Source organism: Primulina eburnea, chromosome 1, assembly GCF_022965805.1.
Source record: "Primulina eburnea isolate SZY01 chromosome 1, ASM2296580v1, whole genome shotgun sequence".
NCBI classification, from domain to species: domain Eukaryota; kingdom Viridiplantae; phylum Streptophyta; class Magnoliopsida; order Lamiales; family Gesneriaceae; genus Primulina; species Primulina eburnea.
In genome coordinates this window covers 25438882-25510970 of record NC_133101.1, presented here as the reverse complement: position 1 = coordinate 25510970, position 72089 = coordinate 25438882, and the positions used below count along the sequence as shown (strand labels likewise).

General features: G+C 37.4%; 4 protein-coding genes and 1 non-coding gene across 6 annotated transcripts; 2 read left to right on the top strand and 3 right to left on the bottom strand.

The window, feature by feature from the left end:
• The first annotated feature begins 2565 nt into the window (after positions 1-2565).
• LOC140829567 (kinetochore protein NDC80 homolog) lies at positions 2566-9758 on the top strand. Its single transcript, XM_073192883.1, has 4 exons — positions 2566-3750; positions 5212-5458; positions 8973-9119; positions 9276-9758. Exons 1-4 carry the CDS (start codon positions 2642-2644, stop codon positions 9510-9512), a joined length of 1740 nt encoding a protein of 579 aa, XP_073048984.1. The 5' UTR covers positions 2566-2641; the 3' UTR covers positions 9513-9758.
• Positions 9759-10432: 674 nt separating this feature from the next.
• LOC140829559 (large ribosomal subunit protein uL3-like) lies at positions 10433-13489 on the bottom strand. Its single transcript, XM_073192875.1, has 6 exons — positions 13449-13489; positions 13069-13170; positions 12715-12825; positions 11908-12212; positions 11246-11655; positions 10433-10871 (listed from the first exon to the last, which is right to left on the bottom strand). The coding sequence occupies exons 2-6, from the start codon at positions 13151-13153 to the stop codon at positions 10610-10612; spliced, it is 1173 nt and encodes a 390-aa protein (XP_073048976.1). The 5' UTR covers positions 13154-13170; positions 13449-13489; the 3' UTR covers positions 10433-10609.
• Positions 13490-31507: 18018 nt separating this feature from the next.
• On the top strand, positions 31508-35635 carry LOC140829551 (bZIP transcription factor 12-like). Its single transcript, XM_073192862.1, has 4 exons — positions 31508-32396; positions 32506-32577; positions 33309-33338; positions 35236-35635. The coding sequence occupies exons 1-4, from the start codon at positions 31755-31757 to the stop codon at positions 35314-35316; spliced, it is 825 nt and encodes a 274-aa protein (XP_073048963.1). The 5' UTR covers positions 31508-31754; the 3' UTR covers positions 35317-35635.
• Positions 35636-36195: 560 nt separating this feature from the next.
• On the bottom strand, positions 36196-40789 carry LOC140829539 (tubby-like F-box protein 8). Of its 2 annotated transcripts, XM_073192840.1 has the most exons (6): positions 40658-40789; positions 40503-40564; positions 38993-39352; positions 38311-38398; positions 37583-37715; positions 36196-37141 (listed from the first exon to the last, which is right to left on the bottom strand). In XM_073192840.1, the coding sequence occupies exons 3-6, from the start codon at positions 39338-39340 to the stop codon at positions 36424-36426; spliced, it is 1287 nt and encodes a 428-aa protein (XP_073048941.1). In that variant the 5' UTR covers positions 39341-39352; positions 40503-40564; positions 40658-40789; the 3' UTR covers positions 36196-36423. The 2 variants fall into 2 exon arrangements, with proteins under 2 accessions (XP_073048941.1, XP_073048950.1); XM_073192849.1 differs by lacking the exons at positions 38993-39352; positions 40503-40564; positions 40658-40789 and having other exon boundaries at positions 37583-37762; positions 38311-38375.
• Positions 40790-56517: 15728 nt separating this feature from the next.
• On the bottom strand, positions 56518-56622 carry LOC140815080 (small nucleolar RNA R71). Its single transcript, XR_012114254.1, has one exon. It is a non-coding gene; the product is annotated as a small nucleolar RNA R71 (small nucleolar RNA).
• Positions 56623-72089: the final 15467 nt, after the last annotated feature.

Below are 72089 nucleotides of genomic sequence, written 5' to 3'. Positions count from 1 at the left end.
TATGTTGCCTTCAATATCTTCATGGGTCCGTCTGTGATAATGTACCACATGTCATCGTCTTGTGCAGCTAGATGAGCCTGCATGATGATTTTCCAATTATCAAAATCTTCTCTGGAGAACATTGGAATTTTGTTGAATGAAGACATATTGATCAGTTTGTATATGGAAGTATTTTGGAAAAAGATTCAACTGCTCTGATACCACTTGATAGGATCGATTAAGGGCGAAAGATTGTTTAGAAGGGGGGGTTGATTAAACATTCACAAATTTCAAAACATTTTCGACTGATGAGTCAGTTTAGTGATAAACTGATACTCGAGAATCTTGTAAGTCAATATCAATCAGTTAACAAGTAGTTGTGCGGAAATAAACTGACTGATAGATAGAATAAAAATTGATATAATAAGGCACAGGATTTTATGGATGTTCGAAGATTTCAAACACTCCTACATCACTCTTTCTATCTCAAGGATAAGATATACATTAAAAAACTTTGATCGATACAAACACTTGTACAGACCCACTTCAGTTTTGGACTTAACAATTCCAAACCGAAACTCTTAGTTACAAACTAGTTTACAGAACTCAATAGAACTGAATGAATCTAACACAAACTGATCTCTTCTAGATCGAGTAATACAGTTTGTGTTGAAAGCTCAAATTATAGCCTAGCAGCTATGAATGTATACAATAAGCGTGAGCTCTTTTGTTTACTAAAATTTCAACAGAGTAACTGAATAGATTTCGAGTGCTCAAGAATTCAGATGTTCAATGATTCAGTAGTTCGAGAGTTTCAAAAGTTCAAAAGCTATTCTTCAGTTGATCTTCTTTGCTATTTATAGGCTTCCCTCCAACGGTAATATTAAATACAATTTGAACCATTCTATCTGTTACGTCAACATTCTTCTGACAATCGTACACTGCAGCTTTTCTATAATGCGGCGATCCCACTACTTATTGCAGTCAGCTTTTGTCGGTTGAATGTCTTAATTGATGACATGTATAGTTGAAGGATCATCTGATAGAATGTAGTTGAGAAGCTCACAACTGTTTGTAGTAACTGATCAGTCAATTGCTTGCGTAGTTCAGTTGCCTTCGAAAGTGTGCATGTTTTTCTTCAGTTAATGGCAACATGTTTTAGATAAGTTATCATTCTTTTTAGATCAGTTAGACGCTCGGTTTGTCAAACATCCAAAATTTAGTTTCCAACACTTCGGTTTATTTAAACTTGTCATCCTCTAATTACTTATTTTCCTCTTTCGAAGATCTCTTCCACTCTTCATTTTTGTCATAAAGTCAATCAATGACAATAGTAAAGACAATAGCCATTTCTTTTAGGTGACCATGTATATTGTTCTCCATAGACATCGTGAAGCTCTTAGGAACCTCCCTGATTAACAAAAGATGCAACTCTCGTTCACAAACTCTTCTTCAAACTTGTGTACGAGTTTCTCAATCGATCTTCCATCAGCATATGCGTCTTCTCCTTGTGAACGCTGATCCTTCTCCTGTGATTTAGGAATTCCTTTGTATTTCTCAGTACCTTGGGAGGCATTGGTCCCACCAGACATGCCAAAATATGTTTGCACATAAAATTGTTAGGGTGTGCCAGACACGTGATCGTGCTAAATTTGTGATTAATTAGATTTCTTCAATCAAGCTTGGTGGATCCCGGTTTATTTGTTGGTTCTAACTCCATTGATACAGCCACAAAGCTACGAATTTTAGTCGAGGTATATGATGAAATTGCATGAGAAACTCGTGAACATCTAATTTAATTATGTCTTTATGAATTGGGATAAAGATTTCACAACTAAAATTGAAAAAACTAAATGAATATGTTAAAACTTGAAGGAAATAATGGAATATGCGATATTATTAAGCTAAAATTAAGAGAGATTTTGATGTTTTTTTGTTGATGAAATTGTCGAGCCTTAATTTCTGTCAGTTTTTGTTCAATTCTCTTGACCAATTTGGCTATCTTCCATGATCGTCAATCATTGATCGTGGATAAACTTCTTCAGTCGTGCATGTGGCCCTCTTCTCGAGCCAATTGAATTTTTCATGGCTTTGTCAGTTAATGAGCTTTTATTGAAGACAAAAACTTGTGTGAGACGGTCTCACAGGTCATATTTGTGAGACGGATCTCTTATTTGGGTCATCCATGAAAAATTATTACTTTTTATGCTAAGAGTATTACTTTTTATTGTGAATTTGGGTAGGGTTGACCCGTCTCACGGATTAAGATCCGTGAAAACGGTCTCACATGAGACCTACTCTTTATTGAAATTGGATTTTCACATTTGATGAACTTTTATTGTTGGTGGGATTTGTAGAACTTGTGTTTTGCAGAATTTGGGTGTAACAAATATAAATATATATTTAAAATTTTATAATTTAAGAAAAGTATTTCCAAAGGTACATTTGCCTAATATTAAAATTTTGAAGGCGGATGACCGGAACCATTTTCATGTGGATCAAGGCCCAAAGCAATCTGGGCCCATTTTATTATTTTGAGCTATGAATTTAAAAAATATAAAATGGAACCCACAAAAATATAAAATCGCTTCCTTGTTGGGAGGCGGGAAAAAAAATCTGAAATCTGAAACAAATTCAACCCTAAGCCGACCAATACCCGACGATGAGGCCCGCCGGTCGCCGCCGCCCAGCCGAACACCCACCACCAACGCCCGTCAACTCTGCCGATCCATGGCAATTCCTCTCCACACCTGTCCCCGGTCGCGACTCCGACGCCAGCTTCACCAGCAGTCGCCCCTCCACAGCCTCAATTGCCCGCTCCTCCACCGCCGTTCCCAACATTTCTGATCGATCCTACCAAGCCTCCGCGCTCCGCACTATTAACGCCTATCTCTCTTCTCAATCTCTTCCTTTCTCTCTAAAACCCCCTCTACCATCCGCTAAAGACATCACTGAAACGTTGAAGTACCTCCTTCATCGTCTTGGTTTTAGAGCGCAGAAGCTTGATGAGGAACTCAACCAAGTCTTGAAATTCTTGAAATGTCCTTTGAAGCTAAACAAGTCGGCTCTACGTGCCCCCGGCACTCCCCATTCGTGGCCGAATTTGCTGGCAGTAATTCACTGGCTTGTGCAGATAATCAAGTACAACGGTTATGTGGAAAGTTCTCCGACGAGTTTGGAGGAGAACAGGATGTTTAAGTACACTGCAAATAGTTATGTAAGTTACATTAGAGGGGATGATGAGGCTGTAGATGCTTTGGATGAAGAGTTTATGGTAGAGTTGAAAGAAGGGAGGGATAAAATGGAGGAGAATGTGAAAGTTCTAGAGGAAAATGTGAAGGAATTGGAGGAAAAATTGGAGAGCTTGAAAGCAGGACCTAGTCAAAAGGAAGTCTTGGAGCAGGAGAAGGCTGCACTGGAAAAGGATGTGATGAAGTTCCATATGATTATTGAGCAGCTGGATGGGCATTTGGTGGAGGTACAGAAGAAATTGGAGGAGAAGGATCGGGAGTTGGAAGTGAAGGTGGAGGAGAGGAAGAGGATTTCTGAGGAAAATGAGGAGTTGAAGAGAAAGATCGAGGAACAGGGCATTAATTTTAGAGATGCTGAGAGGATGAAGCGGGAGTTGCAGGCCCTGGATAGGGATATTGAGGAGACAGAGGCTGCTAGAAATGGCTGGGAGGAGAAGATTTGGGAGCTTGATTCTGAGATTGGACGCAAGTTTGAGGAGCTTGAGGGGTTGGCCTTGGAGTGCAATCAAGCTATCCGGAGGTTTTTCTTCTCTGCTCCTCATTTACACTTTCTTCAAATATAATTCTTAAATATTCTTCAATTGCAGCTTTTCGCTCTTTGTTGTTAAAATTTTAATGTTCAACCATATATCCTTGTTAGACGAGGAAATAATTTGTCTATTGCATGCTGTATTGATGTGTTTTAATGTTTTTGGCATAACTTAGAGTTTCATTCGCTGATCACACTGTCATCCAGGATGTTCTGCTCTCTGTTATAAATCAAATTATCAACACCGCATTGTAAGAAAACGGTATGAAGCATAATCCTGGATCTTATGGCCTTATGAGTGATTCGTGAGGCGTTAATGTATATCTTACCTAAATCAGTTACACCCATTAGTAGTTCCCATGTCCATGTAATATAGTTTTGGCTGGGGATTATCTGCCCAAGCAAGTTTGTGTTGTAGGATTTATTCCTGAACTGCAAATATTATTTTTTCTTTCCCTAGTTTTGTTCAAAAAGAGTAAACTTCTGATCCTTGTAATTTTAAATCGTTCCAGTTTCAAGAAATTTTATGTCAGTGTGTGTGTGTTGTCCTTGTTTCTTCATGAGGATATTTAGATAGCATACAATATATAAAAGTGCATGTAAATTGTTAACCCTGTCCCTCCCACCAAAATCGAAGAGGGCCTTTGTTTTCCTCCATAAAATCCTGTTTTAGGCTTCTTGATAATGCTTGATAAAGATGTCCCTTCCGACACAAAGCTTTTATGGTTTTTGTCGCCATTTTCTGATATTTATATTGATACGGGTGTGAATCTGTTTTATGTAGTACCTTTTTTGGTTTAATTGTGAATGGATCCAACACATGGTAGGTGTGAGCAGTCAGACTAAAATTTGCAGTAGGGTGTTTCTCAGGGATGCTTGAGCCTTGAATTTTTTTACAAAATATTGTTGTTATAAGAATGATTGCTGTAAAAGTTTGCACTAAATTTGAGAATATACAGAAATTAGTTTTGACTCTATATCAATAAAATTTGAATGTACTAATGTGTGTAAAGATATCCAAAAAATCTACTATCTTTTAATAAAATTTGTATTTGTATAATGAATTATGTCATGGAAAAAAATAAGAACTTTTCTTATTATTTTTTATTTATTTTCAATTACTTTTATTTGTGTAAAATAATATAGATATGAAATTCGGAAGATTTATCAAGTACAAGCTTCCAAAGATAAACTTATTGTTATAACTTTTTGTAAAAATATTGAGTCTTTCCACGAGATTTAATAAATCCAGGGAATTTAATTATGTGATCCTGGAGATTCAAAATGCCTTACTTTGTTAAATCAAATAACTGCAAAAGTATTGTTCTAGATGACAACAACATAGAATGATGTGGTTTTTGCATAAGGTAAACCACGAACACTTTACTCTGTGGTGTTTAGCTACTTTATTTTTAAAGAGTGCCTGCACTATTTACGTGATATTATTTCTAGGTTAAAGCTTGGAAATGGATTTCAATATCAGTTGAATGCCAAGGGGTCCACTCCATCTGAGGTCTTGGGATTAGATTACAAAGTGATACTCAAACCTGCACTTACCTCCTTTTCCGAGCACATAAAAAGCGGCTCAATGGAGAAATGGGAGGAATTGATTTCTCTTCAGCAACTATCACGTGACAATGTTGCTAAGATTGAGGAGATGCGTAAGCAGATCATTGCCCTTGAATTACAAATTAACGAAGTAAGTATTGGCAGCTGATGTTTAGCTCTTAGTATTTGGAAATACCTATTTTATCCTGCCTCTAGACTAGATGTGTCATGATATGTCCCATTCTACTGTTCAATCTGAATTTCCTCATCAGGTTTTCTTCAAATTTTCACCATGGCAATGATCAAAGTAAAACTCATAATTTGGAAGTTACAAGGTTACATATTTTTGCGAATTTGTTATCATGGGTAAATAATTTAATGCAGCTTTGCTTTGTTTTTGGAATATAGAAAGTAGTTTTGCTTTGATTTTCCTTGCTTTATTTTGCATCTTCCTGAAGTTCGCAAATTACATTCAAACGTAGCTGCTGCTACTTATCTCGTGGATAGTTTCGCTACATTTATGCGTCTGTACACGATTTGTGGATTGTGTGTCAAGATATGGATTTGTCGAAAAGAATATCGAAGCAGATTTTATGGGATTAGATTGATTGAAATCCTAACTTGCTGGGATTTTATTGCAGCCATAATTTTTTCTTGATTTTCTTAATTTAAGAGTGATATACTTGTATATAAACTGATGTATGTTCATTGATCTAATAAGGGAAAATAGATATTTTTCTGTGTGAATTCACATGGTATTAGAGTTATAGCGCCCTTACCTAAGCCACTACTAAAAACAGACTAATAAATTAGCATGCAAAATTAAAACTTAGTAACAATAATTAAACAGAGTAAAGCCGGAAACCAAATAACTTAATCATTTACAACCCAAACGAAAAACGAAGAATAACAACAGTCTTAAATATTAATACAACCACATCGAAAACATAATTTTGAACGAGAATACGATAAACCAAATAAAACCTCCACTAGATCGTCATCGAAAAAAACCCAACTGCTTTAGCCACTGCTCTAGACGTCCGAACCATCCAACCTAAGACATGCCCGTGGAATGGGGTGTCCAAGATGAAAACAAGGACGTGAGCATTGTCTTTGTTCACAAAAGTCCTTGATTTTAAAAGCCCTTTAGAAACTCTCACTAAATTATTTCCCAACTTTACAGCCTCAAACAATTTGATTCCAAGAATCTTCGGCAGCGTTGTGTTTGTTCACATTTATCCACACAACAGGGGCAAACTCGATCCCAGAGCTCTCAGGTGTGTCTTCATTGGATATTCCTCCGCTTAGAAAGGGTACAAATGTTCCATCCTCCCAGAAAAAAGATACTTTGTCTCAACAGATGTCTCATTTGATGAATCAACATCCTATTTTCCAAGTACCTATCTTCCAGGAGGAGAATTTGGGTGAAGACAGAGAACATGAAAAGTTTTCCTTTGAATTTCCTAGCCTATCTAATCCCATCACTATGCCATCAACATCCATTGATTATCCAAACCCTGACGAAACGATAAAGGAACGAGGAACTTGAGACATTACGCAGCCACTACAAGTTTATTCTAGATGGCCAAGACTTTACACTTTGGCCAAGAATGTTCGATCTTCTCCTATTTGAGCTATGGTTCAATCACCTGAAATGCACCACAAGACAGTCAATCTCAACCAACCATTAATCCAATGGAGGAAAAAACCGTAACATCACAAATACCCGAGGAACCAACCCATACCTCTTCAGTGCCAAATGATTTTGATTTACCAATAGCACTTAGGAAGAAAGTTAGATCTTTGTACCAAACATTCATTGCATACTTTCTTACCAATTCACTCCATTCTCATTCCCAGAAATTAAACTGAAGCATTAGGAAACGGGGAGTGGGAGAATGCAGTGAAAGTGGAAATGGAAGCGTTGGAACAAACTAAAACATGGGATTTTGTTGAGATGCCTAAAGGGAAGAAAATGGTTGGATGTAAACGGGTGTTCACTGTTAAATACAAGCTAGATGGTTCAGTGGAAAGATACAAGGCATGATTGGTTGCGAAAGATATACTCAGACCAATGGCATTGACTACGTGGAAACTTTTGCTTCGGTGGCGAAAATGATTACAATTCGGGTTTATTATCATTGGCAGCCAACTTTGGATGGAACTTGCAGCAGTATGACGTAAAAAATGCTTTTTTACATGGTGATCTTGAAGAGAAAATTTATATGAAGGTTCCCCCAGGTTTTAAATCTAAATATGGGATGGCTTGCAACTTAACAAGATCCTATATGGACTTAAACAGTTTCCAAGGGCCTGGTTTGGAAGGTTTACAAATGTGATGATTGCATCGGATTATAAGCAAGGTCAAGGGGATCATGCATTGTTTGTGCGCGATTCAAAGATAGGGGGAGTGACTGCATTACTTGTGTACATGGATGATATCACAGTAACTGGAATGATGCTGGAGAAATGCAAAGATTGAGATAATGCTTAGAAAAGGAATTCAACATCAAGGATCTTGGCAGGCTAAAGTATTTTCTAGGAATTGAGGTGGCTAATTTGAAGCAGGGAATCTTTATATCACAATAGAATTATGTTGTGGATTTATTGACCGAAACATGGATGTTGGGATGTAAGCCAGCTGAGACGTCAATCGAGGCTAACCACATTTTTTGTGATGCACGAGAAGAAACAACAATGGATAAGAATTCCTTCCAGAAACTTGTAGGAAGGTAAAACCCGACATTATCTATGTTGTAAATATATCCACCCAGTTCATGCATAATTCAAAGGAAATGCATCTCAAAGCTGTTAAACAGAATTCTGAGATATTTCAAGGAAACAGTTGGGAAAGGACTTTTGTTCAAGAAAGGGGAAAACATGACAATGGAAGCCTACACAGTGCAGACTCTTCGGGTTCTCTAGTTGATCGAAAATCAACCTCGGGCTACTGCACATTCCTGGTTGGCAATCTTGTAACACGGGGGAGTAAAAAATAGAATGTAGTTGTAAGGTCAAGTGCGGAGTCTGAGTTTAAATGGTGCTTGGGATATGTAAGCTGTTATGATTAAAATTAATATCGGATGATTTGCGAATCAAGTGGGTAGGTCCTATGTTATATTGTGATAACAAGTCAGCGAGCGATTAACATTACGTATAACCTTGTTCAACTTGATCGAACCAAACACATTGAAGTGGACATACACTTTATAAAGGAGAAGTTGGATATCGATACAGATTTTATGGGGTTAGATTCATTGTAATCTCTAACTTGTAGGGATTTTATTGTAGTTGTAACTTATTCTTGATTGGGATAGTTTCTTTATTTTAAAGGTGATATACTTGTATATAAACTTATGAATGTTCATTGATCTAATGAGGGAAAATATATATTTTTCTCTGTGAATTTATTCACAGTTAGAAATTGGAATGAATACAGAATTGGATTATGAAGTCCTTTTATTTTTAGCATAGTGTGATAAACAAAAATAAGATTTCAGGATCGTTCATTAAATTTTATAACAGGGAGGAGCCAAGCTCGGTCTTCTTTTTTCCTTCAAAGTGATTGATGTCATTTTCTTTTTCTTACTTTATGATGCTTTTTGTAAAACAGACTTTAGTCTAAATGATACGTGAAATTCCTTTGAATGCTTTGACTAATGTAGGTTGAAGCCCAGATGAATTTAATGCGGAAAGAAACACATGAATATGTATCCAGAAGTGCATCGGAAGCTAGAAAAATGGCAGAGGAAGTTGAGATAGAGGCTCAGAAAATGTCTATGGTAGAAAAAGAAGCAGCTGAATATTTGCAGGTATGGCGATTTTCATTTATCTGCAATCCAACACGGCAACACCAATCACTAACCAATTGACCTCTGCAATATCTCTGGAAAGAAATTTATTTCTTGTTTCCACATGGTCGAGTATTACAGGAGTTTGATCTTTTATATGCTCAACTTTTGGTGTAGACATACAAGATAAAGTTGCAGGAAGCAATTGCGCAAAGTGAGGAAGAAGTAAAAATGTGTGCTAGAGAACTCTTTGACTTGATCAATTCTGTTGCAGCATATAAAGAGTATATGGGATCAAAAATTTCTCGGATGAGGAATGATTTGCTTGAAACAGCTGGTGCTGTGGCAGACATATACAAAGAATATCGTCCTTCAAAGGTGCGAGTCGTTCCAGATTCAGGCAATTCATCATAAAAATTTCCGAGCATGAAGATGAAATATTTTTTTGGATGTCATTATTTATACCCCGAAATTAGAACCAAAAAAATGTAAGACGTCTTGTTTATCAAAGAATGCGTTTGAGTCGTGTGAGTTATGTGCACTTGTGCTCGTGGAGCGGAGCATGCTTGTGTATAATGTTAAGAACAAGAAGTATCCATGTGTGCATCTCCCAAGTGATTTTCCGGATGAGATCTCTCATTACTGAGAATTTGGTATATGGCTATCGCAAATTTCAATCTCGAAAGATGGTTGTCTTATTTTTCAATTGTTGTTGTAACCAGTGTTTTTATAATCTGACCTGGAAAATTTCAATCTCGAAGGATGGATGTGATTATAAAATATTTTAGTTGGTCGAAATTGTAATTGATAAATAATAATGTTTTAATTTGATTAATTAAATTTGATATGAGTTGAGAAATTATAATTTAACATTTTTTTATTATTAAATTAAATAATAAATATTAAAAAACTAAAGATAGTATCGTAATTTTATATTAATGATTGATTGACCGGATAAATAATCCAAGGAAAAAATTACAACCAAACATACTATCAATCCCATCATTAACCAATAACCTTTTACATCTTTATTCAGTTTCAGTCATCGTCCCATGTCTAGGTTTGTGTTTTTTTATGAAAACGAGACGCTCATAAATTAAAAGAGAATGAGTGCAACGAACGAAATAATTATTTGAATGGGGTTGAATACATATACATTTGTATAATTTCATTCATTATATAAAAATAGTATTTAATTTATAGCCATTTCAATCAGGTTTTTTGAAATCAATAAATAAGTTACACCGGTGTATTCAAGTCAATTAATGGTCGATTTGGTATATAATCTTGATCAATTATTTATTTTTTGATTATAAATTTTTGAAAAAGAGAAATTGCAAAATTAATGTTCAAACTTCAAAACATCTAATACAACTTTTACAAAAAATTAGTATGCAAGTGCTCGCACTATGAACCATGGGAAAGACACAAGTTCAAGACCAATAACATATAAGTCGAAAATAAAGGAAAACAAAACCTTAATACCAATAGAACGACCCCAATCTCTTCTACTAGGAGGCTTTGACTCGACCATAGAACTTCTGCTTCTCCTGGGTTGTCTGAAAACGTCCATGTCCAAACTTGGACGAGGTGTCGACGAACTTGAGCTTAATCTCTTCGAGGGCTACACGAGAGGTCTGGCTGAGGAGGGATTGGCGAAGAGTGACAACCCTTTTCTTTGGACCAACACAGCAACCCTTGATCATGAGGTAATCGTCCTTGACAACACCGTAGTGAGGAAACCCACCCATGGGTGTAATGTCTTTCTCCGTCCTGTCACAATTTCATTTGACAAACTTTAGCTCAAAAGAAACAAAAACTTGCTCCCGTAAGGAATTTATAAATAAAATTAATTAAATAATCATTGGAATCAAGACGTGCATACAGGAGCAGGAGCATGCTAGCTCCACAATTGTAGTTCCGAAACATAAGTTAAAACAGTTTAAGCTTGGGTAACATCTTTCAAGTAGTTCTCTCTGTAAAATGAAGTGACATTCAGCAAACACATTCATTACCCAGTACACTTTTATTAGAAAATGTGCCAACTCCATAAAAAACACACGAGGAGAAAAAACTAAGGATTGAAAGTAAATGGAACATATATCGTCAAACAATAATAATAAAAGCAGTGGGGATGATATTTCAACCTGTCAAACTCAGTACTGGCCGAGTGTTCTTCTTTCCCTGCCTTACCAAGCTTATAAACCTTCTTGTTCATTTCCGTGCGGTGATGGTAACCGTTCTGACCAGCCCTGGCAACCGTGAAGGAAACTCTGGCAGGGTGCCATGCACCAATACAAGCCACTTTGCGAAGACCCCTGTGAGTTTTGCGAGGAAGACGGGTAACACCCCATCGTGTGACGACACCTTCATAACCTTTCCCCTTGGTAACACCAATAATGTCTATCATCTCATCTTTCTGGAAAACAGCATCCACAGGGATCTGCTTCTCAAAAAAGCCATATGCAAAGTCAACCTTCTGAGCAATAGTTCCACCATTCACCTGTATCTCCATCATGTGTGCCTTCTTCTGTTTCAATCCCTTCATCTTCCTAATCTGCATGATGAATACATGGTATTTATATTGTGACTCATTCAATAACCCATGCTTCCACAAATATTGTGCTCAGAGGGACGGCTGCAATCAGTTGACCATCTTTTTGGGCGTCCAAATATAAAATCAATGTAAATTAATTTCTGCTTCTGAACCCTCAAGTTGGAAAATAAAAAACCATATAAATTGGCTGTTGGGTTGAATTCAGGGCACAATACATAGAACAAATTTAAAAAATATGATAAGAGTCCATACCTGGGTGTGAGCCAGCACGCGAATTACGGATGCATACTTTTTCAATTTCTCCAGCTGTGACTGAAGATCTTTTTTACCCTCGTCGGTCTCCAATTTCTTTGAATACTTGGTGAAGGCCTTCTTCTTAGACTTGCACCAGTTCTTGTAAAACCTTCTTTTCACTTCCTCACTCAGATGCTGAGCCCACACTGTATTAAGGCAGCGAAGTCCCCTGGGAGTCTTCACATACCCAACCACCCCAACAACCACCATGGGGGGTGTTTCAATTACAGTGACAGCCTCACAAGTTTCCTTCTTGTGAAGTTCTACGATAATCAAATTCAAATCAGATTTCAACAGGCATACAGTAATAACTAATAAGCAACTGACAGACGTTTAAAGGAGCAGAAGTAAAAAATAAAAGCCAATATGTTTTTAGTTAGAGAGACAGTAAGGTCACAAAAAAATAATAGAAATAGCCAAAAAGTTCTCACGAAACTATAATTTTATTGATAAAGTAACATCATATTAACATAGAAAATCACTCAATTGAACTATCAATGAAACCAGAATTTGGATTCCAAACAACATTAGGAAATTAAATTTACAGGGAGTTGTGTCATAAATTTTAGAATCAGGAAATATTCTGAAAAAATAAATAAACCCACGAATGATAGCGACTAAAAAAACAAGAGACAAAAGATAATAGGCGAATTTGATACAAAAAGAACTGCATGGATAACCAAAAAACCACAAACTTTATCGAACTCACTAACATTAAAAGAAAAGAAAAAACAAACGGTAAAAATTAGGGAACAAAAAAATTACTTGATCCTGGTTTCTCGACTTCTCTGACAATGTGAGTCATGCCAGCCTTGTAACCCAAAAAGGCTGTCAGTTTGCAGGGTTTGCTGGGGTCATCCTTGGGAAATGCCTTCACTGCATGGTTGATGACAAACCAATTAAGTAATCATCAGGAGGAAATATAGAAGCTACAATCAAGCGAACATGTTCACAGGGTACGTGAAACGCAGTCCTTTGGCAACAACAAATTCGAGAGGACGCTTCCAAAATTACATCGCTTCTTTTTACCTCATTTCCATTGACTTAAATTCGTTTCAAGACTCGGAGCAACCATTCCCGATAACATTATGTCATAAATAAATCCAACAGCATAGTTACCTTTTCCCCTGTGACGAGCAGCCCGCTTCCTCGGGAGGAAACCGAGGGATCCATGCCTTGGGTGCTCAAACTTCCTGTGCGACATCTTTCCCCCCCGTCACCCTTCGGAAAACCAAAAATCAGAAAATATTAAAAAGATAATTACATTGGCAATCACTCAACTGCCACCATATCCTCATCGAAAAATAAATAAATAAAAAAATCTCGAATTCTGCGCCAATTCTCGGAGACAAAAAATAATTAAAAAAAAACCTTACACCTAATGATCCAACAATTTATAGATCGGCAGTACAGAAAAGTACGAAACAAAATCTACAAATAGTTCGCATCAAATGCAATAGAAGTCGATCATGAAAAATCAAAGGAGCAACGGCTCGTACCTGAGTAGTGAAGACTGCGCTCTTGAACGAGTGACGCTTCAGTTTGGCTTGAAGAAAAACCCTACACTGCTGGGCCAATAGCATTTCACGTTGTATTGCAAAAATATTGGGCCAACAATAGTTAGAAGGTATGTGTTGGGCTTTAGGCCTTGTTAATATCAACCCTGTTTAAACCAATGGAGGTAATAATAATAATTGAAAATTATTTAAATACCCGTTATGAAAAATTTAATATCAGAAAAACCATAATGTTCTATATTAATTTCAACATTAGTCCCCCATTTTTCACTTTTAAATCCAATTGTGTGCAGGTCTTTGATGTTTTGAAGGAACATTTGGTGACTGCACCTGTGCTGGCTGTGCTTAATTGGGTTCTTCATGTTGAGGTAATGTTCACTGTCAATGACACTATTGTAGGTGTCAGACTGGGGCAAAAGAAAAATAAGGTATTTCATACTATATACTATACAGGTAAAACTTTGAACGAGACTCGGTTTAATTATGCGACAACTGAAAAAGAACTACTTGCTATAGTATTTATATTTTATAAGTTTCACTCATATTTTGTTTTATCAAAAGTTATTGTCTACACCGAACACTCCACACTCAAATATTTACTTGTTAATAAAGAGGTCAAACTACGGTTGATTAGGTGGATCTTATTATTATAATAGTTTGACCTCGAAATCAAAGACAAGAAATGTGTAGAAAATGTGGTGGTAGATCACTTTTCTAGGTTTGGACATATTAGTAATGGCAGTGTAAATCATGACATTGATGATTAGTTCCTCGATGAACAATTATTTGTAATACTGAGTTATCCTCGGTATGCCAGTTTTACAAATTTTCTTGTCACAGACAAACATCCACCAAACCTGAAACATCTACTTATTATTTAAAAGTGCGGTAATATGTTTTTTTTTAAAGCTCACATCTTGAAAACATGCATTTGAATAACTTGCATACATGCAGCTCTACTAAAAATATCATTTAAAAATAATCATAAGTATTTTGCAATAAAAATATAACAAAAGCATAAACAAGAAAAATCCTAACATCCATCAATGAAATAAATCAGCGTACATGACGAAAATACTAAAATCCTCTCGACTCATAAAAATCATAAATGTGCAGAAAACACGTGGTCTTCGGGTCGTTTCGCCCCACCTGGCCTGCCTACTAAGAGTTCGGCACCTCCAGTCTCCTCGATATCATCCTCACTTACATCACACACGCCTAGTGAGTCTAAAGACTCAACAAACCTGTACCAGAAATAACAAGTACATATACATAGCACAAAGCAGTAAAAAAATCTTGTAATCAACATACCTTTCATGAACTTCAAAAGAATAATGTAAACTTGTCGAATGAGTTCGTAACATGTCAAATCAGCTCATCGTTAATCATCATTCATCATTTTCTTTAGTGAATTCTGTTCATTAGTGGCGACTACAGTATATCATTCATCATTTACGATGGATCTATCATACATAGAACCGCGCTACTCGGCGACTGGCAAACATCAATGAAAGTATTACCCGTCCACTGTGCCTAGGCCTCATTATCATCATTTATATATACGTCTTAAGCATTTATATATACTTCAATAGCCACAACTAATTCCCATAATTCAAAACATCATCAATTTCACCACTTATCAAAATTATGCACATGCGTAAATTTTTCTTAAAACCAAGCAAGCAGCATATAATTCATAACTTCATAAAAATCATGATAGCGATGCTTAAAAATTTAAAAAACATGATAAATTTGTGCTCAGGGCGCTGCTAAGTCTAAAATCTCACCTCGGGTGCAAAATGACCATTTTGCCCTTGGAAACCCAAAATGCTCCGTTTTACCCATGGACCTCTAAATTTTGACCCAAAGCTTACCAAACTTCTTAAAACGTCCCAAAACACCATAATAAATATTTCTTAGACGTAAAGTTGAGCTCGTTTCAAAACTTAATTAATTCGTTTTAAAACTTGGACCGGGGTCCCGGTTTTAACCCGAATCGACTCGAAACTTAACCAAATTTTTCCCAACTTCGTACCATGCTTAAATCGTATTTAAAAGGCCCTAAAACAATCAAAATTAGACTTAAAACTTTCGAATAGATCCCTGAAAGGCTGCTGGAAAAATCCCGCAAGTCACCAACCGAAACCATAGTGCACCGAACTCACGTTTTAACCTCCGTAGACCGAACCATTGAGGACCAGCCGTGACTCGACCTCTCCTAGGCCACCCTAGGGCCCTGTTGGACTCACTTGACCTGAGCCTATAGCCCCATGCAAGCCCTCAACGCTCGCACACTCCAAAACACACAAGGAAGAACCCTCTCGGCCATTAGCCCTCACTCGGCGCATATGCTTAGCCACCCCTGGATGCGACCAGCTGCTGTTGAGCCCTTCTTGGCCATGACTCAACCCCCTCAAGGGCTGCGCCATGGTTTGGTTAGGCTCCCCTACAGCCGTAACTCTCCATACTACCCCGATCTAGTCGTAACCACCACAAGTGACACAAACTCGACCCTAAAGTGGCACACCTGACCCTATCTGCATCTTGCAACTCCATAAATGCAAAATCATCTCGATGGATTTAATCCATCTCTCGGCTATCATCGGGTCAGTGGTCCCCGAAAACTCCTTTGGGCTCATCCGCATGAGCCTCTCATATACTGCCTCTGGTCTGGGTCTCGCCTCTGTGTTTGCCGCAGCCTGGTTCCCCGCAAACTGTGCGAAGAACCGCGTCATACCTGCAAGCATCTGCGCCTGCATATCCGGAGGTGGAGGTGGGGGGCCTCCCCTCAGCTCGAGACTCTCGGTCCTCTTCCCTAGCTTCACGGTTTATCAAACGTCTAAGAGGCATAATGTTCCAGAATTTACCCAACACATAAGCTCCACATGCGTGAATATGATATAAATAACATAAGATGCACGCACTTGAACTTCAAAATATGCACATGCTGAAATCAGAACTTAATGCTTGCTACATAACATAAATTATAACCTTAGAACTTACAGACTTGAGGTGTGACTTCGTGAGTTTCTTTTGACTAGCAGTAGGCATAACCCTTTACAAGAACACCACTCTGATACCAACTGTAATGTTCCGTACTTTTAAACTACTTAAAATATGCGGAAAAATAAAAATTTTCATAAATGAATCGTGAACCTTCAAAATTCAATAAAACAAACTGTTCATCCCAAAGTAGTTGCATAAAAGATCTCAAAGTAAAGTTTGCCAAAGGTATTTGCTTAAAATCTCATCACCAGTAACATAAATCAAAGAACTTTTAAACATTTCATAAAACTTAAAACTTGGCGGTCCTCGGGTTTAGCCTCCCGCTCAGTCCAAGCCAGCTCACTGGACCACATCTCTCGTCTCCTCAAATGCATCCCCACCTGCATCGATCAAGTCTAGTGAGCATAAAGACTCAACACGTATAAACTGGAAGTGGCAAGTAATACGTAATAAAATCACATGCAACTTTAAAATAGAACATACATACTTGAACTTTAACATGCGTATAAAAGCTTGAACTTATGTTCATAACATAGACGTGCCATAACATGAAATTTTCTTAAACATGCTTGCATACTTGCACATATATGAACATACTTAAACCTCATCATTTTGTGTAGAGGCATGTTTCAAAACAAGAGTGACCCATACATAAATTCTCCTGATCAGACTAAACACAGTACTGGGGTGACAGGGAAGATCCACTGCCACATACATGAGATCCCCGTTTTTGCTTTAACCAATGGATTGGTCCCTGGTCATGCATTACCGTTTTTCAATCCTGATATAAACCCGTTCATGCTTTAACGGGGTAGATTGGTCCCTAGTCACGCTTTACCGCTTTCCAATCCCATACATAATTTGGTCACAAGACATTTTAGCATACCTCAAAAATTTGAAATATTTTCTTTTGCACGTCATCATACTTACTTGGCGTTGAGAGAATCCCTGGATCGTGAATTCCAACACTTAACTGGCATAACTTAGACGTAGGTGTTCGTTCTCACCACCGAAGTAAATACATAGCTTATGACATTCTAGATTACTCGGGACTTGACCTCGCTTAATCGTCGTACTAAACCATGACATGAAACCCCAAATCAATCCCTAAAACATTTCCCATAAATTGGAGTACACGGACCCCGTGCCCAGGTCCGGCTCTGGGTACGTGTAGGCTCTGTAAAATTTGTCGTGAAGAAAAGGGGAGGCACGGACCCCGTGCCTAGGTCCGTGTGGGGGTCCGGGTAGCTACTGGAAATTGACACTTTGGGATAACAAAGGCACGGACCTCGTGTCAAGGTCCGGGTAGACATCCGTGTACCTACTGGAAAAACACACCAAGTGAAAACAAAGGCACGGACCTCGTGCCCTGGTCCGTGTGGGGGTCCATGTACTCACTGTACACCTAACTAACGAAAATTTCTGTGCTTGTGACTTAATCTCCCCAGCTCGATCATCCCGACCGTGAATCGACACCGCGAGACCCATCTTAGGGCACTAAGTACGGACTCCAACCCGTGCAAACCATCAAAAATGTTCCCAAGAACAACAACCAACAACCAACAACACAAGCTGAAATTTGACACCATTTTTTTCCTACGACTCTTAATTCAACTAAGTGCCTAATGACACGAAACAAAACCTCACATATCATCTAAACACATTCCACATCATGTCCAAATGCAGTAGTATTGGCCCGACGATGACCAAAGAATCCTGCAACTCAAAAATCTCAAGAACACATCAATAGCATGAATTTTGAGAAACGCAGTTTGAGCAGTCTCACGAAAAACATCATAACTCACTAAATTTTTATCCAAATATTTTGAATTTACTGTCAAATCGAGGGTATCAAAAAGTCTATGGTTTATATGTTGAAAGTTCTTCCAGAAAACCGACCAAAAAATCGCAGTAATTAAAATGACAGTAAATTTGTGTTTTGAGATCCAAAAACAGTTTCAAAAGTGATCCAGTCATATTTTCTCAAACTTCTTCATAACATACACATGTTTTTCATTTAATAAATAGAAAAATCATTATTTTAACAAGATCGATGCAAAACAAAAGAATATACATGCCTTATGATGATTTGAAATACCACAACGACGATAGCGAAGCGGGAACGGTGAGAGGATTGATCTGGGACGAACGTGGAACGATTTTCTTTGAAGAAAAGTAACAAAAATTGCTGAATTCCTTGAATAGGGAGGGGCGGCTGCTACTAAGACTTAGAACCCTAAATATGAAGTGGAACATACATAATGAATTGTGTGTGTAAGCTCAGAGGGAACTCTTCATCGTTGTATCAGCTTAGACTAGAAGCCACTTTCTCTCTGTATGTGAGAACATCCTTGTTCAGTTCTCACATACACACTCATTATCAAAATCACTCAAATACAGTCTTGCACAAAGACATTAAACTTGTGATTGTAGCCTTTGACACATAGACGTTAAAGAAGTGTTGGCTGGAAGGTGCTGCATTCAGTCGTAGCTAGGAGTTCGGTTTAGGCAATAGTGTAAGTCCTAGATGAGTGGGTTTGTACAAAGTGTTTGTATAAATCAAATTCTTCTAATAGAACCTAGCCGAGGAGGTAGAAGGGGTGACGTAGGAGCAGTTGAAGTCTCCGAATATCCATAAACATAACTTGCGTATTTAACTGATTAACTATTGTTTTCAAACTATTTTGATCAGTTGGAGTATTTGTCAGTTCAGTTGTCACCATAACTGAACTGAAGAATGCAAAAACTAATCTCTCATCTTTCAGTTAGTCAGTTTACATAAGTTAAAATGTTTTCTAATATATCAGTATTCTTCTCGAAGTATTACTTCGAGTTTCTTCCCGCTTGGTTTTAAACCAAACTCGATTTAATTCATCAGTGTTAATATTATTAGAACACGAGCTATTACAGCTCATTGGAGAATGTAGTGTTTGAAATGCCTTCGAAGGCACTAGCACACTTGATCCATCAATTGGTATCAGAGCAGGTTGTTATAAGAAGAACATTTGAAGAAAACTGTGTTTTTAAAAATTGTGTTACTTTAAAATAGTGTTAAAAGCTATTTTAAAATGTTTTATACATTTTTCAAAACTATTTGAAAATATTTATATGTCGCTCTTTGGTAAAGAGTTGAGAGGATTGGTTACGCAACTTTCGTTATGGCTACTTCTCTAGACTCTTAAATTTGGGGTTTTAATCTGCCTGCAGGGGACTGAGGAACATCTGCAAAGATGCACAGCTAAATTGCTCTCTGAACAAATTCAGTTGCAAACCTACCAAGTCAGCTGTTCTTCAGACGAAACTCATTCATGTTGGGATGTTGGTCGATTTAATCACCAGCTGAACTCCACATAAGCCAAGTCAGAGTCTGCTCGACCAGTTGGGTAAGCACAGAGGATAAGTGTGGGGACCCGGACGCTAATTCATTTCTTAATCGTTTTTGAGAATAAGTTGATCAATTAAGATAAACAGGGTCTAAATTTTTTTTATACAAATGTGGAAACGTAATGTAATCAATCTGATATACATATCAAAAGTAAACGTACAAGTCCTGTACTGGATACAATAATATCAAACTAGGGTTCAACTACTATATAACAAGTGTTGAGTCCTATTCTACTTCTGATCTAGATCTCCACGCTAACTTGTCATCTCTCTTCCTCTTCTTGACCTTGATCATGTCCCACCTATTGTCATGCACACATACAAACACGACAACAGCCGGATAACTCCGGTGAGAATATAATCCCAGTATAAACAATGAATAAATGCAATATTATAAAAACATATATAAAAGCATAAACAGTCATCAATAACATGTATCAAGTCTGAAAACATAAATCGATATAAAACTGTAAATAAACTCGTGACTCGTCATTTCAGACTCGACTCATCTCTAATCTAGGGATTCCGATTCCTGGACATTGTCTCATATATCGAATCTCAGCGATAGGAGTCGACCCACTCCTAAGCAACATCGATATAATTCAAACATCTAGTGTCTTGGCATATCCGCCAAAGACTTGGCATATCCGCCAATGACTAGGCATCTCCGCCCATGACTCAATTCCCGCTTTGCTATAAATCAGTAGACTAAGCACATCAATTTCATTCAATTATAAACATCAATGCAATAAAGTAAAGTATGTGATTTTTGGGAAACCCAAGTCTAATCTGACCCGAGTCGATCTCTCAGTTAACATTGATTTATACCTTTCTTTATGTCGGTTTCTGGCTTTGTCGAAGTCTTGAATTCGAAGCCTGTCAATACTCAATGTCCGCGGGAAGCCTATGTCAAGAGGATCACAGAAATATGCTCAGATCGAAATTCTGACGGACGGATTTTGTGAAACCTTCAAATTCCTAACATAAAAGGCGTAAGGATTTCTGGAGGATTTTCTCGAGCTTCTTTCGTCTGAATTGCTGAAGGAATTACACATATATATATATCCATTGCATGTCAAAGCTACGTGGCATATTTTTCACACATTTCAGGCGGCGCTCGGGCGGTCACAAACTATCGCTCGGGAGCCGAACCTTCTGTCCAAGTACTCGGCTTGTTACACCCTGGCGCTCGGGCGGTCAAAAACTACCGCTCGAGCGCCAGACTTTCTGTCCAAACTTTAATCTTGTGATGCATTGGTGCTCGGGCGGTCTTTTCCTACCGCTCGGGCGCCACACGTTCTGTCCAACTTATTGGCTTGTTATGCACCAAAGCTCGGCTTCTTCTTTCACGTCTTATTTTATCTCCTAAAATCTCAATTCTGTCAATTAATCAATTTCTAATTACAGGGATAAAATCTCGGGCATTACATTTCTCCCCCCTAAGATACGATTTCGTCACCGAAATCACATGCAATTAAATCATATCAATAAGAAGGTATAACAGAAGCTAAATAGAAACTCACATCAACGAAATAACTTTGGGAATCTCTGCCTCATATTAGACTCAGTCTCCCATGTAGCTTCTTCAATGCCATGACGATTCCAATGAAACTTCACAAGAAGAATTATCTTCGTTCCGAGCTGCTTTTCTTTACGATCAAGAATCTCGATCGGGTTTTCGAAGTAACTCAATGTCTCATCCAGCTCGGCCTCATCTGGTTGAATAACATGTGAAGCATCAGGAAGATATTTCCTCAATAATGTTACATGAAAGACATCATGTATTCCAGATAAAGAAGGCGGTAATGCGAGTCGATAGGCACGATCTCGTATCTTCTCGAGAATCTCGTATGGCCCAATGTATCGTGGAAACAGATTCCTTTTCTTGCCAAATCTGACAACTCCTCTGAAAGGTGAAATCTTCAAGAATACTCTGTCTCCTTGCCTCAAATACCAATGATCTACGTCGAACATTGGCATATTTGGCTTGTCTATCTTGAGCTGTCTTCATTCTATTCTGAATCAGCTTCACTTTTTCTGTCATATCTCTGATCATATCAGGTACAATCTTAGGTACCTCAGATATATCATCCCAATAAAGAGGGCATCTGCATTTCTTACCGTACAACGCTTCAAATGGTGTCATCTCAATAATCGTCTGATAGCTGTTGTTGTACGAAAACTCACAAAGTGGCAAAGATTCTTGCCAACTAGTGCTAAAATCAAGCACTACAGCTCTAAGAATATCTTCCAATGTCTGGATAGTCCGCTCTAACTGTCCGTCCGTCTGTGGATGATATGCAGTACTCAGATGTAACTTCGTACCTAGAGCCTGCTGCAAACTTTGCCAGAAGTGCGAAGTAAACCGAGGATCACGGTCTGATACAATCGACTTCAGAACTCCGTGCAATCTGACCACTTATCTGACATAGATCTCTGCCATCTGGTCATGTCGGTATGTCATCTTGTACAGAATAAAGCATGCGGATTTGGTCAATCTGTCAATCACGACCCAAATCGCACCACAACCTCGGGAGGATCTCGGTAGCTTCGTTACAAAATCCATGGACATTTGATCCCATTTCCATTCAGGAGTAGATAAGCTCTGTAAAAGTCCTCCTGGTTTCTTTCTTTCCGCTTTCACCTGTTGGCAATTCAGACACTTGGATACAAATTCAGCAATATCAGCTTTCATTTGTTTCCACCAAAATTGTCTTTTCAAATAATTATACATCTTTCTGCCACCAGGATGAATACTGAATCGACTGCTGTGCGCTTCTGACAATATCTGTCGTCTCAAATCCGAAATATCTGACACAACAAGATGATTATTCACATATAACACACTGTCACGAACCTGATACTTAGATCGATGTCCTGCTCTGACCATCGATATCGAGTTCTGTACATTCTGATCAACTTTCTGAGCCGCTTTAATTCTCACAATCTTTTCTTGGATAGTACTTGATTTCACAATCAAAATCTTTAAGCAAATCAAGCCATCTTTGTTGTCTCATATTCAATTCAGACTGTGAAAACAGATATTTCAAGCTTTTATGATCAGAATAAATTTCAAACTTCTCACCATAAAGATAATGTCGTCATATCTTCAATGCAAAGACGATGGCTGTCAATTCAAGATCATGAATTGGATAGCGAGATTCATGGGGCTTCAGTTGTCTTGAGGTATAGGCACTAACATGTCCTCGCTGCATCAGAACACAACCCAATCTTCTGTGAGAAGCGTCACAATATACAACAAAATCACCAGTACCTGATGGGATAGTCAACACCGGAGCACTGGTCAATCTCTTCTTCAACTCTAAGAAAACTGGACTCACAGTCTTTTGACCAAACAAATGGTGCATTCTTTTGAGTTAACTGCATGATAGGTTTAGCAATGCTCGAGAAATCTTTAATAAATCGACGGTAATATCCTGCCAAACCCATAAAACTGCGAATCTCTGGCACTGATGTCGGTCTCGGCCAAGAAATCACGGCCTCAACCTTGTTGAGATCAACTGATATACCATCTCCGGATATGATGTGACCCAGAAATACAACCTGTCTCAACCAGAATTCACATTTCGACATTTTTGCATACAATTTCTCAGCCCTCAAAATTCGCAACACATTTCTCAATTTCTCAGCATGATCAATCATATTCTTCGAATAAATCAAAATATCATCAATAAATATAATCACGAAATCATCAAGATATTTCTGAAATACACGGTTCATCAATCTCATAAACATAGATGGAGCATTTGTTAAACCGAATGGCATGACAATAAACTCATAATGTCCATACCTGGTTCTGAACGCTGTCTTTGAGATATCAGAATCTCTGACTCTCAACTGATTATATCCAGATCGCAGATTGATCTTGGAATATACAGAAGAACCCTGTAACTGATCAAATAAATCATCGATACGAGACAATGGATATTTATTCTTTATCGTCGCCTTGTTCAGTTTTCGGTAGTCAATGCAGAGCCTAATCGAACCGTCCTTCTTTTTCACAAACAACATTGGAGCACCCCAAGGAGAGACACTCAGTCTGATGTAACCCTTGGCCAGTAAATCTTCCAATTGCTCTTTCAATTCTTTCAGTTCAATCGGTGCCATTCTATACGGAGCTCTAGAAATCGGAACTGTACCTGGCATCAATTCAATGCTGAAGTCTATCTCTTGAATCGGAGGCAGTCCCGGAATCTCATCTGGGAAGATATCAGCAAACTCACACACCACTGGAGAATCAGCCAATGATGGACTCGATTTCAGTAAGTCAACTAAATATACAAGGAACCCCTCTGCTCTTTTTTGCAATAATCGAGTCATAGACAATGCAGATATCAAAGGAATTCTAGCTCTAGAACCCTTACCGTAAAAATTTCATTCTTCAGCCATCTCAGGTCTAAATTTCACAATCTTATGGAAACAGTCAATTGTAGCTCTATACTTGGTCAGCATATCAATACCGATAATACAGTCAAAATCAGACAATCCAAGTACAATACAATCTAACTCAATCTCATGCCTATCATATTGTAGCATACAATATTTCACTGATATCAAACATGTCCCCAAAGGAGAAGAGATGGATACTGCAGCAGATAAAGACTCAACAGGCAAATCATGCATCAAACCAAATTGCTCAGAAATGAATGTATGTGAAGCACCCGTATCTATCAATACGTAAGCAGGATAACCACATAAAGAACAGTTACCTGCAACAACATCATTTGGTGCTTCCTGAGCCTGCTCCTCTGTCAAAGCAAATACTCCGGCCTGCTGTCTCGGAGACTGGCTCACAGTCTGACTTCCTCCTGACCTCTGCTGTGACGGATTAGTAGTCGGTGAGGGCTGGAAATAATGAACAGCTGATGATCGTATATCAGTCTGAGCCACTGATCCAGCTGATTCTGCTCCCTAGGATCCCTGGGAACCTCGTTGTCGACATACTCTAGCAAAATGTCCTCGCTGTCTGCAAATACTGCAACTACCAATCACTCCTTGGCATTGCTCGGTCGGATGTCTCCCTCCGCAAGTTCTGCAATAAGCCCCGGTATAACTTTGGCTCTGTCTAGAACCACTGGAGCTAGAAGAACTGCTGCCAGACTTCTTAAACTGTTTTCCTCTGGCTTTCAGATAATCTTTATTCCCACCACTGCTGCTGCCACTCTTAAATCTGGGAGGTGGTTGTTGTGGTCTCGGTGCTGGGAGAACATACGAAGCTCCTCTCTGTCTAATCAGACCGGCTTCGGCTCCTTTTTCTCTATTCAGGGCATCAGCAAAGTTATTCGGTCGCCCTGTGTTTACCAATGTAAAGATTTCAGGATTCAATCCATTGATAAACTGATCAGCAACGGCTTCGTCATTCTTAGCCACGTGTGGAGCAAATCTCAACAAGGTAGAGAACTTGGCCACATACTCTTCAATGTTCAACTGGCCCTGTCTCAAAATAGCAAACTCTGCCCCCTTGTCTTTCTTGTACGACATTGGGAAAAATCTCTGATAAAATTTAGTCTTAAAGACATTTCAAATAATATTCATACCTCGATGCTCTAAAACCCTCTTTGTTGTAATCCACCAGTTCTTTGCAATGTTATGCAACTGGTGCCCAATCAGTCGGACTCAGCGCTCATCTGTGTAATCCAAGGAATCAAACAACATCTCAATATCATATAACCAACACTCACAGTCAACAGAAGTCTCTGTTCCTTTCAAGGTTGGCGGTTTGAACGACTGAAATCTCTTCAGTAGCGTTTCCATCGGAGTTGCTGTGACAACCATAGGATTCGCAGAGGTACTACCCTGTTCCGGGATTCTTCGATGAGGCATATCTGATTATCAAAATGATTAGCAACTAAATACAACAAACTTGTTTCAGTCCTCCTCTGATCATCTTACTGCTGATCAAGAATCGGTTCTGATTCATTCTCAATAATAAATGATGGAATGCTAGCATGTAAAAGTAAGGAAAAAAATTCAATCTACCCCGCTCACTAGATTCTATCTCAACCTAAGGAACCTACAGTTCTGGAACCTACTCCTCTGATACCACCTGCTGTGGGGACCCGAACGCTGATTCATTTCTTAATCGTTTTTGGGAATAATTTGATCAATTAAGATAAACATGGTCTAAATTTTTATTTTTTTTATACAAATGCCGGAACGTAATGTAATCAATCTGATATACATATCAAAAGTAAACTTACAAGTCCTGTACTGGATACAATAAAATCAAACTAGGGTTCAACTAATAAATAACAAGTGTTGAATCCTATTCTACTTCTGATACAGATCTCCACGCTAACTTGTCATCTCTCGTCCTCTTCTTGACCCTAATCCTGTCCCACCTGTTGTCATGCACACATACAGACACGACAACAGCCAAATAACTCCGGTGAGAATATAATCTCATTATAAACAATAACTAAATGCAATCATATAAAAACATATATAAAAACATAAACCGTCATCAATAACATGTATCAAGTCCGAAAACATAAATCGATAAAAATTGTAAATAAACTCGTGACTCGTCATCTCATACTCGACTCATCTCTAATCTAGGGATCCCGGTTCCTGTACATTGTCTCATATATCGAATGTCAGCAATAGGAGTCGATCCACTCCTAAGAAACATCGATATAATTCAAACATCCAGTGTACATGTCTTGGCATATCCGCCAATGACTAGGCATCTCCGCCCATGAAACAATTTCCGCTTTGCTATAAATCAATAAACTAAGCATATCAATTTCATTCAATTGTAAACATCAATGTAATAAAGTAAAGTATCTGTTTTTTGGGAAACCCAAGTCCAATCTGACGTGAGTCGATCTGCCGGTTAACATTGATTTATACCTTTCTTTCTGTCGGTTTCTGGCTTTGTCGAAGTCTTGAATTCGAAACATGTCAATACTCAATGTCCGCGGGAATCCTGTGTCAAGAGGATCACATAAATATGTTCAGATCAAATTCTGACAGACGGATTTTGCGTAACCTTCAAATTCCTAACATAAAAGGCGTAAGGATTTCTGGAGGATTTTCTCGAGCTTCTTTCGTCTGAATTGTTGAAGGAATTACACACACACACACACAGATATATATATATAGGCCACGTAGCTTTGACATGCAATGGATATATATATATATATATATATATATATCCATTGCATGTCAAAGCTACGTGGCCTATTTTTCACACATTTCAGGCGGTGCTCGGGCGGTCACAAACTACCGCTCGGGCGCCGAACCTTCTGTCCAAGTACTCGGCTTGTTACACCCTGGCGCTCGGGCGGTCTTTTTCTACTGCTCGGGCTCCACAAGTTCTGTCCAACTTCTTGGCTTGTTATGCACCAACGCCCGGCTTCTCCTTTCACGTCTTATTTTAGCTCCTGAAATCTCAATTCTATCAGTTAATTAATGTCTATTACAGGGATAAAATCTCGAGCATTACAATAAGTTCAAAACAGTTTAACTCGTTTCTCTAGCAAATTGAACTCACAACTATTGCAGCAATTCAAGCAGTCAAGACAGCTAGCTAGTGGTATATCCAGTTCTATCATAAAATCCGACTGATATATGATGTTATTTAAATTATGCTATTGTTGTAGCAATTTTTCCTTTCGATGTATGTACTCAGATGTAAATACAAGGAAATTTATTTAAATAAAACATCATGTTTAGTCAATTGTGTTTCGTTGTGATTGAATAGATATTCTCAGCTCTCTTGTCTACGATTCTTGAATAATTTAATGACTAAGTAAATATTTCTCAAATACGGGCTTTTATTCATTCTCTGAGGGGGAGCTTTTCTTTTGACTAAAAACTTGTCTTAAAAATTCATTCATTCTCTCAGTCAACTGAAAAGTACTGTATTAAATCTTCTTTGGTTATCTATTCAGTTTTAAAGAGGAAGTTTTTCTTTTGTATTCAAAATTTCTTTAATTCAGTTGTTAAGGGGGAGATTTTAACAGTTTGAATGTACAAACTCTTAAAACTGAATACTTTGCACTCAACTGTTCAAGTTTTGTAAACATAAAAAAGGGAGAGATTGTTGGAACTTTACAAGTTCGCAATCTTGATTTTGATGTTAACAAAACTTATTATTTTGTTGCTAATAATATACCTTAGTTCGTGGACAGCTAAAATTGAACTAATCAGTTTACGAAGCCACAACTGAAGCTATCGGAGATGCCAACTGATTGAACCAACTGATTGCCGAGACTAAATCAGTCTAACTGGTTCTTCAAACAAGTAGTTCAGTTGATTGTCCAAACTGATAGGTGATTTAGCAGGAAGACCTCAAAAGCATGGCCAGCCGAAGATGTGTCCAACTGACGAATAACCCAGCTGACCAGCTCAACTAATGATGTGAAATCAGTTCAACTGACGAGTCAACTGATTTCACTAGCCCAACTGAATATCAGTTCAACTGACCAGTTCAAAACATCAGTCGGAACCTTTCAGTTGCAGATCAAGACAAGCTTACAGTAAATGGATTCCAGCTGTGCGAGAAGGTACAAAGTCAGTGCCCAGTCAAAGGACAATAATAGACGTTGCATCAGATCATTAAAGACAAAACGCTTCAGAGGGCAGTAAAAAAAGACGAGACACAAAGTCCTAGGAGCCGATTCAAATGCAACAGATACAATAAATGAGTCTCACTGTACGATCAGCCTTTACCACCTATTTAAAGAGAAGATCGGTGAAGACTCAACAAGTGAGGTGAAAAAGTTATATGAGAGTTGAGAAGAAAAACAAAAGGGCACGCTCAGTTGCATATCAGCTGTAAGAAGCACTTAATCTCAGAGGGAACTCTTCATCGTTGTATCAGCTTAGACTAGAAGCAATTTTCCCTCTGTATGTGAGAACATCCTTGTTCAGTTCTCACATACACACTCACTCTCAAAATCACTCAAATACAATCTTGCACAAAGATATTAAACTTGTGTATGTAGTCTTTGACACATAGACGTTAAAGAAGTGTTGGTTGGAAGGTGCTGCCTTCAGTCGTAGCTAGGAGTTTAGTTTAAGCAGTAGTGTAAGTCCTAGCTGAGTGGGTTTGTACAAAGTGTTTGTATAAATCAAAGTCTTCTAATAGAACCTACCCGAGGAGGTAGAAGGGGTGACGTAGGAGCAGTTGAAGTCTCCGAATATCCATAAACATAACTTGTGTATTTAACTGATTAACTATTGTTTTCAAACTATTTTCATCAGTTGGAGTATTTGTCAGTTCAGTTGTCACCATAACTGAACTGAAGATTGCAAAAACTAATCTATCGTCATTCAATTATTCAGTTTACATAAGTTAAAATGTTTTCTAATATATCAGTATTCTTCATGAAGTATTACTTCGAGTTTCTTCTGCTTGGTTTTAAACCAAACTCGATTTAATTTATCGGTGTTTATATTATTAGAACAAGAGCTATTGCAGCTCATTGGACAATGTAGTGTTTGAAATGCCTTCGAAGTCACTAGCACACTCGATCCTTCAGAGGAGGAGATGGCCGATTTTTTTATAGCTTTTTGGGTGTGGTTTCTTCAACACATTGAGGTGGTATTTATAGGAAAACATATGGCTTTTCACCTTGCCATTGTCGTCCCCTTGATTCCCAATAAAGTGAATGTAGTCAACAATCCATCCAAGCACCAAGAGTCACCTAGATTTTCTAAGGGTCATTTCTTGCATAATTTATTTGTCCAAACCCTTAGCTCGTCTTTTAGCTCCCTTTTTTATCTTTTTAGGACAATCATGGTTGAGCTTCATTGAGCTGAAAGCCCGAGTCCTTGAGATGGGGGTTTACTTCTCCAATGACGAATCTTCGATTGACGCAGTCTCGTATAGCATATCTTCCCGTTGAGCTAATATCCGAGCTTCGGAGGTACTTCCTCGGGTTAAGTTAGATGATTTTCTTCGGAAATTCCGGGTTCTTACAATAACTGATTCCCCGTATTTCAATCGATCAGTTTGCACAAGTCTTTAGTTTTTAAAATCTATCAGTTTTTCCTAACGAATGATTACTTCGAGTGTTTTCCGCTTGGTTTCAAACAAAAATCGATCTAATTCACCGGTGTATGCATTCTTATAACAAGAGCTATTGCAGCTCATTGAAAATATTATGTTTGAAGCACCATCATAGGTGCCCGAACCGATCCATCAAAGGACATTGGTAATATGATATTTATCATAATTTAAATCATGGAAATGTTCCGAACGAACAGAAGAGAGCTCAAGAAATCAAGAGAAGAGCACTCTGGTTTTTGTTCTAAGATGAAATATTGTATAAGAGGTCCTTATCTAGGCAACTCTTGAAATTCTTCGATGAGAAGGAGGACCGTCATATTAATTGATAATGAAAGGCTCGGATCGCATTGGGAAGCCGAACAGTCACCTCGAGAACCAAACCGTCACAATCTCGGCCATCCAATTTGTTAGCAATGGTGGCCAAGGTAGATCACATGGATTAAAATCTTGACCATCCTTGAAGAACAATTTAGATCATCTCACATCCTCACAAAAATAGGGCTCAGATCTCGACCATGCCTACTATTTGGTCTAAACATCATTCTCTTTTTTATACCGAAACGGTGAGGTACTATTGATGCCCCAAAATATAGTCTTGGTCATCCCGATCCCTCATAATTCTTGAACCCTAGCCCAACTTCTCAAACCCTAGCTTATCATTCTCGAACCCTTACTAGCTCGAACCCTTGCCCCTCATTCTCGAACTCTTACTAGCTTGAAATCTAGCTCACTCAAATTTGGGGTTCGAAGACACTTAAGAAAGGGGTATGGAAAAGTATGATGTAAATCCCAACCTGGAGGTCAAGCATTGTCTCGTGCCTGGCATTGATAAGATGACTAGATTATATTCTTTACCCCTCTGTTCGGACTTCACCCGAACCAAAACAACAAGTCTCTGTGCATTAGGAAAGGAACTCACATGATATGGAGTGCGCTTTTAAATCCATCTAAATCAGGAAAAATCCCAAGGATCTCGGTATACACCTTAATCTACGAAGATATTATACGGATCAACGCAAATCAGATAACAATTTATCCTAGTAGAGAAACTTCCCTAGGGTCTTTGCTCAATAAGATAACTAATTCCACCCAACTCCTATAAATACATAGGTATGCATTATTGTTTGATTCATTCACTCATGATTCTCAATTAGAACTACTCTTCTGCACCATTAAGTTTTGTTCGAGCACTGACTTAAGTATCAGAGATGCTATATCGAAAACATCTTTGGCACCCTTACTATTGTTCGTCTGTGTGGACCTGCACCAGTCTTTAGCTGCAGACCCAAACCAAGTAGATCGTATGACAAAGCTCATCAAACCGAATATAAGGTAAAAGTTTTGGATACATCATTATCATATATTAATCATTATTTCAATGGTACAAACACGCCACACCTTCAGAGGTACATTAATATATACAAAGTATTTGAGCTTTTAAACATATAAATGAGTGAATAATTATTCCATTTATTTAGAAAATATAATTATAATTAATCTGTGTAAAATATTTATTAATTTGAGAAAATATATTGATTTTAAAAATGGAATCTTTTAATGACAGAGCAAGAGCTGAAAAAGTCTTGATATAACAGGCAGAAGCAGCCGATTCACCCCACTGCTTTTGTCTTCATTTCTTTTTATATCCTTTTTCGGGTTTTCTTGGCTAACTGAACCCATAACTTGTAAGCGTTAAATTCAAACTCAACCGGACGCCAACGCTATTGATTTCGATTTCTCTCTTTTTCTTCATGTAAATGATCGAAAAGGGTCGTAATTTTTAATCGGAGATACAAATTTCTGGAGAGATATCTGATTGAATTCCGGCTTAATCGGCAGGTTGGTAAAGCCGTACATAAATGGCGTATTCAAAGGTGATGGCTTCGAGTTCACCGCCCAATCCGGATCTGCCAGCTCAGACCTCGTCTCCCGCTTTACATTCTGCTGCAAATCTTCAATCGGATTACAGTCGGGGATTCGGGTCCATGAACATGGAGGATATACTCAATAATATCTACTCAGATTCTGATTCTTTCGCGCCGGAGAACAATTCCGGTGAGGGTATGAAGAATGGGAGTAAGACGGTGGACGAGGTGTGGAGGGATATTGTGAGTGGAGGCGCCGGGGCTGGGGAGCCGGCGATGACGCTGGAGGTTTTTCTGGCGAAGGCCGGGGTGGTGAATGAGGAGGATGTTGGGGTCTCGGAGGCGGTGAAGATGGCTCCGGCTCCGCCGCCGCAACCGCAGATGGATATGATGAGTTCTGCAACAGGGGTCCCGGCGGTTCAGTTTGCCCCGGTTGTGTGCGTGCAGAATGGCATGGGTGCGGGAGGGTTTGGAATGGAGTTCGGGAATGGGGTGGCTTCTGTGGGCGGAGGCGGAGGCAGAGGGAAGAGGAGGGCGACGGTGGAGGAGGCGCCGCTGGACAAGGCCACTCAGCAGAAGCAGAGGAGAATGATCAAGAATAGGGAATCGGCCGCTAGGTCCAGGGAGAGAAAACAGGTTTCTTTATCTCTCTTTTTGTATTTTTTTTTGATTTTGATTGTCTATTTTCTTCTTGATTTCGGTAAAAGTTTAATTTTTATTGTCCTATGATTGAATTTGATGCTAGGCTTATACTGTGGAGTTGGAGTCACAGGTGACAAAACTAGAGGATGAAAACTCGGAGCTTTTGACAGAAGAGGTATCATTTTTTATAGATTGATTTTGAATCAGATTTCAGCCATTTCCATTTGAATTCTGTTGGATCAAATTATTACGTGCTTTTGTGACAATTGTGGGTGTGAAGTTATTTCAGAAACAGGAGAATAGTTGATTCTTGTAATATGTTAAGAAGCAATAGTTGAAATATCGGTATGTGATGGACTTGAAGCGATTATGAATAGGCAAGTAGCAACTGCACTAGGTCAATCTAGAGTATAATCGGACATGAGTCCGAGTCGTTTCCACATGGATTGATATTTAGTTACTAGGATATAAATTATTCAACCTTAGCTAGACTAAATTAATGTGTGCCTGTTTTCTAATCACCCCCAAGTACTATTTACTGTTAAGATATGCAGTTAGTAGTATGTTGTGAACCATTTCTATTTTTCTTTATGATGTCTACATTTTGAAATCAGTTGTGTTGACTTATCATTTGATCATCTGGTTCAAACTTCAAACACTTTGGATGGCACTGGTTTTGCATCTCCTCGTTGATGTGGGAATCACATATTTGTTATTTTTTCTTTATTTCTCGTAAGTCATTCAGTAATCAACTATCTGGCTATGAAACACACTGTACTCTTAAATTTGCAGATCGTGTTATTTGGCGATGGATACTTGTGTCTACTCTTACCATGTTGTCGTTAATATCTATCCTTTTTTAATCATTTTGAGTAATTTTGTAAATAAATGGCATCCATTTTGCAGGTTGAATTGAGGAGGCAGCGATATAAACAGGTACAGCTTTGCTAATGCTACTAAATTGTGTGACAGTTACGGGCTTCTGTATCTTCATTCCGAAGATTTATTTTTTTACCCTTTTGTTTCCTCTAGATTTTTGCTGAAATTTAGGGATCCCGGTCACATGAAATTGCTCTGCCTTTTGGTTTCTGTTTCATCTTCTTCCTTGGCACTTGTTGGATGTTTTACTACTAATTAACAGTTGGTCGTTTATTTCAGCAGACATATTTGTCTAGGAAACTAGAATTAATGGAATTTCCTGTCATCTGGTAATATAGGTTGAGTTATGGTAATTTTATACTGTTATCCTTGATGCATTTAGATGAACATTATCTTATGATATGAATCTCATGATCTCGAGATTCACCACCCAAAATTAATAAAAACCGAATCTAGTTGATTCTGCAACTCATTAAATGATTTCGACCCTGAGATGCTAGTGAACTTCAATACGTCATTTTCTATTAATCTTGAATATCTTTTACCTCTGTACTGAACTAGGACTGGAGAGTTGAATATAATTAACAGGGGTAGAGCAGTTTGGTAGCTCGCAAGGCTCATAACCTTGAGGTCACGGGTTCAAATCCTGTCTCCGCAACATCTTTATTTTAGTTTATCCAAAAATGGATGTTTGGCTCTGTTAACTATCCCCCTTTTTGGGGGATGGTACGGAAGGGAAGGGGGGGTAGACTCTGGAGTTCTTATAATTTCAAATAGATAGACTCACCGGCGACGACAGAGCCGCACTGACCAATTAATGTTTGGATAAAAATACTTTCTGTCATGATCTCATTATGAGGACTCACAGAAATACCACGGATAGTACCACAATCTATTCGACGTATAGCAATGTGTTGAACTACTTCAAGAAGCCTGCGCATGAGATATCCAGCATCGGATGTTCGTACAGCAGTATCCACAACCCCTTTACGGGCCCCACTGATGTATTAGAAATGATACCCTGGGACGGATGTAAAGCTAAACAAATCGCTTCTGCTCCAAGGACCGAAGACTGTGAGGCATAATAAATGGGCTATGTAAGAGTTAAGACAAAGCAAGTCTTCTTTTGTGCCAAAATGCTACAGTATAACAATGCACTTCAAGTTTTTGAAAACGTACGGTGGTCTAGGAAGTAATGGTAATGTTGCTTCCAACTGACTATTTTGGACTACCATAAAAATGTGTTCTTGTTTTAAGTTAGATTATTGATACCATGCGAAAGAATATACTTCTTAAGGGAAAGGAACTTTGATGAGATCTGCCTTTTTGTGCAAGACCGATTCTCATCTTAGAAACATTCTGCATGGTTGTGCATGAGGAATAACTACTTTTATCCATTTCAACTAACGGAAGACTAGATTTATGCTTCTAATTTCCGTTCTTGAATAGTATAGAATGTGCTTCAGTGAAGTATTGCCCATCTGTACTAACTTTTATCTTTCATAATTAGGCATATATAATACATGTTTGCCACATCTCTTATTTTTATTTTACCCGTGATACTGAAATATTATGTGTAAAGTTTGTATAATAGGATATGCAAAAGGATTCTTCAGTGTGAATTTATGGCATCTTTAATTCTCCTCCAATAAAACTAATCACCTCTTCAGTTCTTTATATTTGCTATAGCCCTTGTTCTGTTTCGTGATTTTTTGAAACAAACTTCTTCAGTGCAATTGTGTCACCTTAAACTATACAATCCTTACCCCATCTTGGTTCCCAGTAAAGTTTTTGAGCTTGATTGTAGTTTTCTTTCACGACTTTATGGTTTCATCACTCATTGACTCATTGTTTATATACGTTCTCGTTGTCTTGGTGTTGATAACCATGCTTCCATCCAAAGCTTTACTGCCAACTTACCGTACGTACTGGTTCTTATTTCAAAATTTACCAGCTCATGGAGAACCTAATTCCAGTTACCGAGAAAAGAAGGCCTCCAAGAGTTTTGCGTAGAATTCATTCGATGAACTGGTAAACGATCGTATTCAAAGCTTATGGTCAATGATGATTGATGAAGATGGATGAAAGTAACGAGTTCGTGGAATTTTAGTAATGTCGCGAGTAGACGTTCGAGCATGAGCTGGTCTCTTTATATTTATCTTCTAGTTAAACTGAAACTATAGGTTGATTATATTTATGTTTTTGTTGCCTTTGAAATCATAAGCATAAATTTATGTAATTATTTAATTTGCATGGGTAGGTTTTGTAGGTAAGTTGAAGCTGGGCATAGTTTGATGATATTAATCCCATATTCTGATGATTATGATTTCGCTTTTAGTTTAGATATAATTTTTTTCTCAATAATATATTGTTTATGGCAAAAACTTGTGTGAGACGGTCTCACGGGTCGTATTTGTGAGACGGATCTTTTATTTGGGTCATCCATTAAAAAGTATTACTTTTTATGCCAAGAGTATTACTTTTTATTGTGAATATGGGTAGAGTTGACCCGTCTCACAGATTATGATCCGTGAGACGATCTCACATGAGACTCACTCTTTGTTTATTTACTTATTTATTTATTTATATTATTATTATTATTATACGTGCGTAAGAAGCTTTCAAGGAGCAAGAGACAGAATTTAGGAGATTTAGATATTTTTCAGAAATTTTAAGGGAATATCATTCTCTATCAACTTTAACCAAATTCAACTGACCCAACTCCTAGATAGTTCAGTTCATATTCTTAATAAAATCTTTTTTCGTGTTAGCTTGATCCAAACCCATTTTTTTTATTTTAAATGCTAACTAAAACGGCGTTGGATAAAAAAAAAATCGGTTTAGTTCGGGTTTGGTTCAAGTTTTGAATACCCTGGCATTTTACCTCAAGCAACTGGCATTGAACAGATATAAATTGAAAATGAAGAAAACCAAGATTTAATATCCTGTTGGGTGGGTGGGTGGTTCACATCTTCCGTAGACAGCTCCAACCATATCATTACGATTCTACAGAATCCTTTGACAAGACAGAAAATGGTAAGAAACAAATTACATCAATCACCTCTAACGAAGAAAATAAAGGTTACAGGCACTGTTATTACGCAGTTCAATTGACAGCAAGCCATGAAATCTGTCTCCTCTCTTATTCACAAGCCAATTTAGTGTCAAAGCTGCTCAAACAGATCGCGAAAGCCTGAAAAGCCGACAACGGGTATCGATAATCCATGGTAAACATGTCTTTTCCTACCTTACCGAACTGGAGGATGATTTTGTCGTGATCCGATTGAGCCGGCTGAGAGGTAGTCGGTGGGGGTGCCGTTGCTGCGGGTTGTGTGGCGGGAATCAACTGAAAGTTTTTCACCGATGCCACAGTCACGCGCCCTCGGAAATTGAGGCACCAGCATTGTAACTGTTCGTGCCATCGGGGGGACTTGTTCTTCAGAACCAAGGGTCTCAATTTATTGTCGTCGTCATCTTCATTCGACAGCCCAGCAATCTCAGAGAACCGGGAGCTGCTGAATTCAGTGGAGTGGTCCAGAGATTTCGAGAAGGAGATGCTCCGAAAAGAGTCCTCGAGGGGTCTTCGAAGGAGTTCTGGTTGTCCAGGGACGACTCCACCTGGATCAAGGGACGACATGGGTATTGAGTGCATAACGCAGTTCATCCTACGCGGGCCACGTGTCCCAAGCACGTTTAGCTCGTATGTGATTCGGGCGATGTTGTAATTTCCTGTCGGGACTTTTGGAGATACTTTCTTGGGATAGAATCTGCGGCTGGTTCTCCCGGGCGGAGGGATGTGTGAACACACATTTGGAGGCTGTGTATCGTAAACTATAAACTTTGTGCCGAGAAAATTTGATCTGCGCCAAAAAGTAAAGTTAAGCCATATATAACAACAAACTTATAGTTCAAAATGCAACACAAAAGCAACACACAACAGAAGTACAAGAAGCTGATTAACAAAAAACAAGACTCGTAGGCATAAACAAGGTAATTTACAAATTCATAGATTTAGTTCAAAGAAAAATTTCAAGAACAAGAGCCAAAGTTCTCATCTCTAAAATTGCCATCAATCAAGAATTTTGTTGTACCCAAAAAATGGAGAATCTACACATGAAATTAAATATCGAGACTTGATGACACCTAATAGAGCCTTTACATGAAAGAACAAAAATCATGTTTAAGGATTTCCTCCAAAGGCAGACATATCCGCCTAAAACATGAGTGGAAAAATGAATGCGGTATTTACGAGAAAACTACTAGTATAGCAACTACATAAAGAAAGACACACACTCACTTACCTAAGTTTTCCGATATATGTGCTACTTGATCTAGAAATGTTGTCCGCATCCATTGAGATAACATATTCTGTACATGTTGTTCTGCGAGTTCTTTTTGCAGAGAGAAGGAACTTTCCATTTTCGACAAGCAAAGCTGAAAATTGATGCAGAAAATTTCTGAGCTCACCACATGCAGCAGAACTACATTAGTCATAAAAGCAGATTCAACTAGTGACATCACTGCTTAGAATTTTGTTGTTAAAGCATCTTTTCCATGGTCATTGAAAATTATAAAAGGAACATGAGTATTGAAACAATACAGACACACGGAGAGACATATATATGTATGTGCGTTTGTGTGTGTGTGTGTATATATATACAAGTTTCATAATTTCGGAAGAAACTGCAATTCAATAGCTTTAAAAGCGAAAAGAAAATAAGGATAACATATACTTTCTAATGCATTTAAAAAGTAAGACATTGTAGACAAAATGTCCGGATTATAAACCAACGTAGAGTGAATTTTGGATGGCCTTTTTAATCTGGACCCAGAAAGCAAATAATACACCATTCATCAAGTTACATGAGCAGAGAAAGTAGATTTGTAATATATGAAACATTAAGCACCCCTACTAATGAGGGTAAATAAGTGTTTGAACCAACATAAATTGGCAATGAAAGAACTGAAAACCATTAAAAAAGCACAGAAAGTGCAAAGAAAGCTGAATAAACGTCAAGAGGACACTCACCAGGACTGAGACACAGGAAAAGATGATATGTTAAATTAGATTTGTCCCTCTTTATGAAACATTGGATAGTCCCATCACGATGCCCAGGCTATCAATGGGAAAAACACAGATTCAGGATCTCTTAAGGTAAAGGTAAGTACGAGTTATTTATAATATCAGAACTGCAGATGTACTGACAAATGTTTATGAAAATCGACAATTGTAACTAGGTTATAAGGTTAGTTGATGCGTGAAAAAACATAGTTGTAGAAGGATTAGGGTTTATGGGGACTGGGGGAGTAGAGCAGTCCCATCTCAAGCTAACTGAGCTTAACTCAAGCTCTTTCTGATGATCTTGAGCTTTACTTTAATTGTTCATACGCTTGTGAGCCGGATTGCAAGTTCCTAGACTAGATATTTTAAATCTTAATAATACAAATAAAAAATCAATGGTCAGGTACACACACACATATACTACTCTATAAAAAATTATTATTAGTTTTAAACATGAGCTCACACTCTCGTGCAAATTCATTGATATGAGCTCACAAAAACCCAACTCACAAGTCCAACTTGAGCTTTTTCATATGAAGCTCGAGACTTTGTCTAGTTGGCTTTAACTCATTTTCACCCCTATCTTGAGGACGAACATGTTACATCAATCTCATACAAGACACGGGCACAACAGAATGACTAATGTCACCTGCTTCAATGAAACTGGAAAAGTAAGCTTCCCACAAAATTCAGGATTTCGGACAATTTCTTTGCACGTGATCCTCCATGATCGGCAAACAGAAGCACACGCAACCACATGCTTCCTAGCAGGCCATGCACTCTCACTCTCTTCCAACCTTTTAATCACATCAAATAGTAGCTCGGGCGGCAGATTAGCCCAGCGGCTATTTTGGATTACCAAATGCTGATCATCCAAGTCATGGAACGAACCGTGCGACTTACCACGATGATGACCAGACAATCTCACATCAAAACTCCTCCGAGATAAGCTCCCAAAACTGTCTCTTATGTCTCGAGCTATACTTCGGAATGACATTGATTTCCTAAACTGGTGAGAAAGACCAGATTGCAAACAGTACTACTTGGTTACTTGATCATTTATAACATAAATCTTATTCTGAAAAATTATAGGTATAGGCCCCTCCACTCATTTGTTCGGCCGTAAATGAGCAGTAAGAAATATTTATCAGAGACAAAAACACATAGCAAAGAACAAAAGGCCAAAAATAAATGAAAAGGTTAACCATGGAGAGAAAATAAGTACAGAAACTAAACAAACAAATAAATGAAATACGAAAAAAAAGATGAAGATGAAGTAGAAAAGGACTGCTTCACATGGACCACGAATACAAGCAAATCAAAATAGTACACAGCTTTTCCTAGATTTGAAATAAAGCTAGTTTCCATACTTCCATTTGAAGAGGACAAACAAAGAATCAATCAGTAAAACAACACATACTTTTGCTGGTTAGCCATAATCCCCAATCAAATACCTCCACACAAAAGCCAAAAAATTATCCAGAAAGGCCAAAATTTGTAGAATTTGAATAAGAAATTTTATCAAGCATTGCCCACTACAAAACTTAAACCACCCAAACTAGTGGTATGATGCATAAAAATCTAATAAGGAACAATGAACACAGGCCAATTGAAAGAAACACAAGCACACTATTTGGATCTTTCAGGATGATAAGCTGGAACTAAACTTAAAACAAACTCAAATTACAGTCTATCAGTAATACAATTTTGCAGAGATCTTAACCAAATGGAAAATTGAAAAAGACATGAAAGGTTTGACAGCAATGATGTCACAAACCAGCTGAAAGGGGCTAGGAAGCAGAAAAGCTTCAATATCTTACATAGAGATCTGCAAGAACAACAAAACACACAAACTTCCTAATCAAAATTTCACAAGTTAAACCTCGGACAGAAAACAAATCCACAAAAATCAAGTCTTGAAAAAACAGCCCGCATAGAAATTAAAAGAAAACGAAAGACCCAGGAAGAAAAAATTAAGCCCGAGAAGCAAAATCCGAACCCAAAACCAAGATTTCAACTATCTCTAGGACAAACAAGTTTATTAAGAGAAAATTTTAAAGTTGCCAAAGTTAAATGGACCATTTTGACTTCAGACACAAAAGCACCTACCTTCGCCAAAAAAAATCAAAGTTGAAGCTTATGAAATCAAAGATCTGTACCTCAAAGCTCCAAGAAGCCTCAAAAGCCCAAGTCCGCGGGAGATATATACAAGCACATGTATCTATACATCATTCAACCAAAATTTTCAAACACAGAAAGAAGTAGATCAAGAAAGCGAAAAGGTGGGTCAGACTCATTAAATACACATAATTACACAAATATTTACTACATATCAGCCTCTTCTTCACACAGGAAAAAAGAGAGCGAGAAAGAAAGAGGATCCGTAAGATGGTATTCAATCCAAGTGCAAAGCAGCAGGAAGACTGAAGAAATGAACTGGAAATGGGGTTTGAGGTGTTTTGACGTCCTGTACAACTATAGTGCACAGTCTTTGTGAGCATCAATGAGGTATACTCATCTATTAGATGCACAATTTTTCTATATTTCATCACATTCAATAAGTGAGTGACACATCATCGGTGTTCACCAAAATGTGTACTATAGGTGTGTAGAGTATCAAAACTATGAGGTTTGAGAATTAATTAAAATATAAAATATATATATAATTAATCGTATTATATTACATCACATATGTGTGTGAGAGAGAAACAGTAAAAGAAAAAGTCTTTGAATGGTTTAATATTGTTTAGTTTTTGGTTTGGTTTATGGTCTGAATGGTGTGGTGTACTCTAGTTTATCTATTTGGCAGCTACGTCACCGAAGGCAGCCTATGAAGCAAGGATTTTCTTGACTTTTCGTTTACTTTATGCTTGGAGCATGCCTTGTCTAAATATTCATTTATTTATATAAAATGAAATATTTTATTCAATTTGAAAAAATTATTTGAATGGTTCTTATGTCCTTGATTTTTTTAAAAACATGATTAGTTTTAGTTTATGTTCATAATATTATTGTTGTTGGTTTCATGGAAATCTAGTGATTTGATGATAGTGTTTTCGAAATAAAATGTGAGGCTTTAAAGAGCTTTTCTTTCTTATAGGTATACACAATGTGTGTCTAAAGTATAAATTTATTTATTGACTATTAGGGAATGTTCATTACATGTTTATGTCAGGGATGGTAACTCCATCTCATAGTTACACGAGGTTATGATGATTTTGCAGAAATGATGTTGAAATATTAATTTTTATTTTGAACTATTAAATTTTTGTTTCATTAAATATATGGATATCTAAACACAAAATAAAATTGCATATAATTAAAATTTTTTAAAATACACATTATTAAAAAATTATAGCTTACACATCCTCACGTGTTAGTTGCCTCAAATGCTACTTAGAAGCAGACAATGCCTTGCAAAATATTTTCAAACATTGCAATGCTGTCGATGCACTTGTTCTCGAATATTCATCAACAACATCGCCCACTACATTTAGTTTTGTTGTTAAGCCACTAAACGTAGATTCTTACTCTCTAAATAAATTGAATGTAATGGTGAATAAGGTCGAATACATAGAGAACGTTTGATGATAAATGAGGTTTTTTTTTTTTGGATAAGGACTAAAGAAAACACTAAAAACTAATATTAGCAAGCAATGAAAAATAATGAATTTAAAACGAGAAATTAATCAATCAAGGTGAATGGAATTAAATGTAGAATTCAATATGAGAAAATTCTGATTCAAAGGGGATTCTATTATTCAATTGTATCATTGGTCATCAATTAACATTTCGTTTATTCATGCTTCTAAACAATTAACATTAGAATTATATGGATAGCCGTTAAAATCCTTGTATTTTTATAATTTTACTAACTAAACTCAGTATCAAGTCAAAACTTATCAATAATTAAATAGGCACGATAGTGTTCTCTATTAATTAAAGATAACATTTCGTTATGTTAAAACAGTTAATCATAAAATCTAACAACTGGTATAACTGCAATCGATAGATCCAGTTTAGTTTATTTATTTAGATTAAGTATGTTATGATAACACAACACAACACAACACACATAATCTATCGCTACTCACATATTAATCGTTTAGGACAATTACGGATAATTGAATCCATGGATAACACTAGAGAATTACATATCGAAAAAATTTGTTAGATTAATCAACATACAACTTCAATATAAATAAATCATAAACCAACAAATACTTGAATAAACAAAAATATTAATTAAAGCGTCAAACCCTCATGGTGATAAAATTGAAGAAACGAAATTATCCCTTGAATCAAAAATAAAAACTTAGTCAAGCATGATACGGTTTACATAAATCACTGCGGTTAAAAATCCAAAAGTGTAATCGACTGAAACGTTACTGTTAAACGTAAAATATCAAGAATAATAAAATTTGCCAAAACCCTCAACACAGTAAAATCCTCAACCTTTTTAAATTATTTAAACATGTCCTCTTAAAATCATGAAATGCGGAAAAACACAGGGTCCTCGGGCTTCCAGCGCGCCACCAGCCCAGTTCACTCAGTCCTTAGCACCTCAAGTCTCCTCATCAACAAACCGTTCACCTGCATCAATCACACTTAGTGAGTCTAAAGACTCAACACACCTGAACCATAATAAAAGGTACATATATATATATATATATATATATATATATATATATATATATATATATATATAGTTTTGTTATCCTGCACACCCACCGTGCACACCTCTGTGAGCACTGATGAGGTGTCACTCACCCATTGGATGCACAATTTTTCTATATTCCATCACATCCAATGGGTGAGTGACACCTCATCGGTGCTCGCAGAGGTATGCACGGTAGGTGTGCAGGATATCAAAACTGTATATATATATATATATATATATATATATATATATATATATATATATATATATATATATATATAGTCATGTCATCATTAAAGTATTTGTTTTTCTTTTATTGAATTCAGATCATTAGTAGTGACTGTCGTATCAGCTGCTGTTCGATGGATCCATCTACGTATAACCATGGTACCAGGCGACGGGGACATCGACGACAATCTTACCCGTCAACTGAGCATTGGCATTACATGTTTCATGTTCGTATTAGTCACAACCAAGTCATCACTTTCATACATGTCATCATATTCATCACTTAATTAAATTTCAAGCATATACATAAATTTTCTTGAAAACAAGCATGCAACGTATTTTCAGCATTTTCATAAAAATTCCATATTCATATAAAATAAAACATTTTGAACATGTATTTTCAGTTGTCAGGGCACTAACAGGACTGCTAACTCAGCTCGGGTGCAAAATGACCATTTTCCCCCGAAACCCTAATTTGACAATTTTACCACTGAACCTTAAAATTTCGACCCGAATCCATTCAAACTATTTAAAACTCCTCGAAACATACTTACAATCATTTATTAGATGTAAACTCGAGCTCATGCATTAAATTTTATAATTCGTTTTAAAACTTGGACTGGAGTCTCGGTTTTCACCCAAATCAACCTGAAACTTTCCCAAACTTAAATTATGACCTACTGACACTTTTTTTAATAGAAATATTTCCATAACTCAAATTATGACCTACTGACACTTAACCATGCCTAAAACCACCATGTCCTAGACCATACAAGATCCTCGAAAACCCCCTGCAAGCTGCTGAAATTTGTTGCACCAAAGGAAAGAAAGAAAACAAAGCCCTAACTCCAAGCCAAGCCCATATCATTATGAAGCTCAGGGAGCCAATCCACATTCAGGGTTCCTTTTCTTACAATTCTTCCTTTGACACCACCACCATAGGTTACAAGCCCACTTTTTACTTCAACATAATCTGTGAGGTGTTCTTTAGATCCGGTCATGTGGCGTGAGCACCGACTATCAAAGTACCACGTACCTGCGCTGTTAGTTTTTAAAGAAGTATAAATGACATTGCATTGAATAACAGTTTTGGGTACCCATATTTTCCTCATGGATGAAACTTTGTTTATGGTGTTGTGCAACACCTGTGCAACATTTGATTTGATTGCCGGTTCAGATAGTCATTTATTAGTTTTTAGCATAAGGATTTGATGTGCCCAGGTTTATGGCAGTAGTGGCAGATAAAATGTCGTTTTCTTTGATTTGATTTAGAAGTTGACACTGACTTCTTGGTTTGTGAAATCTTCACTGGCAGGGTCAACTTTCAAATGAGAGGAGGAAGCTCTATTTTGTTTCAGCATTTGTTCTGAGACTTGCTTTGAGATTGGCAGAGTTTTCATGGGAGGTTTCACTATTAAGGGGACAAAGCAGTCTTCACTTGCCTTTACAAGCATAGTTGATTTTAATCCAGAGTTGGAAGATTCACCATGTTCATATGCGCTTTCAACATATCCAAGACCGGTTATGTTGTCCTTCCCCATGGTTAGCATTGAATCAAGTTTTGATGAACTTGAGTTGAATTTAGCAAGAGTCTTTGAGGCCTTCTCAAGATCATCATTGACTTTGTACAGTTCGAGGGCCTTCCTACTCAACAAGACTTCCAGTCGAGACAAGCTACTCTTTTAACTCAATATTTTCTTTTGAGAGCACAAAATTTATTTCATTTCTTTTGATCCAAGCTTCATATAACTCTTCATACATAGAATGCACACATTCAAAGGCGAGTTCATCAGAATCAGTAACCTGGATTTCATGATTACTTGAGTCACTGTGAGACTTAGCATTGAGACACAATGATTTTGAAGTGGTGTTGCGGCCCGGTGTTGCAACACCTGAGGCAACACCGTGCGGGTTGACTTGCAGCCATCATTTTTCCTTCAAAACAACAGTTTTTGTAGACATTACGTCCATTGAAATTCTGTTAAATTTCTTATAAAAACAATAATAAACCATAATTAATCACTTAGTGTATCAAGCGTTGGCTCTGATACCACTTGATAGGAATGTTGCTCATAAACGTACATGAAATAAATATTATATGTGTATCAGAAGTTAGTGTTGTGCTATGGGGTTTTCAACATCAGCACACAACATGCAGCGGAAATTAATTATTAATACACATATATAACTTTAACAAATAAACACCAATTTTAAATTATGCATAAATACGAATACTTGTGTGATGCCTCATAGCAAAAAAATTCACTAGAAAAATATGTAAATCGTTTACACAAAACAATACTAGTGAGATTAACAAAACTAAATTTCTTGACTCTCAAATGAATTAAAATGCATAAAAATTTCAAACCAAATACTAGATGCATAAATAAAAAAGTGTATTGCTTAAAACCAAACGAAACCACTCTTCGATCAACACTCTGCGTCAGTGTTGTTCTTGAGTGTTAGCAACACCAAACAGCAACACGGTAAATCTGTGACTCAATCACACAATTTCTTTAACATAAAAATCTTCAACTCTGAACTACGTGTAGGTTCAGAGAAAAACTCCATCAGCTCTCCTGAGCTGCAAAGTGATCAATCGATCACACGAAAACTTCTCATAAAAAGGCTTGGCTCACCTATATTCTTTTATGAAAGAACTCTTTTGTCGACTTCTACGTGTCCTCCGAAAACCTCGAGCTGATCCTCTCCACAACAAAGTGACCACGCGATCACACAAAACTTCAGCAGCTATACAATGAAGTGATCACCCTATCACATAAAAACTGCAGAGCAAATATATGTTGGATTTTTATAATTTCTTCTCTGTGAAAAGCTCCCTAGTCCAACTCTCTCCTCTAGACCTCTGCCTGCGCCCTAAAGTTCTTCATATATATAACCATTGTTTGACCTAAAAACTATTCCATAAAAGAGTTATAGGAAAAACGAAAAAACAAGAGTTTATTAGGAATAAAATTCTATTAAACTAGGATAAAATATCAAAGAGATAAAAATCATATTAAAAAAAATCCTATAATATCTAGAGATGAATCAACCAAGATATTATCATATAGAAATAAATCAAACAAAATATTATAATCTAGAAAGGTAAAATTCTTAAAATGATAATATCGATTTAGCAAAATAATAAAGGAATAAAATATTTTTTTCAAATCATTTTATCATGCCATAATACCTTTAATCACATAATATGCATCAAATAAGAATTAATTAAATAAAATAATTAAGAAATTCAAATAATTTACATGCATGTGATTTACGTAGGTTGGTTTTTCTGGCGTTACATTGAAGTTGCGAAGGAGTTAAGTTTGGTACATTGAAGGCTTAACATAGTTATTTTTGTATAATGTTAATATCTTCTGGAGTTCTCCTATCAAAATACATTCGACTTTATGTTTGGATTTCATAATTAATTTTTTTTATTATATATATTTTCAATACTATTCTATTGGCCTTTTTTTAAAACAAAATATAGGCCTATTATCATATTTGTGACATGTTTTTAAAATATGCAATTTTTGCACATTATACTTTATCTACAGTAGTATTCCCTGATTCCTTATTGTTCAATTAGTTAGTCAAGAATTTTTTTAACAATTTGAGATTTGTTTGGTTGGTCTCAAACTGATTAATGTATTTTAATTCTATGAGAAAGTTCTGATCGATATTGGACTTTCCATTATCATATTTTTGAGTTTGCTTACTCCAGAATGGGATCACACCACCACTTAAAACACAATATATTGAATTGTATTTTAATTCTATGAAATACTATGCTCAGTTTTGCAAACAATATGAGTCAAGGGAGAGTAAATTAAACAAGCACATAAATTTCGAATATATAATGTAATATTTCAAAAAAATTATATTTTATGCTTTAATCAATCGATGTTCATGGAATTTAAGAGGGATGCATGTTGAAGTTGCTTCACAGTCTCATTAATGAGGTATTTGTCATATTGAGCTAGCTTTGATTTAATTACTTAATTTTACGCATAACATCAATTTGCAATTTTTCTCCCTTGTTTTTGCATTTTATGTTTTCTCCTTTAAATTATCCTAAAAGAATTATGGTTTGCTTATTTCAGTTTTCATTTAGTTTAACGCAACAACGAAGATTGTAAGTTGACATCTTGATTTATTTTCCCAGTAGCAAATGACATATTGATTTCTTACATATTATTTGGTGTATTTTTCTCAAAGTAAGTAAGTTATTTTGAGAATTACTTTATCTTCTTGAATTATTTATAATTTTGCTGTAATCCATGAATCAACCACTTTTTTGTTGGGTCAGATTTGAGTTTGATAGATAAGTTTATCCGTTGCCTTTCTATAGAAATGCTCTATGTCCGTGGAGTTTTCGCTTTGGTGTATTCAATTGCCAATACATGAAAAAACAGATAAATAAGAGAAACAACCAGTGCCACGATGAAGTTGACCATCATATATATATAGTGTGTTTTCCTTATTGCAGTGACCCAAAAATTTTCCCATTTTTTTTATTACTATATATTTCCAATAATTATGTCTTCATATAGTTGCAATATATATATATATATATATATTTATGTTTAAAGGTAATTATTAACATAAGGCTCTGGTATCAGACATCATTGGGAATAAGTCTTTTATTAGAATTTTTGACACAATTGTTGTATAAGAATTTGTAAAATTTGATTCGTTTTGTTGGATTGGATGAAATTTTAAAATATTGATTTATTAGTGATGACAATATGGTACATTTCAGGATGGAGATTCAACAAGAAAAGTAACAAATTAGCTGGAAAAAGAAGGAGCTGCAGCGTAGGTAATTAGCTAAAAAAACAACCTGTGAAGCTGTCGGTTTCTGTGCCACTTGGCTTTGAGGACAATGACAATGATAATGATAAAATCTTAAAAATATAAATTTTGCGCCACACCAATAAAGCAAGTATCGCAAAGATGTAAGTCCATTTGTTCATTAATACGATGGATACGATGGAAGAAGTGATAAGCTTTTTGTCTTTTTTCCATTTGTTTAAAATACTGAAAAACTCTGTTCTTTTTTTTTTCTTCTTTCAAGAAATATGATTTACATATTTTTCCAAATGTTGTTTTTGACCAACTTTGAGCTTTGATTCTATTTTTTCAAAAATATATCGGACACATTACTTTGAATTGATTTATTTTTTAATCTAGATATTTTTTATGTTGTATTTATGATAACAAATAGTTTTAAGCAATTTATCATTCTAGTAAAGATTGTAATATTAAATTTATTTATTATAGACGCAACGCATATACGTCGGCTGCTAGTCTGAATAATTTACTTTGTGTCGTTTTCATTCGTTTACATATCTGTGTCACAAGGTATGTTGTTTGTTGCACCAATTATGGTCCTAACGTTTTTCTTTCTCCTACCTCATCCCAATTCAATGGTGACCTACAACTTCATCCATAAAGGACTTCATAAGGTTTCATGTCAATTGTTGCCTGATAATATTTATTGTATGTAAACTTGTAAAGAGGAAGTTTTGTATCCCAGTTACCTGGAATGTCAATTACGCAAGCCATTAGCATGTCTTCAAAAATCAGTATCACTCGTTCAGATTGATCTTCACTCTGTGAATGCAAAGCTATGCTAAATGATAGTCTCGTTCCCAAAGCATTGCATAAAATTTGCCAAAAACGCCGTAAACTTTGGGTCACAATACGAAAACAAATGGATACTGGAATCCTATGAAGTAAAACAATTCCCTTGGTGTATTCCTTGAAATAATGATTCATATTGTACGTAGGGATGTAATCGAGTCGAACCGAGCCGAACTCTTGAATGTTTGAGCTTGGTTCGTTTATAATCGAGCCGAGCTCGAGCTTTATTTAGCGAATATATGCATGGCTCACGAGCTTATTCAAGTCTTTATCGAGCCTAAACAAGCTTAATAAATATGAATTATACATTTAAATTTTCATTAAATTAATTAAAAAGTAAATTATATATTTAAAGAAAAATATATTATTCTTATTAAAATTTGTAAATTTATTATAATAAATAAATTTAATAGATTTTTTTATATATTTCATAAATAATATGCAAAATCAATAAATCAAATATCAAAACTATTATTTTTTTCATCGAAAAGATTACTCATGGACTTACCAACAAACATGTTCACGAGCTAATGAGCCGAATACTGAAAAGCTTGAGTTTGGTTTGTTAATCTTAACGAGCCTCATTACACGAGTTCAAACGAGCTTTTATCGAATCGAGCTTCGAATAGCTCATAAACGGTTTGGTTCGTTTACATCCCTAATTGTACATGCAGACTTCATCAACCTATCACCATTTATGTAATGTCCCGAAAATTTAATCCTAGTAATCTATAATTATTGATATATGATTTGATATGATTATGAAAGGATTATTCGGGACACGAAAATAAGACTACATGTGAAATTCGAGGAAGTTGGGCAGAGAGTGTGGCGCCCGAGCGGTGATTTTTGACCGCCCGAGCTCCAATGTTCAACAGGAAAAATGTTCGGGCAGAAGATGCGGCGCCCGGGCGGTAGTTTTTGACCGCCCGAGCGCCAAGATGCAACACGCCGAGTGCTTGGACAGAGGATGCCGCGCTCGAGCGGTAGTTTACCACCGCTCGAGCGCGAGTCATGCAAAACGTAAAGAAGCCACGTTTGTATGCAGGCGTGAGATGTATATATATATATATATATATATATATATATATATATATATATAACGTTATTCAGAAATTGTAAGAAGAAAACCGAGGGAAGCTCTAGATTCTTACGCCTTTTTACTTCAATCCGCCCGTCTGATTTTGAATCCGAATACGGTATCAGTGTTCCTATCAACGCAGGCTACAACTGGACGTAAGTTTTATTACGTTTAGACGTGTTCTGAAATTATGATATTGTCAGAATTGAATAGGATTCGTATATGATGTTCTGATCATGTTAGACATCATAGAATCGAAGTCAGATTGAGAAACGGACTGCTTATGTAATTGTTATGATTTTTGGAATCGATTTGACTGAGAATTCATATCAGATATGTATTGTTATTGAGATTGTGACCTGGTATCGATATTGATTATGAATTCTGGTATTATATCTGTGATGTTCGGATTGACGGGGTTATCGAGACTGTATTGTTATACCGTCGAAACATCAGTTAATTGATATTGATCAGATTCAGTAGTGATTTCGATTATATCGTGACATCGTCGATATGTATTAGATGGTACCTTGATTTGATATCAATCAGCGTATATTTCGATTTGAATATTGATCAGAACAGGTATTGAATTGAGTTGTATATTGATATTATATCTGTTCAGTATTGTTATTACCAGATTGGGAATGGACCGAGATAGAGTCGGGACTTCTTCTTCTTCTTCTGAGCGAGAAGATAAAGGTATAAATTAATGTTGAGTTGGGATCGCACAACTCGAGTGAGATTTGACTCGAGTTTCCCTAAATCACATACTTTACTTATTGCATTGATATTTGCATTGAGTTGATTGATATACTTGTTCTCTTGAATTATAGATGACAGGTGTTAGATGAGTAATCTTGTGATAGAAGTTCCTGATCGTGGTGGAATCACCACGGGAACATTGCACGATGTCTCAAGATAATGATATTAGCGATAGAGATACAGTCCATGACGGATAGGTCAGACACCGGATGTTTGGTTATATCGAGTAAATAGAATTGGAATCTCTCTATTACGGAAATCGATATAGGAGCACCATAATTGGTTATATCGGAATTCGATATAGGAACACCATATTTGGTTATATCGAGTAATAGGATCAGAGTTCCTTCTATGACGGAATTCGATATAGGAACACCACATTTGGAAACTGGGATCCCTAGGCTAGGATTGAATCTAGTCTAAAACGTAGAGTCACGAGTTTGAGTGACAGTTATATCGATTGATATTGATGGATGTTGAATTATGTTCTGATATTGGTACATGCTTAGAATATGATTTATTCTTGATATTGAATTATGTTCCGGATCAGGATACATGTTTAGAATATGACTTATTCTTGTTATTAATTCATATCATGATTTTGATATAGGATATGATTTGCTGTCTTAGGCTTTTATATTGTTTATATGATGACATGTATACATGATTTATACTGGGATATTTATATCTCACCGGAGTTATCCAGCTGTTGTCTTGTTTGTATGTGTGCATGGCAACAGGTGGCTAGGATCAGAGTCAAGAAGAGTACGAGGCTGGACTAGATAGCGTGGAGATCCGGGCTTTGAAGCAACTTAGGATTCAGCACTGACTTGTAGTTGAACCTAGTTGGATTATTGTAGATCATACAATAATTGGATGTTCTGTTTAATATGTAATTTGAATTTAATTACATTACGTTTCCGCTTTGCATTTAAAAAAAAAAATTTAGACCCTGTTATACTAATTGATTAATTAGTCATCATTATGATTTAGAACGTGATTAGCGTCCGGATCCCCACAATTCGAATTGTAGTATTTCTATCTCTTAGGAAGCCCGAGTACAAAATTCATTGTGATGTGCTCCCACTTTGAAACGACCATCACTTTTTAACTTTGAAATTCTACTAACATCTTTGTCTAATAATTGGAAAATCACCATTTATAAAAAACTTAACATTTCCATTAATCAAAATAATTTAAATCTCAAATGCATAAAATTTCCAAAATCGTCAATTACCAAAATTCGAATTCTACCTTTACCATGATCAAAATTAACTTCAAAATAAAGCATAAAATTGCAAATAAAATCCTTAACAAAATCTTTTAAACTTTGCCTATCAATCTAGTGCGGAAATAAATGTCACTCGAGAATCTACTGGCGTACTCGATCCACTCGAGCGTCAGCGCCTCCCTCAATATCATTATCACCTCCAGCATTCAAACCTAGTGAGTCTAATGAATCAACACGTTCTAAACATTAGTAAATAATACATATACAAGCATATGCATTAAAATCATACTTTTATTTAAAATAATTTAAGTATAAATAAATCATATATCGTAAAATCATAAAATCGTAAAGATTTGCATCATTTATCATTTTGGGTGAAGTTTGATCCTTGAAAGTGACTTGCCTTTTATCCTCTTGTTGACTGATGAGTCTTAGCTCACCATTGTGCATGGGGACGGGCACCAGGCACCACCATGAAAATACGATCGTCGGGCGCCCTCTAGGACCTTGTACCGTAAACATGCTCCCTCTGGGCCTTTTCCCTCACGACATTCCCATAAAATTGCAAGTTCATTGTTCCTTCTTAAAACGGATTCCCCACATATTCTCTATTCTTTTGTCACATTCAATTCACATCTCTCAAAACATTTTTCTTTTTTATCATAAAATATCATGGCTTTCCAAAAATAACATTTTAACAATAAAAATTGCACAACTTTACCATGAATCATAAAACAACATATTTTCATTAAATAATCATTTTATATAATTTATAATGCGTTATGACCCTTCGGACGCTACCAAGCCTTTTCATACTGCCCAGGTGTAAAATAATTGTTTTGCCCTGGACGTAAAATTCTCGATTTTGACTTTTTCTTACTTTTATTCATGCTAGGCCCTCCCAAATAATTATTTAATCTTGAATTAAATTTTTAAGATTTTTATTTGACGTAAATTCGAGGATTTCAATTTAATTCTTTAATTACTAATTCATGAAGAGATTTATTCTCGGATTAATTCAAATTTTAATATTTTTTTTCAAATTTAAAACATAGACTTTTAATACCTAAAATACCCTCGTGGACCATGAACCGTCCCCCGTAGACAATGGTTTGAAACCCTTTCTTTTTCCAAGCCTCGACCGAACCCTATCCTAAAATATTGAACCCCGTGGACCATGGTTTAAACATAGACTTTTTATACCAGAGTCATTCGGTAAGTTCTAATTTCGAGGACAAAATTTTATTTAAGGGATGGAGGAATTTTAAGGTCCAACAAAAATAAGATGACTTAATTCAACTGCATACAAATTTAAGTAAAATGGAAAATAGCAAATTAAATGATTTTAATTGCTTAATTGAATATGATGTGAATGGTTGCATGTATACAATGTACTTTCCATATGAATGCATGTAAACTGTATTTTAAAAAGGTTATTCGAGATGTGATCGAGGAACGGAGACCGATAGCTGAAAAAAGGGAAAATATTTTTAAAAAATAATAGTTTTTAATTATTTAAAATAAGGTTGATTCTTTATGATATTTTTAAGAATAAGGAGTTTGATGTGATTTTATACATCGAGTCGTAATTTTTAATGATATTCGATTTCAACTAAAATATGAATTTTTCGTTCTCGGATAATATTTTCACGAACTTTCCTTAACGAAATATTTTAACTATGCACTAATGAGATTATTGGGCCTATTGTACCATGTTAATGGGCCAAGATTTGCACTAGGAGTTTTAAAACAAATAAATAGGCCAAACCCTCACCCAAAAACCCTTACAACTCATGCCCCACACACCTACATGCACTAAAACTCTTCCTAGCAGCCACCACTCACGCACACACGAAGCTTTTAAAGAGAAAAGTCACGTTTCTTGATAGAAAATCAGCAAGGGTCCTCCGCTCGTTGTCGTTCTTCGCATCTCAACTTATTTGTCGTGCGTAAAATATGCAAAGACACGTCATAAATCTCCTTTGTCTTATCTATCACATCCTATTACATGTTTGATTATCGTTTGCATGAAAAACATGATTTCCTTAATAATATTTTTGTTTCTATGCTTGTGTGTGCCAACTACATGTATGTTTATGCTTCAAAACTTGAAAGATTAATGCATAAAGGGGCTGCCATGGTAGGAGCATCCTAAGGGACGATTTCCAGTTGGTTTAAGGGCCACCAAAGACATGGTTAGAGGCTGGACAGGATCTAGGGAAAGTTGCACGAAAAATTATCGAATTTGCATGAATAGGGTTCGAGCATGGCCTCCTTGATGGCCACGGCTTGTAGCTGGGCTTGTGGTGCAACTAGGGTTCGTGCTGGTCCTGGATTGGGCTTAGGAAGAGTCTTAGCATGGCTAGGACCCTGGAACAGCAACCGAGGGAGAACCCCGTAGGGGTAGGGCTCTCCCCATGTTCGCGCAGGCGGCTTCGTTGGCATGCAGGGGGTCGGCGTTGGTTCAGGCTGGCAGCTGATATAGGTGGATTTTACTTGTTTTTCATATCGTGTTATGTCCCGTCGTGTTGCATTTATCATATATATTGCATGTATTTTGTGTTATTTTAGCATAATTTATGTTTTCATGTTGCTCATGCGTTTAGTTGGTGAAAATGCAGGTGAGTCGTGAATAAACCGAAAATTAAAGGAAAAATTCGAAAGCCATCCGCTCGGGCGCACATTCATGTCCGCCCGGGCGCCTCCAAGGCATGAGAGAAGGATTTTTTGCGAGATTCATCCGCTCGGGTGGAAACTTATGTCCGCCTAGATGCGTCAAAGAAAAATTTAAAAACAAATCTGTTCAAGCCATCGACCCGAGCGGAAACTTATGTCCGCCCGGGCGCGTTTGAAATTTAGGAAAGATTTTTGGATGATTTCTTCCCTTGATTCTGAATGGGGAGGATATGGAAGTGAGTTGAGGACAAAAATCAGACATTATTCATCATTATTCAGCAGCCACCACAAGTCTTGGAGAGGATTTCGCGCTTGGATTTAAGATTCGAAGATTTCCGGGCATCGTCTTTGCGTTTTTCGTTAAATCTAGTATTTCTAATTTAGTTTTTATCCTTTAAACATTTTTGTGCTTATTTTTATTATAAATTTGAGTAGCTAAACTAAATATTTATTGGGATTTAAGGGGATCCTACCCCGAACTCTGATTTACTTAATTCATATTTCAATTGTTGGTTTATTCTTAATTGTGTTACTGTTTTTCATTGTGTTGTTAGATCATAGATAACTTTAACAACGTCTTTATATTACGAATGAGTTCGAGAGAATATCTTGTGATAGGAACGAGTAGCATAGTCCGTGGATCTACAATTTACATACATATATATATATATATATATATATATATATATATATATATATATATATATATATATATGAAATTGGACACGCGCCGATAGTCATAGTTCATTTGGACGAAAACTAGGGGATTTCATATATCGATAAGCGATTCACTCTTGATAAATAATTAAAGACATTTAGTTACTTCACTGAGTAGAAATAGTTTGGTATAGCTCGAGGAAGTGTGTTCAATTGAATAGGAAATCCTGTCGGAAGCGTAAATCACTATCAAACGAATTGATAAATTAAGGAGGGTTTGGTGAACTGAAATCCCCAACAAATTCATTTCTCATTGAATTTTAATCAACTATTCAAAATATTATATCTCATTATTTAATCCCTGAATCTTTTTATTTGCATGTTTATTTGAGCATAATAGTAATAATCAATCAATCAAATTTTCGTTGCTAAAGATTTGATAACTAGAAATAATAATTGTCAAAGACGGTATTCAGTGGAATGATACTCGTACTCACGTACATTATACTATTACTTGACATCATGTACTTACGATTTATTAAGAATTCCACAGTGCAAGTTTGCTCGTTCAAGTTTTTGGCGCTGTTGCCGAGGACTGTTAATTCAAAATTCTATTTTTATTTATTTTCTTTAGCATTGTTTCATTTTTAAAAAGTTAACACTCCATATTCTATTACAGATATCTTGTCCAGTGCATGCCAAAGTCACTTGACGTGGAGCTTGAGCTGTTTGACCTTGAAATTGAAAGAACTTTCCGCAGGAGAAGACATCAGCAAAGACTGAAGGAACTGATGGATAGGCACGAGCACGAGCATGAGGAGGAACACCATGATGATAGACATGTTGAGATGCCACGCCGCATACCCATGCTAGAGTATGCCCAGCCTTCTTTGGATGGTGCATTCCCCAGCATTGTGAGGCCTATTGTGCGGGCAAATCACTTTGAAATCAAGCCAGCTATAATTCAGATGATTCAGAATACAGTCCAGTTTGGAGGGTCTGCAGTAGATGACTCAAACACGCACATCGCAGATTTTCTTGAAATTTGTGATACTTTTAAATTTAATGGAGTTTCTGATGATGCTGTTAGATTGCGTTTATTTCCTTTCTCCTTACTTGATAAATCTAAAGCATGGTTAAATTGTTTGCCTGTAGGTTCGATCACCACATGGGAGGACACGACGAAGGCATTTCTCATTAAATACTTTCCTCCATCCAAGACCATGAAGTTGCGGGCAGACATCACCACATTTGCTCAATTCAAGCAGGAGTCTTTATACGAGGCATGGGAGCGCTTCAAAGATCTATTAGAAGATGCCCTCATCACGAACTGCCACTTGGGTTAGTCGTTCAGACCTTTTACTATGGCTTGCTTACTCCTAATCGTACTATGATAGATGTTGCTGCTTGTGGAAACCTCTTGAGAAAAACTGCTGAGGAAGGATACGAGTTATTAGAGGAGATGGCTGCTAGCATGTATCATCCTCAATCTGAAAGGAACAACTAGCGAAGAAGTGCAGAAGTTCACCAGGTAACTGACCTTTCCGCTATTACTGCACAAGTTGATGTATTGAACATGAAACTGGATGGTTTGAATATGGGTGGCACGGCTATGCATTTGCAAGAGATATTTTGTGAAAAATGCGGAGGAGAACACTTTGTTAAGGACTGTCAAGACAGTGGTCCTTTTTATGTGCCAGAAGGGGCACATGTGAATCAAGTGGGAGTCCAAAATCATCGAATGAATGATCTGTACTCAAAAACATATAATCTTGGATGGAGGCAACATCCCAACTTCTCATGGGGTGGTCAAAACAGTCAGAATCGACCACAAGGAGGACAACAATATGGGAAACAACCTATGTACAGATCTGACCCTCCTAGAGAAGAAAAGTCCAATTTGGAGCAGATGATGTCTAAATTCATCTCATCTACCGAAACTAGACTCCAAAACCAAGATGCATCAATAAAGAGGCTAGAGAATCAGATTGGACAGTTATCAAAGATGATAGGAAGTAGAGAGCCGGGCACCTTGCCAAGTAACCAGAGACCAATCCAAAAGAGCAAGTGAAGGCCATCGAGTTGAAGAGTGGGAAAATTTTAGAGTCTATAGAAAAGGAAAAAAAGTCAAGTACCGGATGAACAAACTGAGATATCTAAAGGTAAGTCCTCTAACTCTACACCAGCACCCACTGCACAATCTAAAATTGTTATACCTCATCCTTTCCCTGCAACACTAAAAAAAGAAAAACTTGATGTACAATTCGGTAAATTTCTTGAGGTATTTAAAAAATTGCATATCAATATTCCTTTTGCCGATGCTTTGATGCAAATGCCTAGCTATGCTAAATTTTATAAGGATATTTTAGCAAACAAGGGAAAATTGGAGGATCACGTGACGATAAATCTAATTGAAAATTGCTCCGCTTTGGTGCAAAACAAAATCCCACCGAAACTTAAAGATCCAGAGAGTTTTTCTATTCCTTGCATGATTGGTGATGTTGTTTTTCATAAAGCTTTGTGTGATCTTTGTGCAAGTATTAATCTTATGCCATTGTCCGTGTTTACGAAACTTGGATTGGGAAACCTAAGCCAACGAGGATGTCTTTACAACTAGCTGACAGATCTGTCAAGTATCCACGAGGAGTGATTGAGATGTGCTAGTGAAAGTAGACAAATTTATTTTTCCCGCGGATTTCGTGGTACTTGACATGAAAGAAGACATGGAGATGCCCTTGATTTTTGGGAGACCGTTCCTTGCAACTGGCAATGATCTGATTAATGTTCAAGAAGGGAAGTTGAGATTGAGAGTGGGCGAGGAAGAGATTACTTTTGATGTTTTTAATGCACTTAAGCACACATTGCATTCTGATAGTTGTTTTAGAATTGATGCTTTTGATTCTCTTATGTCAGACTATGTGCAGGATGCTATTAGAGATCCTATGGAAGTCACTCTCACTACGGAATTGAGAGAAGATGAATTGGAAGCAGCATAACTCAATGCCAAACAGCCATGGAAGAGGCCAATAAGGATGAGATTAGAGGAATTGGGGGATCGAAGAGACTTGATCCCTCAGAAGTCAAGCCTGGAGGAGCCACCAGCTCTAAAGCTCAAGCCATTACCTTCACATCTGAAATATGTCTATCTAGGTGAGAATAATAAACTTACTGTTATTATTTCTTCTTATTTGACATATGTGATGGAAGACAAACTACTGAAAGTCTTGAAAGCGCACAAAAATTCATTTGCATGGAAGGTGGCGGAAATCAAGGGGATCAATCCATCAGTCTGCATGCACATGATATTGATGGAAGACAAGTACTCACCTCTTGTGCAACCTCAGAGAAGATGCAGGAGGTAGTAAAAGCAGAAACTGTCAAACTCCTTGATGCAGGTATTATCCATCCTATATCTGATAGTTCAAGGGTAAGTCTTGTTCAATGTCTGCCCAAAAAAGGTGGGATTAGTGTTATCACTAATGAACAAAATGAATTAATACCCACTAGGACAGTTACGGGATGACGTGTGTGCATTGACTATAGGAAATTAAATGATGCTACCCGTAAATATCACTTTCCACTGCGCTTTATTGACAAGATGTTAGAGAGGTTAGCGGGTCATGAGTTTTATTGTTTTTTGGATGGGTATTCAGGGTATAACCAAATCATGATTGCGCCTGAGGACCAAGAGAAAACCACTTTCACTTGTCCTTATGGCACTTTTGCTTTTAGACGGATGCCTTTTGGATTGTGTAATGCCCCTGCCACTGTTCAACGATGCATGACCGCTATATTTCATGACATGATAGAAACTTTTCTTGAGATATTTATGGATGACTTCTCGATTTTTGGCTCTTCTTTTGATGAATGTTTGCAGAACTTGAAGGTGGTATTGATGAGATGTGAGGAGACGAACCTGGTACTGAATTGGGAAAAGTGCCATTTTATGGTACAAGAAGGCATAGTGTTGGGCCACAAGATATCACAGCATGGAATAGAGGTGGATAAGGCAAAAGTGGAAGTTATCAAGAACTTACCGCCTCCGACATCCATAAAGAGAGTTAGAAGTTTTCTAGGCCACGCCGCTTTTTATCGACGTTTATCAAAGATTTTTCAAAAATTACTAAACCTTTATCTTCCTTACTTATGAAAGATGTACCTTTTGATTTCAATTCTAACTGTTTATAGGCATACGAGGATTTGAAGGATAGCTTGGTGACGGCTACTGTCTTGGTGGCACCAGATTTGGATCTACCCTTCGAGGTCATGTGCGATGCCAGTGATACTACGGTTGGTGATGTCCTTGGCCAAAGGCGGAACAAGGTATTTCATACTATATACTATGCAAGTAAGACTCTAGATGAAGCACAATTAAATTATACCACCACTGAAAAAGAATTACTTGCAGTAGTATTTGCACTTGAAAAGTTCTATTCATACCTTGTTTTATCGAAAGTAATTGTGTTTACTGACCACTCTGCCCTTAAATATCTTCTTGCTAAGAAAGAGGCCAAACCACGATAGCTTAGGTGGATATTACTTCTCCAAGAGTTTGAACTCGAAATAAAAAATAAAAAAAGGTGTAGAAAATGTGGTAGCTGACCATCTTTCTAGGCTAGAGCACGTTAGTAAAAATTGTGAAAACGATGAGATAGATGATTGGTTTCCGGATGTACAGCTGTTAGCGGTGAAAAATTATCCTTGGTTTGCAAACTTTACGAATTTTCTTGTTACAGGCTCACCTCCCCCCCCCCCCCCCCAAATTTAACATTTCACCAAAGAAAAAAATTCTTTTCGGACGTGAAATATTATTTTTCGGAGGAACCCTTCTTGTTCAAAATATGTGCAGATTCTATGATCAGAAAGTGTGTTGCAGATGAAGAGTTTGGTCAAATTCTCAACCATTGCCATGACCGTGAGGTAGGTGGTCATTTTGCACCAACAAAGACGGCTTCTAAGGTATTTGAATGTGGCTTTTATTGGCCAACCCTCTTTAAAGATGCTCGTTCTTATGTGCTAGCATGTGATAAATGCCAACGGACAGGTAACATCTCTAACCGTCATGAAATAACTTTAAATAATATCATTGAGTGTGAGGTTTTTGATGTGTGGGGAATAAACTTCACGGGACCTATGTGTCTAAGTGGGTAGAGGCAGAAGCATATGCCACTAATGATGCTCAAGTGGTCCTGAAAGTTTTAAAGAAAAGTATTTTTAACAGGTTTGGACACCACGAGCAATCATTAGTGATGGTGGCACCCATTTTTGCAACAAACTCTTTGAAAAACTTTTGAGCAAATACGGTGTCACACATAAGATCTCTACCCCCTATCACCCCCAAACGAGTGGTCAAGTAGAAGTGTCTAACCGAGAGATCAAACGGATTTTAGAAAAAGTGGTAGGTGTCAGTCGAAAAGATTGGTCTGTAAGGTAAGATGATGCTCTTTGGGCATATAGGACTTCGTTCAAAACACCTATAGGCACTACACCATATATGTTACTGTTTGGTAAAGCGTGTCATCTATCTGTAGAGTTAGATCATCGGGCATATTGGGCTACGAAAGCACTAAACTTTAACTTTACCGATGCAGGTGAAAGATGTCTGCTTCAACTGGATCAGTTGGAGGAATTCCGGAATCTGGCATATGATCTTGCACTCTCATACAAAGAAAAGACAAAAAAGGCTCATGATTGGCGGATTATCGAAAGAGAATTCAAAGAAGGTGAAAATGTCCTGCTCTACAACTCCCGGTTGCGACTGTTTCCCGAAAAATTGAAGTCGCGATGGTCTGGTCCATTCGTGATTTCTAAAGTTTTCCCATCGGGAGCTGTAGAATTGCAAGATGGAGAGGATGGAAAATTTACGGTCAATGCCCAGTGACTGAAGCACTACATGGGTGGCGCAGTTGAGCCACAACTTGGAATCTCCCAGTTCCAAGACAATCCAAACTGAAATTGACCGACAGTCAAGTTCTCGACTATAAATTGAGAACTAACTCATTTCCTTGACTAATTCGATTTTATTTTATGTGTTTATTTATTTCTAAAAAAAAGAAGGTGTAAAGTCGTGAAGCTTCCGCCCGAGCGCTACATTTAGGTCCGCCCAGGCGCGCCCTTTTTCAACAAATTTTTAAAATGCCGTGAAGCTTCCTGCTCAGGCGCGCCCCTTTTTTCAACCAAATTTTCAAAAAAGACGTGAAGCTTCCACCCGGGCGCACATTCATGTCCGCCCTGGCGCACCCCTTTTTCAAAATATTTTTCAAAAGCCGCAACACATCCGCCCGGGCGGAAACTTATGTCCGCCCGGGCAGATCGCGAATTTTAAACAACAGATCTTCTTTTCTCTTCCCCCATTCAAACTCTACCCTCTTCCCTTCGATTTTCTTCCCCTCCTCTCTCAATCTCTCTCAAATCACATGTTTTGTGCAAATTTCAGGTACAATCTTGTATCTTCACCTTCACCAAGCATCAAGAAGTGATTTCTCCGGCCACAAATACAAATTTTTGGCTACCACCACCATTTCCGGCCGCCACTGAAGTTTTCCGGCCGCCACTGCATTTCCGGCGAAGCATTCTTCCAACAACCCACTTTCCTCTCTGGGTTTCTTGTTTTTCACAAATCATCAACTATGCCGCCTGAGAAAGCTCGGGTAATTCACGATGCTTCTTCGTCTTCATCGCATATTTCCCACTTATTTGTGAATGATGCCGCTAAAGAATGCTTTGAAAATGCGAAAATACATCGTGCTCCTCTTCGTGAGCATGGTTTCCAACTGGCGGTCCAAATTGATATTATTAATCAGATTGCTAGTCGAGGATGGACAAAATTTGTGCCCAACCGCAAGCCGCGGTGGCACCGGTAGTCAGGGAATTTTATGCCAATGCGGCCGAGCAGAGCGATAATAAAGCATATGTGAGAGTAAAGCTGGTGGATTTTAGTTCTGTGGAGATTAATAAGGTGCTTGAGACACCGGATGTGGATGATTCGGTATATATGAATGGGCAGCGAACCTTGACTTAGCCTTGATGATGCGCAGAATCTGCTATCCGGGGTCTCCGTGGAAGACACCTGGATCGTAAAATTGTTTCGCCGAGAAATATTTGTTAGTCCCGGCTGTGATGTGGTATGTTTTTTTGGCCACACTGTTTATGCCAGTCGGGCACACTAACGAAGTACATAGGGAGAGGGGAGTGTTGCTATACGCACTGATGACCCATACGCCACTTAATGCGGGGAAAATTATTCATTCACACATCCAGCTGAGTATCCACAATCCGAATGTGGCATTGTTCTTTCCTCATATTATCACTGAGCTGTGTGCGGGCGATAGGGTCATTTTTTCAGGATGATGATGAATGGTTGCCCTCGACCAAGGCCCTTGATGACGCAAGCTGGCTACAGAAGACCGCGGTGTGGCGGAAGGCCTTTCCTCAGTTTGGCCCTATCTGGGACGTTTTGAATTTCAATCCACTGCCACAACAGCCCCCACCACCGACCTCCAGACCTCGACGTCATCTTTTTCAGGACCGGATGGACAAGTTTGCTGCATTTTCTGAGCATCAGTTACAGTGGCAGGCTGTGAGTCAGACATATCAGGCTGCCACTGATGCCATTCTGCGTCTGTCCCTGAGCCACAGTGGTATTGACCCCTCCCTTCTCCCACCACCCATGCCAGCTTTCCCGCCACCGTTTCAGTTCCACTATGCCGATGCACCAGAGCCGGAAGCTGGCGCCATTCCCCCAGAGGCGCACGAGGAGGATGTTCTTTGAGAAGTGAGTCACTTCTGTCCCTTCTTTTTATTTCCTGCATTTTGTTTAGATCATTTTATCTATTTCTGTTTCTGTTGCATGCTTAGGTCATATTGCATCCATTTTATTTTGCACTATCTGTCACTTTTTTTATATCGTCTATTGCATTGGGGACACTGCTCGACTTTAGTATTGGGGGGTGGATGAGTGTTGTTTCGTGTGTTCATTTTTGGTGTTGTTGGTTATATTTGTTGGCATTTAGTTTTAGTCGTTTTGCATTGGTGTGTGTCAGCCGACAGTGTTAGAAGTAGTACTTGTTAGCCAATGATGATTAAGAGGTGATGAGACATGCCTTGTCTTTCGTATAATCGCACTCCTTTAACACATACTGTGGTAAAGACATGAAATTTTATTTAAAATGCTGAATCCTCTTTGCACGAATGTTAGAATTAGAAGCATGGATGATAACATGGTGAAAATTTAAAACTAAAGTGGGGAACGAAGATGTTTGAAGGTCTAAATTGAACTTGACGATATTATCTTGAATCGAGGTATATATCAGCAGCGTTAGAAAAGAGAACGCTGGAGATGTAAGGTGTGGGGGAGCCGAATAAAGGAATGAAATCCTATTCCTGGTTAAAGTTGGAGATGTAAGGTGTTGAAGAGCCAAATAAAGGAATGAAATCTTATTCATGGCTAAAAATGTAAAACACATGGATTTGAATCTGAAATGAAAGGTTCTAACATAGTCCTTTTATTACTGTATTCCAATTCAATAAAAAAAATAAACAAAAAGAAAAAAAACTGCTGCTGGTGGTTACTTATTGCAGAGGAATAAAGAAGAGTAAGATTTACACTAACAAGCTGATTTAAATATCTGACAATGGTTGAGAATAGATCCCTCTGTCATTTATGATGCTAGGACTAAGGACACACACATACACGTTCAGGTTTTATTTGAAACACTGTCTAGACCAAAAGAAAGTGCGAAGAGTTGTGCTTTTGCATTGATCGACAAGGAATATGTTGAGTTTCGCTGAGGCTGATTGATGACTATGAATTCACTTTAGAGCTACTTGGTGTCATGTTCCATTTTGTCTTATCACCTGTTTTGCTCGAGGGCGAGCAAAAGGTTAGTATTGGGGGTTGATATAGGTGGATTTTACTTGTTTTTCATATCGTATTATGTCCCGTTGTGTTGCTTTTATCATTTAGATTGCATGCATTTTTTGTTATTTTAGCATAATTTATGTTTTCTTGTTGCTCATGCATTTAGTTGGTGAAAATGCAGGTGAGTTGTGAATAAACTGAAAATTAAAGAAAAAATTCGAAAGCCATCCGCTCGGGCGCACATTCATGTCCGCCCGGGCACCTTCAAGGCGTGAGAGAAGCATTTTTTGCGAGAGTCATCTGCTCGGGCGGAAACTTATGTCCCCCCGGGCGCGTCAAAGAAAAAGTTAAAAACAAATCTGCGCAAGCCATCCGCCCGAGAGGAAACTTATGTCCGCCCAGGCGCGTTTGAAATTCAGGAAAGATTTTTGGACTATTTCTTCCTTAATTCTGAATGGGGAGGATATGGAAGAGATTTGAGGACGAAAATCAGAAATTTTTCATCATTATTCAGTAGCCACCACAAGCTTTGGAGAGGATTTCGCACTTGGATTGAAGATTCGAAGATTTCCGGGAATCTTCTTTGCGTTTTTCGTCAAATCTAGTATTTCTAATTTAGTTTTTATCCTTAAAATATTTTTGTGCTTATTTTTATCATGAATTCGAGTAGCTAAACTAAATATTAGTTTATGATTTAAGGGGATACAACCCCGAACTCTGATTTAGTTAATTCATATTTCAATTATTGGTTTATTCTTGATTGTGTTACTGTTTTTCATTGTGTTGTTAGAGCGTAGCTATATTTAACAACGTCTTTATATTGCGAGTGAGTTCGAGAGAATAGCTTGTAATAGGAACGAGTAGCATAGTCTGTGGATCTACAATTTACATAGATATATGAAATTGGACACGCGTCGATAGTCATAGTTCATTCGGACGAAAACTAAGGGATTTCGTAGATCGATAAACGATTCACTCTTGATAAATAATTAAAGACATTTAATTACTTCACTGAGTAGAATTAGTTTGGAATAGCTCGAGAGAGTGTGTTCAATTAAATAGGAAATCCTGTCGGAAGCTTAAATCACTATCGAACGAATTGATAAATTAAGGAGGGGTAGGTGAACTGAAATCCCCAACAAATTCATTTCTCATTGAATTTTAATAAACTATTCAAAATATTATATCTCATTATTTAATTCCGGAATCTTTTTATTTGCATGTTTATTTGAGCATAGTAGTAATAATCAATCAATCAAATTTTTGTTGCTAAAGATTTGAAAACTAGAAATAATAATTTTCACAGACAGTCTTCAGTGGAACGATACTCTTACTCACGTACATTATACTATTACTTGACATCGTGCACTTGCGATTAATTTTTGAGCATACTAAACCATATTTTTATTAAGGATTCTACAGTGCAAGTTTTGCTCGATCAGCAGCCAAGGGTTATAACAGGGTCCATGTGAGGTTCAGGAGCGGGGGGTCTCGGGAGGTGGCTCAGGCGAGGAGTCCTAGTTGCGTTAGGAGTCCTAGGCGCATGGATACAGGCATTCACACATGCTCATGTTTATGCAGGAAGCTGCAGCGAGGGCGAGGGGCTGGCTCAAGGGGTCATGGATGATGGTCAGTAGGGTCCATAGGTGTTCTGGGAAGAGGTTGGCTCAAGGTGGTTCGGGCATGATTTAATGAAACCGAGAGTTGGCTCAAGGGTGAAGTTAAGGGTTTGGTTTTAGGGTTCTAATGGCTAAGGAGTCGAATCGTGGCCCACGGGGGTCGAATCATGGTTCACGAGGGTAGTTTAGGTATAAAAATTCTATGTTTAAAATTTGAGAATTTCATATAAAGTTTGAATTAATTCGGGATAAAACGCTCTACAAATTAATAAATATGAAATTAAATCGAAAGCCATGAATTTATGATAAATAAAAATATAAGAAATTTCATTTAATCTTAAAAAATTATTTGAGATAGTCTAGAATCAACTAAAGTAAGAAAAAATCAAAACCAAGAAATTTTACGTTTATGGGTAAAATAGTCATTTTATACCTGAAAAATAGTAAACGTCCCTGCAATTTCATGAATGCTATAAAATTTGTTACTATGTTTATTTTAAATCTTTATGGAATTTTATGATGATACATTAATGCTAAAATATATGCTGCATGCTTGGTTTAAAAGAAAAAACGATTTTTTATATGCTTGAATTTTTATAAGTGATGAAAATACAAAAAGTTGAAGGAGGTGAAGTAATTGTGACTAATACGATGATACGATGATTACGATGATATATAAGGCAAAGTCTCAGTTGACGGGTGAGAGTGTCGCTGATGTCCCCGCCGCCTAGTACTATGGTTACACGTAGATGGATCCATCGACCTTCAGCTGATACGAAAGTCAAAATTAACGATCCGAATTCAATAAAAATAAAAACTCATATGTATGTAATGAAAAGGAAAATGTTTATGATGAAAGGAAAATGTTTATGCATGTTCATGAAATGTTATTTTAAGTAAAAATATTTTCACTGTTGCATGTGATTGTTTATGTATTACTTGTTACCAAGATTATGGGTTGCTGAGTCATTAGACTCGCTAGGTGTGTTCGATGCAGGTGAGCACGATGTTGATGTTGTTGAGGGACTTCATGGTTGATCTTATTGGACTGAAGGTGCACACAACCCGAGGATCAGCGCTAGTTTTCTGCATTTATATTAAGTTTATGATTTAAGTTTATGTTAAAGATTATTACGAATTTTATGATGCTGTTTGAGTGGTTTTTGAGAGGATGTTAGGGTTAAGTTCATTTTTGAAACATTGTTAGTTTAGGATGATTGACGATTTACGATATTATGTTTTAAATTGAGTTCTTTTGAATTTTCAAATATAGTTGGTGGTTTTATTTTTAAATGGTAAAAAGTTATTTTAAAAGTGTTTATATATAGATACTTTCGGCCGATTAGTAAGAGGAAATTTTTTATATATATTTTAAAAAAAACGAGTAGTGGACATTTCAGTTGGTATCAGAGCAATATTCCTGTAAAGGGTTGTGCCGCGGTCAGCGCAGGGAAGCTCAGTCGTCAAGCCTCAAACCTGTAAGTTTAATTGTTTTATATGATTTTTATGATGATACCTGCATGATTACATGAATTATACGTTTACGTTACATGTTTAGTAGCTTTTCGAGATTATATGTTTATACGCTTAAAATTGCTCAAAAATGGGTTAGTATATGCTGCATGATTAGAAAACTTAAATTTAAATGCATGTTGGATACGTTTAGAAATTTAGAAAACGTTCTGATATAATGTCTCCTAGACGCGCTCCTAGTATGGATAGGCAAGCTGAGAATGTTGAGGATCATCATATGAGTGCGCCCCTACCTCCTAATAGGGATGCTGCTATTCGTGCACTAGAGGGCATGGCACGCTTCTTTGAGTAGCAGTTTCAGCATGCTCCGAGGCCACAACATGATGTATATGATCAGTTCTGGAGCCTCGGTCCGAAGGAATTTTCTGACACCACTGACCCATTTGCTGCTGAGGTTTGGATTCGATCACTTGAGGTGCACTTTCGCTATCTGAATATGGGAGATGCTGACCGCGTGAGTTGTGCTACTTATATGTTTAGAGATGTGGTTTACCTTTGGTGGGAAGGAGCGGAGCATGGTATTAATCTCGCCACACTTACTTGGGAGCTATTCAAGAATATTTTCTATTAGAAGTACTTTACTACTGACGCCCAAAGACGCTTGAAGAGGGAATTTATGACTCTCCGTCAGGGAGATACTACTGTGGCTGAGTTTGTGAGGAAGTCTGATAGGAGTTGTCACTTTGTGCCCATCATTGCTAGGGATGCTGCTGAGAAACTTAGATACTTTTTGGATGGTCTGCGACCTACTATGCACCATGACGTGATGATGATGCGACCGATGGATTATGCAGATGCCACTGCTTATGCTTTCCAAGCCGAGTATGTAACGATCATGGACCATTAGGCTGAACCAACATGGGCCTCGGCCCTTACCCATGCACCACTACTGGTCATGGGTCGTTAGGATGGTCCATCATGGGCATCGGCCCATGCTCATGCACCGTCACTCATAAAATAGCCCATGTCCATGCACTGTCACTCATAGAGTTGGGCTAGGGTCGATTTTTTAAAGGATAGGTGCACTAGGGTTTGGTGGGAGCAAGTGAAGAATTTTTCCAGCAACAATAAGTTCCTTTTTTAGGGTCTTAGGTGGTATGAAACAAGGAGTTTAAGGGTTGGTCATGTAGGTTCAAGTCATGGTTTAAGTTGGGAAACGTTTGGTTGAGTTTCGGGTTGATTCGGGTTAAAACCGGGAGACTCGATCCATGTTCTGAAACGGATCGTATAAGCTATTGAACGGGCTCGAGGTTACGTCTAAGAAATGATTATAAACATTTTTTGAGGTGTTCTAAGGAGTTTGGTTTGCTTCGGGTCGAAATTTTGAGGTCCATTGGTAAAATACTCAATTAAGGTTTCGAGGGGCAAAATGGTCATTTTGCACTCGGGTCAAGTTATCAGTCCGACAACGCACTGATAAAAAATTGACATGTTTTAAATTTATAAGTCATCATGAACATTAATTTTTATGGATATACGAAAAATACGTTGCATGCTTGGTTTTAAGGAAATTTACGTATATGCATGATTTTTATAAGTGATGAATATGATTATATGCTTTGAAGGATGGGAGTTGGTTGTAACTAATATGAACACGAATACAAACATGAACATGTAAGGCCAAGACTCAGTGGATGGGTAAAACTGCAGATGATTTCTCCGCTGCCGGGTGCTGCGGTTATACGTAGATGGATACATCGATTAGAGATGATAAGAAAGTCACAACTAATGATCTGAATTCAAATAAAGAAAATAAACATGTATATTCTGATATGATGATATATGTGATGGATACGTTATGTTTTGACACGCTGTGTTTAAGTTCGTGCTTTTAAGCTCATGAAAGGTATTTTAATTACATCACTTTTCACTTTTGCATGTTATGTATATGTACTTGTTTTAAAGATTAAGGTGTGTTGAGTCTTTAGACTCAGTAGGTGTAAATGATGCAGGTGAGAACGATGATTTGGAGACGGGAGGCGCTGAAGAATGAGTAGGCGGAGCTGGGTGTGTGCACGCTAACTCGAGGACCATACTTTTCCGCATTATACATTTATGAGTGAAGAGGAAAACATTGTTATTTTTATGCATTTTCATCTTACTCTATGTTGATGGATTAGCAGAGTTTTTGGATGTTTCATTCACGTTCCTTTAAAACCATAGTCTAGGAGTTTGACATGATTAAAAATTATTTAGATGTAGTATCCTTTTGTGGGGAGTGATCTTTTTAAAATGCTTGTGTTGGTTGCAATTTTTGTAAATTAGCTTGAAAAAATTAATTTCTAGCAGTATTTTAGTGGTAGACATTTTAGTTGGTATCATAGCATGGGTTCTTAAGAGGGTTTTGCCACCGCCAGCTTCAAAAGTTCAGTCGTCAAGCCTCAAGTCTATAAGTTTAAATGTTTTTAATGCTATCACTTGCATGTTTACATGATATACGTTTTACAGTACATGTTCATCTCTCTATATGCATGTTACGACATGAACTAAGAAATTATATGAGTTTCATGCATGCTGGCTTTGTTGTAGAATTGGACATGATTAAGAATTGGCTAATGGACGTTAGGAAAGGAATGAAAATGTAACGTATCGTACTTTTACTACTTGAAATTTGCGGAAAAATTAAAAATTTTATTAAATAAAAACATCCATACGGTCGTCACCCAACATTCATAAAAATATTTTTAAAATAATCCATCACCAATTAAAAAGTTGCTAAAAGAACGCTGTCTCAAAACATCTCACATTCAAATCATAAAAATTCAGAGTATTTAAAACTGTGCTTAAAAACATAAACTTGCGGTCCTCGGGTTTAGCTTGCCGCTCAGCCCAAGCCTGCCCCTTGGTCGCCACCTCCTGTCTCCTGTTCATCGTACTCACCTGCATCGATCAAGTCTAGTGAGTCTAAATACTCAACACGTATAAACTGGAAATAACGAGTACTACATAATAAAATCGCATGCATCTTTAATATAGGACGTACATAACTTTAAATTGAACTTGCATAAACTTCAACTTGAAATAAACTTGAACTTGAACATACATACTATGACGTGCCATGATCATAAACTTTTCTTAAACATGCTATCATACTTCACATACTTGGCTGCATAATTTTACGTAGAGGATGTTTCAAAGCAAGTGACCCTTAACATGATAAACGCCTGATCAGACACACCACATTACTGGGTTGACAGGGACGTATCCACTGCCGCATACATAAGATCTCTGTTCATAATTTAACAGGACAGTTGATCCACGTTCATAATTTAACGCTTCACAACCACGATCTAACCCGTTCATAATTTAACAGGCGGATTGGTCCCCGTTCAAGATTTAACGCTTTCCAATCCTAACTTTCTTTGGTCACAAGACAATTAGCATACCTCGAAACTTAAAACATTTCCTTTGCACGTCATTCATACTTACTTGGCGTTGAGGGATTCGTTGGACTTCGACTGGGGCCGTCGCTGCGACATACTAACATGAATTTCATACTTAACTTGCATAGCTTAGACGTAGAAAAATTATACTTACTCTCAAGCTCGATCATATCTTAGGACCTTCTATAACTTCCCATGACATGACCTTACTAATCCTTGCTCTAAACCATGGCATCAAACCTTGAAACCAAAAATAATATTTTTCCCAAATAGTGTGTACACGGACCCCTAACCCGGGTCCGTGTACAGGTCCGTCTACCTACGGTGAAGGATGTACTCGGAAAGAAAAAGGGGCACGGACCCCGTGCCTGCCTCCGTGTAAGGGTCCGTGTCCACTCGCAACTTTGACACTTGTGAGAAAGTGAAGGCACGGACCCCATGCCAGGGTCCGGGTAAAGGTCCGTGTATCTGCGCAAATTTGACACTCACGAGAAAACAAATGCACGGACCCCGTGTCAGGGTCCGTGGCAAGGTCCGTGTGGCTACTGTCGGTCGAAACTTACGAGATTCTGAACATGTTTTTGCTTAGTCTTCTAGACTCGATTCCTCGGACTATGAACGTCACCACGAGACACTTCTTAGAACACTAAGGTATTATACCAAACCCAAGTGCATAAACATCACCCCGAGGGTAACAATTCACAACCAACGACACAACAACGAATTGGACATCAATGATTGTTCCTATGACTCTAGAACCATGTTAGTGCCTATCGACACGAAACAAAACATCGATGACCATTCCAACATCATAACCGAAGTACCTATGTGCAGCGGCGATCACCCGCCGAGCCCCAACGAAGCCTGCAACGTAAAACTTCAAGAAACACATCAATAACACATTTTCTGAAAATTACAGTTTGAGCAGTCTCACGAAAAACATCATAACTCACTCATTTTTCGTCCAAAAATCTCGATTTTTATGTCAAATCGAAGGCATCGAAAAGTTCTACATTTTTCTAGTTGAAAGTTTTCTCAAAATATGAACAGAAAAATCGCAGTATTTGAAAAGACAGCAAAAACGAGTTTTAGATCTAAAACTTTTCCTTCGAAATTGATCCGATCTATGATCCGCTCAAACTACTAACATCATACATAACTTTTACGCATAAAACAACGCAATACAATATATGACTTGATCGACACAGCAAGAACAGAATATACGTGCCTTTTTGATATTAAACATTACCGAAACGACGATTTCGAAGCGGGGATGAAAGCGAGGTTGATCCGGGACGATCGTGGCGCTAAAACTTGCGATAAAAACTCACGAAACTTGCTGGGATCGTGAAGGGGATGGGGCGGCTGCTGTAGGGAAGGAGAATCCCTAGGTTTTCTTCTCTC

Excerpts from the sequence above, each read along its gene's own strand:
- LOC140829551 (XM_073192862.1), top strand. The coding sequence starts at position 31,755 with ATGGCGTATTCAAAGGTGATGGCTTCGAGTTCACCGCCCAATCCGGAT. Across the intron at positions 32,397-32,505 it reads GGTCCAGGGAGAGAAAACAG|GCTTATACTGTGGAGTTGGA; the intron begins GTTTCTTTATCT and ends ATTTGATGCTAG. Across the intron at positions 32,578-33,308 it reads CGGAGCTTTTGACAGAAGAG|GTTGAATTGAGGAGGCAGCG; the intron begins GTATCATTTTTT and ends TCCATTTTGCAG.
- LOC140829559 (XM_073192875.1), bottom strand. The coding sequence starts at position 13,153 with ATGTCGCACAGGAAGTTTGAGCACCCAAGGCATGGATCCCTCGGTTTC. Across the intron at positions 12,826-13,068 it reads TGCTCGTCACAGGGGAAAAG|TGAAGGCATTTCCCAAGGAT; the intron begins GTAACTATGCTG and ends TCAACCATGCAG. Across the intron at positions 11,656-11,907 it reads GCGTGCTGGCTCACACCCAG|ATTAGGAAGATGAAGGGATT; the intron begins GTATGGACTCTT and ends TTCATCATGCAG.
- LOC140829567 (XM_073192883.1), top strand. The coding sequence starts at position 2,642 with ATGAGGCCCGCCGGTCGCCGCCGCCCAGCCGAACACCCACCACCAACG. Across the intron at positions 5,459-8,972 it reads TTGAATTACAAATTAACGAA|GTTGAAGCCCAGATGAATTT; the intron begins GTAAGTATTGGC and ends TGACTAATGTAG. Across the intron at positions 9,120-9,275 it reads AAGCAGCTGAATATTTGCAG|ACATACAAGATAAAGTTGCA; the intron begins GTATGGCGATTT and ends CTTTTGGTGTAG.
- LOC140829539 (XM_073192840.1), bottom strand. The coding sequence starts at position 39,340 with ATGTCATTCCGAAGTATAGCTCGAGACATAAGAGACAGTTTTGGGAGC. Across the intron at positions 37,716-38,310 it reads TTTCCTGTGTCTCAGTCCTG|CTTTGCTTGTCGAAAATGGA; the intron begins GTGAGTGTCCTC and ends ATCAATTTTCAG. Across the intron at positions 37,142-37,582 it reads ACATATATCGGAAAACTTAG|ATCAAATTTTCTCGGCACAA; the intron begins GTAAGTGAGTGT and ends TTTTTGGCGCAG.